The sequence below is a fragment of the Copadichromis virginalis genome, linkage group LG14 (assembly GCF_057382275.1).
Source record: "Copadichromis virginalis isolate Kocher_CV1m ecotype Utaka linkage group LG14, C_Virginalis_male_GT1.1, whole genome shotgun sequence".
In the NCBI taxonomy this organism is placed as follows: Eukaryota; Metazoa; Chordata; class Actinopteri; order Cichliformes; family Cichlidae; genus Copadichromis; species Copadichromis virginalis.
This window is the reverse complement of record NC_140631.1, coordinates 2918364-2990452: the sequence shown is the minus strand read 5'-3', so window position 1 is coordinate 2990452 and position 72089 is coordinate 2918364. Positions and strand designations below refer to the sequence as shown.

Sequence of the window (72089 nt, the reverse complement as noted above, 5' to 3'; positions counted from 1 at the left end):
GAGCGACCGAGAGAGCAGCAGCTCTTGAGAAGAAATCTCTCCGGAATGCAGAGCATGAGCTGCGAGATTTACTGCTGTGACATGTTCGAAAACACTGTGGCAAATATGGAGAAGTGAGGCTGTTCCTCTGTATGAAGGTGAGTATTAAGACACCGAGTCTGTGGACAGGTTGGGTTTTTTTCCGCAGGCGACATTATAAAAAAGCTAGCCGAGAGAGGTGATGCCTCCACCGGCCAAGAGCTAAGGGCTGACCCGGTGTTTGGCTTAGAAATGGGGGTGGGATTTCCCGATCTTTCCTGTCATTGGTTAATATTTTATTCTGTTGACATGTTTTCTTACTGCTAATGCTTCCGACACCTTCTTGTCCCCCCTCCTCTCCTAGAGTCTGGCCGGAGCTGTCAGAACCACGCCTATAGGGGCCCACAATTGGTCCAGAAAGCGTAAAATCAGCAATCAAAGGGGCTTGGTTCATTAGTGTTGGGGATGGAGGCAGGAAGGACATGTGAGATAGTCACAGATCTGCAGTGAACGGGGCCACATCTCTCCAGTCAGTGTGGGATGACTGAGAAACTGCTTATTTCTCTGAGAGGCACACAGCGCAGCCGGGCTCTGCCTTCTACTGAAGCGCCACTTCTGCTGACGGACTCGGTGCAGGAACCAAAGGAAACGCACATCAGCAGCAACTCTGGGCTATTTTCTTCACCCCGATAACGCGCTGTGTGTTCACTGTGCCGCTTTACAGACATTACTGAGTGCTGTCGAAGAGCGGACCTTCTGGCTCTGGGCTGGGGGGAGATACCATTAAAATATCTGTTATTTCACTTCGCTTTTTGTGGATGCACCGATGAGAGATCCAGTTTTCACAGGGACTGCAATGGCTTATCACCCTTTCCACGCACACCGGCCGACCGATTTCCCCATGTCCGCCTTTCTAGCGGCCGCTCAGCCTTCCTTCTTCCCGGCGCTCAGCCTCCCTCCCGGTGCTCTCACTAAGCCGATCACGGACCACGGCCTGGCAGGGGCGGCGGAGGCTGGGCTCCACCCGGCTCTCAGTCACCATCAGGCGGCTCATCTCCGCAGCATGAAAAGCCTGGAGCCCGAGGAGGAAGTGGACGACGATCCAAAAGTTACACTGGAAGCCAAGGATCTTTGGGACCAGTTTCACAAACTCGGAACGGAGATGGTTATTACCAAGTCAGGAAGGTAAGAACTCTCGCCCGATGCATATAGATCCGCTCACGGATATCCGGAGAACGTGTTTTTATTTCCATACAGTTTAAAGCCTTTTCGGTTAGTCCAAGTAAGCTCGGAGAATTACTCGAGAATTTTAGAGCAGCTAAAATGCCAGTAAACGGCAGCCTCTTTATCAGGCCTTGCACGGTCGGTACATATTTTTGCAGTGATTGTTGGTTTGCTCATTTATTTAAATAAAATAAAATAAAAACTATATTTAACAAAAACAGCGAGAACACGGCATTTACCAGTAATTATACCCTAAATAGCAGTTTTAAATGTCGTTTTAAATAACTATGCCACATCTACATTTGTGGGAGAGGAGCCAGTTATTGAATAAAGCTCCCGTTTGTCTTGAAATATTTGTCATCTACTTCCACCGTGACCACGGCACATATCTGGGATATTTTGGGGGAAATGTGGTAAGAGCTTTGATCAGGTTTTATCTCCTAAACTGCATTCTGTGGAGGCAGCAGAGCTTCTGGGTTTTATAAACAGGCTGTCACTTCAAAAAGCAGGGACATGAGGTGGTGTGGTCATAAATATATTCCTCAGCTTTGTAGTGGATGGCTTGGACACACACACGCACAGAAACACGCACTGTGTTTTTGTGTTGCTGTCGCCTAACAGTGTGCAGCTTTGGAGAAGAATGTCTGACAATTGCAATATTTCTGCCTGTACGAGCGCCGCGTTTTTCCCTCAACGCCTCTTTTGTCAAATTTGCTCAAATGTTGCAGGATAATGTGCAGTTGTGTTCGGGTTGTATCGCGGCATGTTGACTCCCGGCGTGTGTTTCTTTCCGCAGGAGGATGTTCCCTCCGTTCAAAGTGCGAATAAACGGCCTCGATAAAAAAGCCAAATACATCCTGCTGATGGACATCGTGGCCGCGGACGACTGCCGCTACAAGTTCCACAATTCCCGCTGGATGGTGGCGGGCAAGGCCGACCCCGAGATGCCCAAGAGGATGTATATCCACCCGGACAGCCCGGCCACCGGCGAGCAGTGGATGGCCAAGCCTGTTGCTTTCCATAAACTCAAGCTGACCAACAACATCTCGGACAAACATGGATTTGTAAGTACAAATAGAGTTTTTTTCCTTTCTTTCTTCTGTGCAGGGAGGATATTTTTCATATTTACACGCTGCACTGAGTGTTGAAATACTGGAGATGACATTTTCAACATTTATGGATTTTTTATTTACTTTATTTATTTATTTTTTTGGAAGACGTGAGGGGAAATGGGTGATAGTGAATGTTTGATCACAGGAAAAAAAATCCGGAAAAAAAAAGAGCACAGAGCGAATTTCTAGTATGAAACTGCCACAGAAAAATGATCAAGTAGCTTCAGTAAAGCTGAGAGACGTGGAGCACTGACATAAATCTGCTCAGAGTATCATCGTCTCCTACAGTATTCTAAAATGAAATTAACGGAGAATATAATATGTAGCGTCTTTACACCCAAAGCTTTGTCACTTTGTCGCTACTTGACTTGGAACTTGTGTCTCTTCGATGTTCTGCAGAATATCGCGGCTCTGCAATTTCTCCACCTTGATATCCAAAGCCAGGCCCAGCTGCCTGAGCTGCAGCACCTACAGGCCTCCTTACCCCCTGACCGTAGTTTGCACTGCACCTCCCTACTGTACACCTTTGTTTTAGGCCCGATTGTATTGGGAACTTAAAAGAAAAGAAAAACCCAGCATGTCTAAGCCGACTGTTTGCGAGGCTGAGGATTAAGTGGTGTATTACCAAATCGGGTCAGAAAGAAATAACATGAAGTGAGTGCGAAACGCTCCCTCCAGCTAGTAACCTCATATGGCTGTTGCATATATTGTGTATTTTATTTTTTCATTTCTATATTTGTGGAGTGTGTTTTATCCAAAATAACTGGCTTTACTTTGTCTTTTTACAAAGCATTTAAAATCAAATAAATAAATAAAATAAATAATAACGCTACCAGTTTGCAAAGGGGCATATTATCACATTTTGCAGTGTGTATCTGAATGGCAGCCTTGTGTGCTTTCTACTGCAAATAAATGGAACATGACGCGTCAGTCTAAATAATTTGCAATAGCTAAGAAGCAGAATTTCTTGGTGTGTGCAGCGCTGATTCGGGCTTGCATTGCCTCGTACAGTCACCTAAAGTTTTTGGTTTTCTGTATCTTTACTGTCACTTTGTGTCCGGTCCATTTTGGGGGAATTTTAAGTTTTGCGTGTGATGTCTTTGATGCGTCAAAACAGACCACCGGGCAGTAACTCCACGCCGCTCTGTGCGTGTGTACTTGTGAAATTTGTAGCTCTTTGTGCTGTTAGGAATTGGATCAAATCGTTTTTTCTGTGGTTCTGATTCCTCATGGCAGCATGTGTGGCCTGGTAAGGTTTTTCCCTTTGCCCCGCACTAATTACAGACCAGGCTGCTTACACAGTAATTATAACAGCATCAATAACAATGCGCTGGATGATCCGCCTGCAACAGATTCTGCCTGGTGTCGAGGTTGAGCATCTGAGAGAGAGAGACATAAACATACCGTGATATTCACTCGAAAGCTTCGCTTTCTGTGTGTGTTGGTCCAGACGATCCTGAACTCCATGCACAAGTACCAGCCCAGGTTCCACATAGTGCGGGCCAACGACATCCTGAAGCTTCCCTACAGCACCTTCAGGACGTACGTGTTCCCCGAGACCGAGTTCGTGGCTGTGACAGCATATCAGAACGACAAGGTGAGTCAGCGTTCACACTCCACCGACGGCCTCTAATATGGCTGCTATACTTTGCATAATAAACATCCTAAATAAACGTCCTACATCAGCGTCCTCTCCCCCCGCCACCAACCCCCGAAGACTTAATCTGATTTTGTAGGTCGCCTAATTTCCCTGCAGAGGACTCCCATGTCCCTCTGGATTTTTTTAATTGCTGTTTTGCTTGGATTTGTGGCTGCAGCCGACATATCTATGAATTCAAATGGAGTGTGTGTGTGTGTGTGTGTGTGTGTGTGTGTGTGTGTGTGTGTGTGTGTGTGTGTGTGTGTGTGTGTGTGTGTGTGTGTGTTATCGGCTATTCACGGGCTATAAATGGGCTATTACCTTGTCCAGAAGTGAATAAATTAGGCGTATAAATGCTGGAGAAAGGAGGTTATGAATGTTGTGACGCTGCGTTAAAAATGACTGGCGTCATATTTGAAAGTTTTGTCTTGTCAAAGTGACACTAGAGTCATTTATTTATGTATTTATTTATTTTCATATCAAAGCTAATCATTCCACCTGAATTTATAAAAAAAAAAAATTGATGGCATTATTTTGAAGCCCTTGGCTGTTCGTTCGCCTCCTTCTTGAAGCTAATTGGGACTCGTGTCCAGGGGCGGGGGTCATGTTCTAAACGTTTATGGCAAAAAGACACAATTGAGGAGGCATTTAAAGGGTTGGTCACACTGCAGCTAGACTGGGCAGATGCTCAGACTCGCTACTCAAACTGGAAGCGCCTGAAGCGTTGAATTCTGGGGCCACGGAGGGCCTCCAGGAGCACGGAAGCTCCCCCGAGGCCTGTGTGGCTCCTTCAAATACACGGAGCCACACAGGCCTCCTCCACATATTGTGAGGCAGCAGTGTTCCAAACCGCCGTATTAATTATTGATATGAGCGTTATCTGTTCAAGTATAGCATCCTCCGCCATTTTTCTGGGGGTCGAAGGCCTCTGTGGCCCCACAGAGGAATGTTTCGTGGCAGAATTTCTCTCTGGGGGCCTATGTGAATAACGCACCATCATTACGTTTTAATTAATAATGCAAATCCGAGGTCTACGCTGTATGTGTGTTAATCCAAAGGCATTGTTTTAATACACTGGGGCCTAACAATGTGTGTGTGTGTGTGTTTTCCTGTGGTTCTCTGTGTATAAAACGGCTCCTGTCCTTCTATTTTGGATAGATAACACAGCTGAAGATCGACAACAACCCGTTCGCCAAAGGTTTCAGAGACACGGGAAACGGAAGGAGAGAGAAAAGGTACAAACTGCTGTATAACACCTGCTCTGTGTGTGTGTGTGTGTGTGTGTGTGTGTGTGTGTGTGTGCCTGCGCGCTTTGAGTATCGGCCTTTTTTTTAAATTCAGCAAGGACAACTCATTTGTTGTTATTATTATTATTATTATTATTATTATTATTATTATTATTATTATTATTATTATTGTTGTTGCAGGAAGCAGCTGTCCATGCCTTCGCTGCGGATGTACGAGGACCAGTGCAAGGCGGACAGGGAGGGCGCGGACTCGGACGCCTCGTCCAGTGAAGCTCCTGCCGGCAGGGACACGGTCCACTCCCCGCTGGGAGCGGGTACCAGCCCGCTGAGGTTCAGCAGGCCAAGTCGAGGTTAGTGATACTACCGCTTATTTTTTCTTTGGTGCAGGGGCTTTGTTGGATTTCATGACAGCGGGGTGCGTTAATAATCACGAGCTGCTGCAATGATCGTTTAGGTTATGAAATAATTTCATATTTTAAAGTGATAAAGTATTAAATGAGTGCAAAGTAAACAGTGACACAAAGTAGATGCATTATTGTCATACATGCATTATTTATTTAATTATTATTACACTATTAGTTCTAGATTTTTATTGTGGCATTTGATTTTTGCGATTCAGTTTTTGTTTGGTTTTTGGACTGTGGTGCGTTCAGATAAAACAGCGACATGTCTTTAAACGGTGCCACAGGACTCTGACCTCCAAACTGTTTGGTTGTTACTCATATTACTGTTGGATTTGCGTTGGTTTTTGGTTTGCATTCCTCACCTGTTAACCAAAGGTTGCCTCGGATAACGCACTGACCCGCCTTTATTTAATTTGTTAATTTTGTTGGTAAGAACTGTGTATAAAGACAGTAAAATCAGCCTAATTTTGGACTGCCGTGGGATTTGAAATTCAAATTTTCATCTGAATGTTATAACTCGATTATAAAAGTTCAGAAATAGTCCATTATATATGAGTCTCATTAGGTCTCAGCATTTAGTTTTAAAGGGCTCTGATAAAAATTTAAACATGTTCATTTTTCCAATCTTTGCTCACTAAAACATTACACACAGGCTGACAAGGAATATTTTTCAAAATTAATACAATATTTAAAATGCTGGTTAAATGTTATTTTCTCAAAGACTGGAACATACAAGGTGGATTTGGAGAGAGCGTCCCAACCAGCCTCGTGACCACATGATTTGCTGTGTGTGGGTTAGAGTGTAGGACTGGTGCTTATGTGTCCTGCTTTCTGATTTCTGCATCTTAGATGATAAAACATGCACTGACAGCGAGCAAGAGCTGGAGCATCAAGATGAGCGCTGCACCGGGTCCAACAGCCCGGGACCCGAACCTGTGTCCCCCTACAGCTCCAGGTGTGAGGAGCGCATGAGGGAAAGAGCCGTTGCTGAGAAGAAGGATGACTCTTTATTCAGTATAAGGAGCCTCGAGAAGGACAAAGTGGAAAGCAGGCACAGGAAGGACACCACAGACGTGTTAACAAAGGACTCGGAGGCTGGAGGCATCAGTGCCACTAAGGATGCCTTCTCCCCTCTTGTAGTCCAGACCGAGAGCCCCTCACACTTCAGCCCAGGCCATTTACAAAGCTTGGCTCTGTCTGGCCTGCACAGTCAGCAGTTCTTTAACCCTCTGAACACCGGATCGCCACTGTTGTTTCACCCTGGGCAGTTTGCCATGGCCCCTGGAGCCTTTTCCGCTATGGGCATGGGGCATCTATTGGCCTCTGTATCTGGAACAAGTGGTTTGGAAAATGGCAGCCTCTCCACCCAGGGCACAGGAGGAACCCCAAACCCCTTCCCCTTCCATCTGTCCCAGCACATGTTTGCCTCTCAGGTAAGGAAAGCCGCCCACTTAAATGATTTAGTCCCTCTCCACACCTGTAGCAGTCATGTGACGTCAGCAGGACAGGGACATAGACATGATTTACTTTGCCTTCTTCACACTGTGATTGTTGAAATAAACTCTACACTCAGCAAGCTCGGAATTTAGGTTTGTTGATGATTAAAACAACAGTACACTCATCAAATTCACCTTTTGAAATGTAGAATCATCTATTTGTAAAAATACATAAATAAACAAAACCCAGGAATAATATATTACTGCTTCAGTGCTTTTTAAATCAGTTTTAAACAGTCTGAGAAAACGGAAGAATCTGATGTTTTTGTGAGTAGGTGAATGGAAGAGATTCTTTGATGATCGTCCCACATCAGTGATCTTTGCACTGACTATGTGTCTTTCCTTGTTCGACTTTCAGGGCATCCCCATGCCTCCATTTGGGGGTCTCTTCCCGTATCCTTACACCTACATGGCAGCAGCTGCAGCAGCAGCTTCAGCCTCAGCTCTCCCAGCCACCAGCACATCCAGTCCGCTCTCCAGGAACCCCTTCCTCGGCTCATCCAGGCCACGGCTCCGCTTCAACCCCTACCAGCTCCCGGTGTCTCTGCCTCAAAGCTCGAGCCTGCTCACCACCGGCCTGCAGGGAAGCATCAACCCAGGCTCAGAGTCCTCCAAACCGGGCAGTAGGGAAACCAGCCCAGCACCGGAGCACCACAGCAATCACAAGACAGGAGGCTCAAGTGGGAGGGTCGCGTCTCCCAAAACCTCCGTGAAGGACTCAGTGAACGAGCTGCAGAGCATCCAGAGACTGGTTAGCGGCCTGGAGGGCCAAAGGGAACCCTCCCCAAATACAGACTGTCCCAAGTGATTAAGACTCTCTGTCTGGGATGAAGACTTGGCTTGAATACTAGAGGACTATAAGTGCATATGTCCTGTACAGCACATTACAGAGACTGGGATGAAGGCATGACTGATGGGCGTTGATGAAGGCCAATTATGACTATTTTTTGGAACAAAGCTGCAGGTAGACAGAAATATAGTCTATGTAATTATATTTAATCTTTTTCAATTCACAAGTATTGAAAGTTTCCTTCAGAGCTGACCTGTTGGAAAGCGTGAAAAGCTTCAGCACCATCAGACACCAAAGTCCTCCCTGAAATCCCAGTGTTTTTAGGGTTAGCTTTTGAAGACGGCCAGACCCACCAGAACAAAGAAAAACACAAAACAGAAAAAAAAAATCCCTGCTGCAATCCTACACTCATTAAATAAAAACGATTTAGAAAAGAATAATAAGGAAATAACTCAAATGTGAGGAAAATAAAGAATTAAATAATCACAAAAAACCCCTTTAACCTAAGGCCAAGGACGTCTATCAGAGAGTCACAGTGACAACAAGCAAACAAGTAGTGAATTAAACGTCATCATGTCATATCACAGGTGGACCACGCAAGGCCACCATCGGCCTCTTATAGCGGTCTAACCTGCCCGAGAGCCTGCAGCTCCGCACTGTGCGTGGGGCACTGTGGAAAGTGTGTGCTGTAAAGTTTGGGTAACCTGAAGCACTTGAGCATCCGAGCCTGGTTTCTAAACTCCACGCCTGAACACGAGGCTTACGACGCCGACAGGCAAGTCTGATTATTTCAAAAGGGATGGAAGGTGAACGTCCCGCCTGCGAGAGGAAGAAAGAACCGTTTATCATTTAATGCCAGAAAAAAAAATCTTTCTGAACTATTTATGTAATAAAAAAAATCTGTAAATAAAGCTAAGATCCAAGAATATGCAATTGGTATTAATTTATTCAAGGCTGTATATTAGCGTGTATATATTTCGAATGGAACCCCCTCTTACTTATCCTGCCCCCTCCTCTTCCTCCTTCCGCCCCGTTTTACATATACTGTACATGAAAGCTATTTAGCGCTTGTTGGTTTGAAAAAAGAAAAAGAAAAAAAACTGTGTATGAAGCATCGATGACTTTTTTTAGGAGACGTGTGCCATGTTTTAGTCTGCATCCACCGACAAACACAGAGGAACAGAGATAGAGAGAGCTCCACATGGATTCTAAAACACCTCAGGTTATTTCACTTCAGCCAGGAGACATTCAAAGTAATTCCTCCTATGGGCGCATCGTTCATATCTATTCATAAATATATTTAAAGTTGGAAATATCTTGTTTATGCTGGTTGTCCGGGTATTTTTTTCTTTTTGTTTTTTTCTTTCTTTCTTTCTTTTTTCTTTTTTTTTTTTTGTTTGTCTCACAATTTCAATAAAAAAATGTTGTGCGAAAGGTTGTATTATTATTATTGTTATTAGTATTAGTATTATTATCACCTCACTCTACCAACTGTCACCACTTTTGGAGCCTTTTTAATGAAGTCATCTAAGCTAAGGTTTCACACAAATAAGGGCCTGCTTGTAGACACACACGCGTACGCGCGGGGCAGGAGCGCCCCCTGTCGGCCACATATCGAACAGGAGGAAAAAGTGTGGTTTACTAAATTTGATAAGAAAATGTGTCTGGGTCGAGTTTGCATGTCATTAAAAGCAGATTTAAATTGCATGGTGAAATTTGTGGGTCAAAATTGCTGGCAGAATTTTTGCATTGAGACTACAGCTATGACTATTACAGCGTGCTTTATTGTTTCAGACTTTACATGAGCAAACGAATTAAAGAGCAGGCTTTGCCCCTCTATATTTGCATTTTTATGTTCTATTTTCTCGTGTTTTGTTGCAGCAGTCTGTCACATCGTTTTAGTTCCTGGACCTGTCTTCTGTACACACAGCTCTATTTCGAGCAGGTCCTCGGTCGCCGTCAATCAGCATTTCCTTTAGCATTGTGTGTATTTTTAGAAACACTGAAGTGATGGAAGTATTTATAGGAAGAGCTTTCTCTGCTGCGCTCGCACACATCCGCTGCAGCCGGAGAGCAGCTTTAACTGTTTAAAGCAAAGAGCAGCTCAGAGTCCGACCGACGAGTGTGAAACAGAACGTGTTTTTACCTGCGGAAATAAATGTTGTATTATGAAACCAAACATGCATGGTGTTTGGAGTTTGAGCCTAAAGTATTTAGAATGAATGCAATATTTCGTTAGTGCTGCGTATTTTTGTGTGTGTTCCTGTACATTCATGAACTCATCCTCAGTAGAAATGTGACTTGCGCCGAGGCCTCAGCAGTGTGTGTGTTTATGTGTGTCACTGCATGTGTGTGTCTCGGTTTAAAGGGTTAAGCAGGGGGAGTTTAGGGCAGCAGACAGCCTTTTGTCCGGGACCCGGCGTCTGTCGCCTGCCTGCCGGCCACAGCCTCCACACCGCCCCGCTTCCTAATTAGAGAGTCTCCCCTCTTCCTCCTCTTCGTCCTCCTCCCCTTCTTCTTCATTTTTCTTTTCTTTCTGCAGCGACAATCACAGGACTCTCATTCTGTTACGGGGGCCATTGTTGCCACTCTGTTATCTTCAATTAACAGGGAGAGCGAGTCGACCTCGCACACTGGGAGAAAAAAGTATTTGTCTAAATCAATCAGTCAGCGAGTGATCAATAGGCTCCTGTGGAGGCCCCGTGGATCATAACTAATGACTGGTGACGGCGTGGGGTAAAAAGGCCAAGATTATTCACAACTTTGTTAAATGATCAGTGCTGCTCTATGATGTTATTTATGCTTTTGGAGGAAAACAGGAGAAAATGCGCAGTTCGTTTGAGACAAACTGCAACTTATCCTGTTTGGACTGTGTGAAAGCTAAACAGCAGCGCAGAGGCTCTGCTTATCTGCAGGCCTGTAGGAGAGATTTCAGAGCCTGCTGGGATCTAGTCTCACATCAGTCAGCATGCCCCAGATTACACAAATATTCTCCGGGTGTAAGGTTACTTATGTAACTGCATGGAGAAACTGGTAGTTTATTAACAGTTTTACATTTGCTTTTCTTACAGCTACACTCGCAGTCAAGCCCTGCAATCGAAAAGCAGCTAAATACCCTCGTTCAGCAAATGTTTAGACCAAACTTATGATTATTGGATTTTTCAGTTTTGTGAAACATTACAGACTGCTTCTGCTCGTGTCAGAGGCGACTGGCACACTTTGTTATTCACTTACATTTTATCCGACAGGAATGGTGACACTGAAAAGGAAAAAATGCTTTTCATTAGATTTGATTGAAATAAACAAAAGAGTGTATTTTTTTAAAGTAGCACCGACCCGACACGAAACAAAATAAAAACAAACTGTAAAAATGATCATGTTACATGCAGCTGAATGACGGCACAGAGGTTAAGCTTGTTTACGAAACATATATGTGGGCACTTATTCATATCTGATACTTAATCGCTTTTGACGTGGTTCAATCCGGAATGTGATACTTTTAATTGTAGTATTATCACCATGAATAGTTCTTCTGATTTATAACACGTGAAAATTCATATTATCATCTTTCCTCGTGTTCTTTGTCTGTCGCTAAATTAGAATTAATTTAAGTGTATAAAGAACTGCAGCACTGGAAATCAAACTCTGACATCAATTTTCCACTTTTTAAGGGTACTACTCAAATAAGTCTGCTGATCTTATGCTTGCTTCATGAGATTAAAATATGACATTAATATAATGGGGAAGAAATGAACTCATGACCTCAAGAAACCTTCTCATCTCTGAAGAAGCTGACTTGGATAACAATGTGCTGATCTATTTTACAAGTGAAACCGCTAGAAACCAATTAGATCCGATACTAAGCACATGAAATTGCATTTTATATTACAAAGTGAAAATTTTAGGCCTGTGCATAAACATTTAAACAGCAAAAAAGTAAAAAAAAAGGGTTTGCATTATGTTCTGTAGCTAAGTTTTGACAAGCTGGCTAAATGTTTTGTATGTGTGAAAGAGAGGGAGGTATTGGTACAGTATGCTGGGTGTCTACAGAGTGTGTATTGTCATCCTGTGGCTCTGCAGGCTGCTACTGAGAGAGCAGGCGGCCTATTGGTTGCTTAGCTCAGGTGCAGCCTTTGCACTGGTTCACAGTGGAGCAGGAAGAGTCCAATCACAGACCTCTGTTCTCCTTCAGGACAATGCAGGGAGAGGGAAAAATGCACAGCCCACAACCTCAGTGAATGGCTTCAGGGAGCCAACTCCTCACACAAAAATAGAGACCTGCACAAAAGCAGAACATACAAATGAAAAGGTTCTCATTTTGTTTAAATCCAGTGGCATGTGCTGAAGGGAGAAAGTGCAGAATGCTTTGAGTTAACTTCATGAGAGCAAAAGATCCATTAAAAACACCTAATAAACACACCTATAAAATGCAGCTCTAATAGAGTACAGGCAGATCAGATGGGCCACCAAAGCTGGAAACTAAACGAGCATAGATCTATAGAATGAAAGAGGAACAGCAAACTAATAAAAGTCATCAATATTCAGGTTACATGAGTGCTTTCAAATAAGGAAAGGAGTACATGCAGCAAGTCATCAAGTGTGTGTGTGTGTGTGTGTGTGTGTGTGTGTGTGTGTGTGTGTGTGTGTGTGTGTGTGTGTGTGTGTGAGTGAGAGAGAGAGAGAGAATCCTACTTTTTGGGGAGTTTGGAGCTGAAGTGTGTTGCCCATCGCCCCCTCCTGGACACTGAGGAAGGGGAAGGACGTCTATTTGGACTTTATTTAGACTGTGACAGTATTAGTACAATAATAAATAATACAAATAATGATAATACAAATTTACAGTGAAGCAAAGTATTTAAAACAGAGTAACATGCATGGAATCTATAAAACAGACAAGTTTGGATTTTATCACAATCACTTTCCTCTACAAATGATCTAAATGCTTCTTTTTGTTTGTTTTTTGCTGCTTTATTTAAAAATGATGTATTTAATCAGTGTATTTGCTCTGGGCCTACATTGATTAGACTCACACGTTACACTATCTTTACCTTACACTACAGAGTGTTTTGAGGCAACTGCTGTGGTGATTTGATATGAATAAAACTGAGCTGAAACTGAATTAGATTGAATTCTTTCATATTATCCACCGTAATAACTCTCCTAGTTAAGTTTACAGTCATTCTATTATAGTTCATACTTTTCTCTTAATGTCATTTTCAGCCATTCTACATCAGTCTTAGCATTTTTTAACGTGCTACTAAAAGTCAGTACAAATATATTTATGAAGTCATATGATTTTGCATTGAAAACCAGCAGGAGACTGCCACTCCTCTAAAAGCGCTGCTTCCAAACGCAACAACCACTAGGTGGCACACTTACTTACTTTAGAAGTATCACTGCTTTATTAAAAGAAATCGGGAAGGACATTTCAAAAACTAATAATACATCAGAGGATTTGGGTTATAAATGTCTTCTACAAAGGAGCAATATTAAATAAGGACATGCAGTTTTTAAAAAGAGAAATAGTATCATTTGGCCAAATGTCTGTGAATACTGTGTGTGTGTGTGTGTGTGTGTGTGTGTGTGTGTGTGTGTGTGTGTGTGTGTGTGTGTGTGTGTGTGTGTGTGTTGTGAGCATTGACCAATACTCAGAATAATAATACCTGGGACTGTGTCCCGTTTTTAAACAACTGCAGATTCCAAGATAATCAGTTCAAAAAACTGTACGTAAGTTATTTGTATGTGTCATTTTCACAGAACAAATAAGAGCCTAAATAAAGAGCATGGCGGGCCTGTTCAGCAGTGAAGTGCAGCACCGCTCACACAGTTAAGGGTTGTGTGAAAGCAGATTTGTTTGATCTTAGGCGTAGTGTACATCAAAGCTCTGCCAGGTCTGTCGAATTCCAGGAAAGACTTTTTAGTACTGAGCAGCTAAATGTTTACAAAAGGTTGAAAAGGGAAACAATTTCTCAGATTTCTTTTAAAGAAATCTGAGAAATTGATGCTAAGCAGAGGCAAATGGACAGATTTATATATTTAAATTTAACCGCAAATGTGTTTGCTTTTATTAAGAGTACTACATGGCACCTACAAGAGAGCTGCATAATTTACACATCCTTGGTGGTTTCCAAGTATACATCACAGCCTGATTTAGGAAAATTATAAGATGCACAAAGTCTGCGCACACACTATGCATCGTAGTTCATGCTCTTACGACCTGCTGCTCTGGAGACAAATTACAGACTGTAAGATGTCGGATGGAAAAGAGATAAATCAGAGCAAGCCAAATACTGTGGTGTAGCTAATGAAGTGGCTGGAAAGGCCAGACCGGGCAACCCCCATCTTTGTCACTCATTACAGCTGAGGGAAACAGTGGAGGTTTGCAATGAAACAGGCACCTTTTACTGTCCTAGATCAAACAGCAGCCAAAATCTGCACCGTCTGCACTTCAAGCCTCAATTACGAACACGGTATGAGCGTGTCGGACAACCAGGTCGTTGCAAAAACAGGCTTTTGATCATGGCCAAGTTCTCGAGGATATGTTTAAAGAGGACAGCAAGAGGAACTGTGCAGAATCTGTACATCTGACCCAGGAGAAATCATTTGCTCTGATGGCACTAAAAGGCCTGGCCTCCACACACTGGGCTGACACAGAGATGAATGCAAGAGATTAGCAAAGACTAACCGTCTATGTCATGATGAACGGACGCCTGGGCCAAGTCACAATGCTGAGACTAAACCCGCCAGTTCTTCTAAAAACATACAATCCCCTCAGCGCTTGTCCAAGCACAGACATATGTAAAATACACCCACGCCAGACTGGATAAACTTTGAGTTGCTCCACAGACACACAGTGTACTCAAACTGGAGTTTGACTGATGCAGCTTCTTCTTTAGAAACAAGGACCGTGTACATTACTTCTAAGTGTTGTTTATTACTAACTGCTACCCAGCTATAAACAGGCTGATTTAGGAATTAAGAGATTTTAGTGAATTATGTTACTTTTACCAGTCTAGTTAAAGACTGACCAGGTTTAAATCAGTATGTTGGAAGAAAATTGCTTAGTTAAGAATGTCAACTTATAATAGCTCTTATAGGTAAAACACTGGCCTCATTCTGGGTTATTTTAGTGTTAACTAAGGCAGAGAATCGTTTTCTGGTACAGAAGAAAAAACCTGTTATTTCAGTGTAAAACTCTTGTTCAATTAAAGCTGCATTAATGGAGTTAGACTCATGAAGAATGCAGTTGGTTTAATGTTACTGAACGCTTTCAATAGAGTCACCAGCTTGAGCTCCTAATCTGGCTTACTTGCTTAAACTTAAAGCTGCGCTGGTTATCTGCTGAATACTACAATACAAAGCTTGTTTTACACCTTTGCTAGCTGGTAAATGCATACCAATGGATCAGCCTGTGTGGGTGCAATGCTTCTTTAATGCAGCCCGAAGTTCCTCACGTTGGGAGGGTGGTAGGTCTTGACAGCGGTGTACATTTTCACAAAGGACACAGATGGTCCTGCCATGGGCAGTAATAGTTAAAATTTTATCAGGTCATCCTTCCTGGAGGTATTAGCAAGACAAATTTCTGGACAAGAACTGATTTATATTATCACTCCAGAACAGTAACTATGTACTCTAAAGTAGTGAAGCATAACTTGTGCATTTAAATTTGGAATCTTCTTCACGTGTTTCACAGGGTTCAGTTAGTTCAACAATTCGTTAAACTACAGGCATGTTAAAGACCTGAGGTTGTTGTATTTTGGCAATAAAAATCACATTTCATGAGTGGTGTCCAATCTCATACTTTTGGCCTCCAGCAGAACTGTGATGGATCCCGGAGTCATTTTTGACCAGGATATGTCCTTCAACATGTGCATAAACAAATATGTAAGCTGCTTTCTTTCATCTGTACAGTATGCTAGAATTAGAAACATCTTAACTCAGAGTAATGCTGAAGAATTAGCTCATGCATTTATTACTTCTAGGGTGGACTATGGTAAGTTATTAATTTAAGGTTGCTCTAAAGGTTCCCTGAAAGATTAATTGCAGGGCAGACAGACAGCCACTCACAGTCATGCCTATGGACAATAGGTATCAGGGGTGTAATTTTCAGGGGGGTTAGGGGGGTTATGACCCCCCACAGACCCAACCAATATAACACCCCCCTCCCCCCAATAATATTATATCTTGCATAAATAGGCTGTTGATTTTCTTTACTCATTTCAGGTATTACCTGCAAAATAGTTGCATGTTTAATCATCTGGGAATTTACCCAGATTTATTTAGTTATACATTTTTTACAGAAACATTTGTTGTTCTACATAAGACTTGTATGTATAAATGGGATTAAAGAGGGTAATCCCCCCCAATGTTGAGCACAAAGTTGCACCGATGATAGGTATGGACTTTGTGCTGCGGGAGGAAGCTGGAGTACCCACAGTGAACCCATGCAAACTCCACACAGAAAGGCACTGGCCACACGGTGGAGTCAAACTCAAGACCTTCTTGCTGTGAGGCAGCAGTGCTAACCACTGTGCCACCTTGCTGCTCTTTCAAACTTTTCCCTTTTAAAAAAAACCTATAGCCGGGACTGGATCAGGAGCCCTTAATATATCCTCCATTTATTCTATTATAGGCTCTGGCTGCTGAGCGACTTCCCATGATGCACTGAACATTTCTCCACTTCCCGGTGTTTTATTTTACTATTTTTCCAAAAGCGTTCACTCGCCTATCCAAATCATTGATTTCAGGAGTTTCAGTCACTTCTATGTACATGTAGGCACGCAGACTGCTTTCACAAACATTTGTGAAAGAATGGGTCACTCACAGAAACTTGGTGAATTCCAGCATTGCACCGTGACAGGATACCACCTTTTTCAGGGGTTGGGTCTGTGACCCAGCGTTTTGAGTTTATTTTGTGTTTTTGATTTCCTTATGTTAGATGGTGATAATATTAAGTTCTTGGTGTCATTATTTAGTTAGGCAGTAGTTGAGTTTTATTCTAGTTTTATTCTAGTTTTTTTTTCATTATGAGTCTTGAATTCAATTCAAAATTTTTTTTATATAGCACCAAATCACAGCAACAGTCACCTCGAGGTGCTTTATATTGTAAGGTAGACCCTACAATAGTACATACAGAGAAAAACCCAACAATCATATGACCCCCTATGAGCAAGCACTTTGGTGACAGTGGGAAGGAAAAACTCCCTTTTAACAGGAAGAAACCTCCGGCAGAACCAGGCTCAGGGAGGGGCAGGGCCATCTGCTGTGATTGGGTGGGGTGAGAGAAAGAAGACAGGATAAAGACATGCTGTGGAAGAGAGACGGAGATTCAGAGTCTGTCTTGTCTTCAGTGTTTTTACTTTCACTTATGCCAGTGCGATAGTCTCTCCCTGTGTTCTGTTGTAACTGTCAAGTTTGTGTTGTCATGTCTACGTTCCACTATGCTTCCTGTTTTATTTTGTAAGTCTTGTTTCCATGTTCAGTGTGTTTAGTTTTGCATCCCCTGTTGTGTCATGTTCATTTGTGTCAGCTGTGTTTCCCCAGGTGTTTCCACTTCCCTCATTACCCTTGTGTATTTAAGTCCTCTGTCATCCTCTGTTCAGTGTTGGGTTGTCTGGTTGTTTCCAAGTCAGGTCAGGTCAGGTCAGGTCAGGTCAGGTCAGGTCAGGTCAGGTCAGGTCAGGTCAGAGAGTGTAACCTGATGTGGTAGCATATACACGCTGCATATGCTGCTGCCTACTTGGAAAATATGGAGGTACAGCACCTGGGGGCGCAGGTGAAGAGGGCTCTCTGTGGGGAACACCTCCTCCATACCCCTAAGTGAGAGTAGACTAGGCCAGTCTAAGTTGGGTGATGGGGATATGTGGCAGGGAGGGGTCTGTGTTCTCTATTTACCTGCATTTGTGATTCAACACTTGTTTTGAATGATTTCTTTTGTAGCTCAGTATGTAGGTCATTTACTCACTGGAAGTCTTGTGGTTTGATTCCTGGGTGCTCCAGTCTGCATGCCAAAAGGGTAAGATACAGGATGTGTTCATCAGAGCGTAAATGTTGGATAAAAAGGCACTAAGGCATAAAAAAGTGCATGTGTGAATGGTTAAATGGACTGGTTCTTATATAGCGCTTTTCTACTCCCCCAGTGTACTCAAAGCACTCTATACAACACATTCACCCAATCTCACAAGAACTTTCTCTAAACTGAGTGCTTTTCTAATGACATTCACACTCCGATGGATGCATCGGAGAGTAACTTGGGGTAGTAGTTTGCCCAAGGATACTTGACATGCATGACTGGAGGAGCCAGGGATCGAACCACCAACCTTCCGATCAGTAGTTGACCTGCTCTACCTCCTGAGCTACAGCCACCCCAGTTAAATGAGGCTATATTGTATAAAGTGCTCTGACAAAGTAACAAAGTACTATATAGAACCAGTTTACCATGACACTTGCTACACACCTTTAACAATAGATGAAATGATTATGTGCAACATAAAAGGCTTCAGCCAAAGTGATGGTAAATGGACTGAATCTTACACCCAGAGCACTTTACGTAACGTGCCTCATTCACCCAAGCACTTTTTTATGCATATGCTTAACTATTTTCTATCTGCCATTCACACACATTCATACTCCAGTGCATTTGGAGAGCAACGTGGGGTTAGTGTCTTACTCAAAGATATTTGACATACAGACGGGAGAAGCCAGGGATCGAACCACCAACCTTTCAATCAACTGACCAGTGAGCAACTGTCCTACCGTCCCCATTTTAGAAGAAGTTTCTGAGTTTGTGGACAAGGCACAGGTGACACAATACGAAGATAGCCAGGATAAGCGGGTGAAAAACTTATTACAAAGGAGCCTCACCGAACCAGAAAAGAATGTGCTCGCCAAAGGACTTGATTTTGTGATTTATCCACAATAGCTGACTATAGTGGATCTTATCACAACCACAGAAACAGGGATAAGGAACACAACCTGAAGCATAGCAAATCAGGATGAAGGTCTCAGCTACCCTCTCCAGTGCAAAATTCCTCTGTCTAACTGCACAGTACAAGAAAAAAAGAACACTGTCACATCCCTAAGCAAAGACCAAAACATCACCATATTACCAGGCAATAAGGGAAGGTGCACTGTTGTTCTATACTCAACTGATTACCACACCAAGATTACTACACTCCTCAGTGACAACAATACCTACAAAGCCTTAAGATGAGACCCCACAAGCAACTACAAAAAGAAAGTCATCACTTCCCTACAACAACATGAAAAAGCCATTGACATGTGTACAGAGGGGATGTTATACCCTGTATATATGGATCTATTCCACTCAGACCCATTATTAGCAGTATAAACTCATCTCTCCACCTACAACACTTCGAGGCACCTCACCACCAGCCTAGCTCCCCTTGTGAGGAACACACCCCATTACACCTTGGTCAAAAGAATTATAAGACTTCACTGTTCACATCAACCCAGTGGACCAAAACATAAAGGTACAATTTGCCAATGCCACTTCTGCATTGTGCTGTACACACAGAGGAGAATGGAAACTTCAAAACTAAAGTTTACCGGACGTCCACAACAGACCAGTACCGACTCCCACCGCCCTCTGGAAGTAATCAAGACCCCGCAACACCCAGTAAAAATGGTTTCTTCTAAGCAAGAGGGGAAACAAAAGGATCACACACATGTAAACAAAGCTCTTAAAACATGTGGTTATCCCAAATGGGCCTTCATCAAATCAGCAAAGATGCACAGGAAAGAAGGTCAAACACCAACTAGGGAGGAGCAGAGTGACAAACGGAACAACACCGTCAATCCCTATGTAGCAGCTTTATCAGAGAAACATCCCAGTGCACTTCAAACCCAACAAGTTGAACAACATGGTGGCTTACAACACTGACTCTCTGCCACCTACAATTCAATTTTGAGATCCCTTCCAGGAACCTCAAAACCCGCTAACATCTTGTGTCAGGAGATCTCAATAGGTCACATGACCGGGTGACAATGGTAAATGGCCTGTATTTGTATAGCGCTTTACTAGTCCCTAAGGACCCCAAAGCGCTTTACACATTCAGTCATCCACACACACATTCACACACACATTCACACACTGGTGATGGCAGCTACATTGTAGCCACAGCCACCCTGGGGCGCACTGACAGAGGCGAGGCTGCCGGACACTGGCGCCACCGGGCCCTCTGACCACCACCAGTAGGCAACGGGTGGAGTGTCTTGCCCAAGGACACAACGACCGAGACTGTCCAAGCCGGGGCTCGAACCTGCAACCTTCCGATTACAAGACGAACTCCCAACTCTTGAGCCACGATCGCCCCAACCAAAATTTCTGCTGATATTGACCCATGCACACTTTGGCTCATGTGATGAGGCACATGACCAATAGTGGGTCAACAACCTTCTTAACCCTCCTGCCATCCTTTAAAAAACTCACACCCATCACCCTAGGGACCATTCTCAGCCACGCCATAAAAAGACCATATATCCATATTTTATTCCACTTTAAATTAGCCAACCTTGTAAAACTACTTCTCCCTGAAATATTCATGTAAATGTAGCCAGATGGGCTACTCGCCTTCCGTTGTTTTTCTTCTCTCATTCTCTCTCTCTCTCGCTCGCTCTACCACCCTCGCTCTCTTTCCGCTGCACTCGCTCCTTGTATCAGGTGATTGGGTTAATTGGGAACCCACCTGCACATTGATTGCAGGGTGGCGCTAGCCTGTATAAAGCTAAGCCGATGTCTTGTTGGATTAATTCCTCCCGAGCTTCTGGTACGATACAGCAGTAAATGCTGGCGTACTGCGACGGACTGATCAGCAAGAGCCGATTATACGACAGCTACAGCAGTCTGTTTAATTCTGCCATTGCGGAGAGAGGTGTTCGTGGTATCTCCACCAATGAGAGTATAGTGCCTCCGGTCCTGGGGGTTCACTGCTGTACTCACCTCTCCATGGTAAATTGTCCAACCTAAATTGGAAGAGTGGACTGCCTTCTCAGCTGCTGTTGTGAACTCCTCCTTGGTGGAGTCTGCTGTCTTGTCTTGTTTTGTCTTATCTTGTTTTTATTAAGTAGGCTTACCTTTTTTTGGGTTCGCCTGGTGTTCTATTTTACCCTGGACTGTTGCTCGTACCCACACTTCTGTGATCGGGCTGAAGTGATTCTCTGCCCGAGTGTCGTGCTGGGACTCTAAATCGCCTGGGTGGCCGGTCTCAGCCGGTGGGGAGCCAGACCGGCCTACGCCTGAGAATAATTATTACCAGCACGAGTGGTAGTTTGACCCGTGGGGAATAAGCCTTTCCCGTGTGTGTGTGTGTGTGATTTCTTTTATTAAAGTTATTAAAGTGTGTTTTAGTCTTTTTATGATTTGTAGCGAGCCTGACGCTCAGTGTCCTTTTATTCTTTTAACATACTTTTCTGTGTTTTATTTCAGTGAAGGAGGACGAGCCAGTGGCCCTGGGACCTCAGGTGGTGGGTCGTTTTCACACTTTCTTTTGTACAGCACTGGGTGGTCTGCAGTGATTCTTTTGGTGTGATTTTCTTTTGGTTCCACGGCTGCTGGTAAGTCCAAGTTCCACGATTGTTTATTTTTACTGTAGGACACTGTCAATAATGACGCTACATCTTGACTTTTAATATTTTATTTATAAAATATTATTTATAATATTTTATTTATTTCTATAAATAAAACTGTTTTAATATTGGAAGCCAACCTGCCTCAGTGTGCATCCTTGAATCTGTGCGGTCTTCTTTTATTCCTTTTATTTATTTTTCTTAAATATATTTCCTGGGGGTGTAATTCCCCTAGGTGGCGTTGTCAAGTTTATTTATTTTGTTCATAACCCCGCCGACCACTTGGTCACATACTTGGCGTTGTCGACAGGATGCACGTTTGAGGTAGATGTTTGGTTTTGTAAATTGTTTTATTTTTTTGCAACGAGTCTAGTTCACCTGTTTGAAGGCTCTATTTGTTTTAGAGTGTGATTATAGACAAGACAGCAGTATCCAGGTAGAAGGAAGAGTAATAGGATTTTAGCACCTTGCTGATTTAATTTTCTCTTTTTTTTGGGTCAAAATTTATTATGGAGGAAGAATTGCAGCAACTTAGAGACTTGGTAGCGCAGTTAAGGGCAGATAATGAGCAATTGCGCCGGGATGGGGGCGCTGTGCTCGAGTCTGGTGGCGGGGCCGCGTCGTCCTCTTTCGTACCAGCTGGTTGCATACCAAATGTTGGTAGCCAGGCCGCCGTTACAGAGCGTCTGGTGGTGGTGCCTAGGGACCGTAAATGTCCCATGTTCAATGGTAGAACAGGCATCAATATAGCTGAATGGGTCGAAGAGGTTCAAGCATGCATGCTTGCCCGGCACCTGTCTGTTGCTGATCAAGCTTTCTTTATTTTTGACCATTTAGAGGGAGAAGCAAGGGAGGAGATCAAATTTCGCCCTAATTTAGAGCGAGGGGATCCTGCTCGGGTGTTGACCATTTTAAAGGAACTGTATGGCAATGCGCAGTGCTATGTCACTCTGCAGCAGGCTTTCTTTTCGAGGAGACAGCGGGAGGAAGAGACTTTGCAGGAGTTTTCCTTAGCGCTAATGGCTCTGATGGAGCAAGTAAAACAAAGTGCACCTGATGGTATGCGTAACGCAGAGGTGCTGCTCCGAGACCAATTTGTAGAACATGTTGTTGATAGTGGTCTCCGCAGAGAGCTTAAACAATACGTTCGCCGTGTGCCCACTGCCACCTTGTTAGAGGTGCGCGGGGAAGCAATTAGATGGGAAAGAGAAGGGTTTTCAGGCGGTGTTCGCGACCGTGGCTATTCTCAACCATCGGCATATGGTTTTCAGTGTGGAGTGCACACTAGCCCTAGGTTCGCTCCTGTTGGTACACCCGAGTCCGAGTGGCGTGAGCTAAAGGAACTCCTAAAGCGCCAACAAGAGCAGTTAAATCGGCTCACTGAGACAGTGGCTTCTTTACAGAACCCCCGAAGAAGTGTTCGGCCTTCACGGGCTGGCTCGGTGATTTGTCGCCGGTGTCAGCAGCCAGGACACTTTGCTAGGGAGTGCACTGGGGAGCGGGCTTCACGCCGCCCTAGAGCAGGTTCTGATTCAGGCCCTCCTTATGCCGCAGTTGGCAATCATCTTCCCGCTACCCAGTCGGAAAACTAACGCCATCTGTGCTGCAGAGTCACAGTTCAGGTGGGGAGTTCACTGGCTCACAGAAAGATAGGATTGGCAGGCTAATTTCATCGTGTCCAAAGATGGATGTGCTTATTAGTGGGGTAACTGTCCCTTGTTTGGTGGATACTGGGTCCATGGTTTCCACCATCACAGAAAGTTTCTTTTTGGCACATTTTGCCCCTTGGGGACAAGAACGCCTTCAGTCATGTCATTGGCTACAGCTTCGGGCTGCCAATGGGCTTGCCATCCCTTACATTGGCTATTTGGAGCTCAGTGTACTCCTGTGTGGCAAGGAAATGCCCTCTTGTGGAATCCTTATAGTGAAGGACCCTCCTGGGGCTACGCCCTCTGTCCCTGGCATCTTAGAAATGAACGTAATCCGCCGCTGTTATCAAGAACTGTTTGGGGCTTTCGGTGGCTCCTTGTTTAATTCTCCTTCTGTGTCACAGGCACCGAGACCAGTTTTGGAGGCCTTACATCAGTGTCACCAGTCTGCAGCCCAAGCCCCAGAGGACCCTGTCGGTACCGTTAAGGTACAGGGCCCGTGGGCCGTGCGGATACCTGGTGGTGTTATGCAGCTGGTGGCCACTACTTGTTCTCAGCAGTTGTCAGGTCAGGCTGTGCTTTTTGAACCTTCTGAGTCCGGGTTGCCAGTTGGGTTGCTGGCCTCTCCATGTTTGGTTCAGGTGGATAAGGGCGTTGCCTACATCCCAGTCACCAATGTAGGGACAGCGGAAGCTGTTCTCCACCCGCGGACCCGTTTGGGAGTGATAAGCAAAGCTACTGTTGTTAGCCTCCCTGCCGGTGTTAGCGAGGAACACTCTTTTCCCGTTACCGTTTCCTCCCATAAAACCAGCAGCCCTGCTCAAGAGATGGTGGATACGATTGACCTGTCTGCTCTCGCTGAGTCAGAGCAACACGAAGTACGGTTACTTTTGCGGAAGTACCGCTCTGTTTTCTCCACTTATGAGGGAGACTTGGGCTGCACAAACCTCATTTCGCACGACATACCGCTACTCGATGACGCACCTGTCCGGCAGAGGTACAGGCGAATTCCTCCTTCTGATTATGAGGCTGTCAGGGCTCATATCAACCAGCTACTGGAGGCCCAGGTAATTAGGGAAAGTAGCAGCCCTTATGCCTCTCCCATCGTGTTGGTCCGCAAGAAGGATGGAAGCCTCCGGCTGTGCGTTGACTATCGTTTGCTGAATAGCAAAACAAGGAAGGACGCCTTCCCCTTACCTCGCATCGAGGAAAGTCTGGATGCCCTAGCTGGCGCACGCTGGTTTTCTACCATCGACCTGGCCAGCGGGTACAACCAGGTGCCAGTTTCTGAGCAGGATAAGCCCAAGACCGCTTTTTGCACGCCGTTTGGCCTGTTCGAGTGGAATCGTATGCCATGCAATGCTCCTGGTACCTTTCAGCGCCTAATGCAGAGGATGTTCGGGGATCAGCAGTGCCAGTCATTACTGCTGTACCTAGACGACATCATTGTGTTCTCCTCGTCTGTCTCTCAGCACCTGCAACGGCTAGAGATGGTGATGGCAAGGCTGCAGCAACAGGGGCTCAAGGCTAAGTTAGAAAAGTGTGCCTTTTTCCAGCAGAAGGTTAACTACTTGGGCCATGTAATCTCCTGTGAGGGTGTCTCGACCGATCCAGCCAAGGTTGACGCAGTAGCCAAATGGCAGTGTCCTCGTTCCGTGTCAGAGTTGCGATCCTTTTTGGGTTTCGCCAGCTATTACCGGCGCTTTGTGGAGGGGTTTGCCGCATTGGCGGCTCCCCTTCATCAAGTGGTGGCTAAATCGGCTGGCACAAAGACAAAGAAGGGCTCGGGACAGAGTTTGAGTGCTATTTGGACCCCTCAGTGTGAGGAGAGCTTTGAGGCCCTGAAAGCAAAGCTTGTGTCTGCACCTGTGCTAGCATATGCTGACTTTACGCGCCCATTTATCTTGGAGATTGACGCCAGCCACAGTGGTTTAGGTGCAGTTCTCTCCCAAGATGTAGAAGGTGTCGTTAGGCCAGTGGCTTATGCTAGTCGAGGTCTTCGGCCACATGAGCGCAATATGGACAATTACAGCTCCATGAAGCTGGAGTTTCTTGCACTCAAGTGGGCCATGGCCGAGAAGTTCCGGGAGTACCTGCTGGGGCAGAAGTGTGTGGTTTACACCGATAACAATCCACTCAGTTACCTCTCTTCAGCTAAGCTGGGTGCCACCGAGCAGAGGTGGGCCTCCCAGCTGGCGGCATTCGATTTTGAGATCAAGTATCGCTCAGGCCGCAGTAATAGGAATGCTGATGCTCTCTCTCGACAGTATGAGACGAGCTCCAGCTTGGCCGAGGGTGTGTTGCCTGGGACTTGTGTCCCGACTTCACTTCGGCAGGCTCAGTGTCCAGCCGTTTTGCCCTCCGTTACTCAGTTGGAGATTGGGGCCTTTCCATCTCACTCCCTGGAGGATATTCGTGCTTTGCAGGAGGCTGACCCCCTCCTCAAGGATTTCTTGGTACACTGGAGGAGGCACACCCTGCCCTCTTCGGAGGAAAGGAATCAGCTCCCCAAACCAGTCATGGTTCTGCTGCGTCAGTGGGATCGTCTGGTGGAGAAGGATGGCATCCTTTATCGCCGTATTTTGCGTCCAGGTGGAGGTGAGGAAGCCCTCCAACTTGTTCTCCCAGAGGCTCTGAAGCCTGAGACCTTGAGGCAGCTGCACCAGGACCATGGGCACCAAGGTATTGAGCGCACCACTGAACTGGTCAGGCAGCGTTGCTATTGGCCCGGGATGTCCTCTGACATCAAGCAATGGGTTCAGCGTTGTGAACGCTGTCAGGTCGCAAAGGACTCAGGGTTGGGGCCTCATAGTTATATGGGTCACCTGTTGGCGTCTAGGCCAAATGAAATCCTGGCCATAGACTTCACGGTGTTGGAACCTTCCCGTAGTGGAGTTGAAAACGTCTTGGTTATGACTGACGTTTTTAGCAAATACACTGTTGCAGTCCCTACCTGGGACCAGCGGGCCTCTACTGTGGCCCAGGCCCTGTTAACAGAGTGGTTTTTTAAGTTTGGCGTTCCAAGCCGCCTCCACTCTGACCAGGGTAGAAATTTTGAGAGTTTGGTGATGCAACAGTTATGCGAATTGTATCGGGTAGCCAAGTCCCGTACAACCCCTTACCACCCAGCGGGTAATGGGCAGTGCGAACGGTTTAACCGAACCCTCCATAACCTCCTCCGGACTCTGCCATCATCTCAGAAACGCGACTGGGCTGCATGCTTACCGCATGTGCTCTTTTGCTATAATAGCACGCCACATCAGGGCACCGGAGAGTCACCGTTTCTCTTGATGTTTGGCAGGGATCCTAGGCTGCCTATTGATTTCCTTCTAGGCCGCGTTCAGGACCCAGTGCCTGGAGAGGTACAGGACTGGGTGGCCGAGCACCAAGCCAGGTTAATGGTGGCTTTTGAGGGAGCTCGGGCACGGTTGTCGCTGGCCGCTGACCGCCGTAAGGAACGGCATGACCAGAGAGTCCACCCTGTTCCTTTAAAGGTCGGTCAGCTGGTGTATCTTCGAGATCATAGCACCCGGGGCCGGCACAAGATCCAGGACCTTTGGAGCTCTGTGGTCTATCAGGTGTTGAGGGCACCCCAAGAGAACGGGGCTGTTTATACCATTGCCCCCGTGGGAGACTTGGAGAAGGTTCGACATGTCCATCGTGACATGTTAAAGACACAGGTCAGCCTAGGGCCACCTACACCTGGTCCACCGGTTCCACCCCCACCTGTACCCGCTGACTCAGAGCAGACCTCTCTGAGTGACGACGAGTTGTGGCTCCTTGTCTCTGAGGTACCCTCACACCCTGTCGCACCTGTGGTGTCACTTCCCGATGCCTCTAGAGTTCCATCGGTGGAGCTCAGGTCTACTCCCAGTGTGATTGTAGCACCCTCGACCTCAGCTCCCCCAGGTTCTTCCTCAGGCTCTGTTGAACAGTCTGAGGTGAGTGGGCCACATTTGCGGAGAACAGCACGTTCAACAGCTGGTCATCACTCAAATGTTTATCACTTGCCACGTCCTGTTGAATCTGCGTCAGTTGCTAATGCTCAGCTTGCCATATTCAGGCCATGGTGTTAGGTTCCTTGAGTTATTGTCGGGGCGCCAATACAAAAAAGGGGGGTAGATGTAGCCAGATGGGCTACTCGCCTTCCGTTGTTTTTCTTCTCTCATTCTCTCTCTCTCTCGCTCGCTCTACCACCCTCGCTCTCTTTCCGCTGCACTCGCTCCTTGTATCAGGTGATTGGGTTAATTGGGAACCCACCTGCACATTGATTGCAGGGTGGCGCTAGCCTGTATAAAGCTAAGCCGATGTCTTGTTGGATTAATTCCTCCCGAGCTTCTGGTACGATACAGCAGTAAATGCTGGCGTACTGCGACGGACTGATCAGCAAGAGCCGATTATACGACAGCTACAGCAGTCTGTTTAATTCTGCCATTGCGGAGAGAGGTGTTCGTGGTATCTCCACCAATGAGAGTATAGTGCCTCCGGTCCTGGGGGTTCACTGCTGTACTCACCTCTCCATGGTAAATTGTCCAACCTAAATTGGAAGAGTGGACTGCCTTCTCAGCTGCTGTTGTGAACTCCTCCTTGGTGGAGTCTGCTGTCTTGTCTTGTTTTGTCTTATCTTGTTTTTATTAAGTAGGCTTACCTTTTTTTGGGTTCGCCTGGTGTTCTATTTTACCCTGGACTGTTGCTCGTACCCACACTTCTGTGATCGGGCTGAAGTGATTCTCTGCCCGAGTGTCGTGCTGGGACTCTAAATCGCCTGGGTGGCCGGTCTCAGCCGGTGGGGAGCCAGACCGGCCTACGCCTGAGAATAATTATTACCAGCACGAGTGGTAGTTTGACCCGTGGGGAATAAGCCTTTCCCGTGTGTGTGTGTGTGTGTGTGTGTGTGTGTGATTTCCTTTATTAAAGTTTTTTTTTTTTTTTTTTTTTTTTTTTGTGTGTGTGTGTGTGATTTCTTTTATTAAAGTTATTAAAGTGTGTTTTAGTCTTTTTATGATTTGTAGCGAGCCTGACGCTCAGTGTCCTTTTATTCTTTTAACATACTTTTCTGTGTTTTATTTCAGTGAAGGAGGACGAGCCAGTGGCCCTGGGACCTCAGGTGGTGGGTCGTTTTCACACTTTCTTTTGTACAGCACTGGGTGGTCTGCAGTGATTCTTTTGGTGTGATTTTCTTTTGGTTCCAGGGCTGCTGGTAAGTCCAAGTTCCACGATTGTTTATTTTTACTGTAGGACACTGTCAATAATGACGCTACATCTTGACTTTTAATATTTTATTTATAAAATATTATTTATAATATTTTATTTATTTCTATAAATAAAACTGTTTTAATATTGGAAGCCAACCTGCCTCAGTGTGCATCCTTGAATCTGTGCGGTCTTCTTTTATTCCTTTTATTTATTTTTCTTAAATATATTTCCTGGGGGTGTAATTCCCCTAGGTGGCGTTGTCAAGTTTATTTATTTTGTTCATAACCCCGCCGACCACTTGGTCACATACTGTTTTAATTATATTTTTGTTGTTTTAACCCTTCAAATCCCAGTGTTATTACATGAGCGCCCTGTGTTATAAGCCCCAAAAACCAAAAAACGAAACTAAATATTTCCACAAAAAACCAGTTGAAGTAATATGTGATTGTCATTATAAGTAGGCCTTTAGATGGACCAAAGATTGGCACCAACATACATTTTGACCTGCCATTATTTTTTTTGCATTTTTTTTGCAATTTAAAAATTAAAACTTCAAGGCCCTGAGTCTTCATTGACATCCAAGAAAAGAAGAAAAAATAAAATCATATGATGATAATTTGGGGTTGAAAAATAGCGTTTATAATGGAAGTCAATGGGCAGAAAATGGTCCCCAGGGTGATGGGTGTGGGGATTTCTGCTGCTCAGCCATTTTAGGCTGATTTAAGGAATTCACACTGGAATATTAACATTGACAGGTAAAAACTATCCTGTGGCAAGTTTGGTTATATTCCACTGAACACAGTGGAAATGGCAGCCATTTAACACATAGCAGTGGCACAAAAAGGTCCCAAGAAGGCAGGAAGGTTAAGGAACAACTCCCTCTAGGGTTTGAATACCTGGGACTCTCCAACATTTGGTTTTAGAACTAGTAGTGAAAGAAGTCCATTCGCTTTCTTTCCAAGCCCCTTATGACTGACAACCTACACAGGCATTCATACAAGTGCTTCTTTAACGCCTAAACAACCATAGGCTTAGACGCCGATGGATAAATCTGGGACAACACAGGGTTGAGTATCTTGTCCTTCAACGTGCAGATTGAAAGACCCAGAGATCGAACCACCAGAAGAGCGGGTCATCTAATAATCAGTTCAGTTCGTACAGCCTACTGTTAAAATGTAATAATGACCAGATATTTAATCAAAATGATTATAACTCTTATTTTAGTAATCAGTCTATGGTTCACCAATGAAAATCATTCACTTTGGTCCTAGAATGCTTAAGGGTGATAGAAGTTAATTGTGACTGAAGGTTTTTAGGACAAGAAAACTATGACATGGCATTAGTTAATGTGATGGCTGACCTGCACTCAATCTACAGCAGGCGGTGCTGGACCAAGGCCAGGAAGATGGTGAAGGACCTCAGCCATCCCAACAACAGACTATTCTCTCTGCTGAGGTCAGGAAAGCGATTCCGCTCCCTGAAGACCAACACAGAGAGACTGAGGAGGAGCTTCTTCCCGCAGGCGATACGGTCTCTCAATCACACCACCACACAGTACTGACCCACACATATGGTTCTTACACACACGCTGGACTTTCTGGACTTTGGTTTTGCACAACACTGGTCACTATATTCTTCATTTCCGGTTAATACTTGTACAGCTGCTGTTATTGTGTATATATTTATTTATATTTAGATTTCTTCATACATTCTTATATATTTCTATACTGTGTATTGTGTATTTTGTTGTACAGTTATTTTATTTTCAACTTTAATTTATATATTTTATCTTATTCTTCCCAGTTAAATTTACCCTTCATTCTAATTTGTGTTGTACAGTTATTTCATTTTTAACCTTAATTTATATTTTATTCCTTCCTAGTTAAATTTACCCTTTTTAATTTTTCATATTTATTTCCTTTCTTATTCATAGCCTTTTCCTTTTTTGTTTTCTTTAGGTCACGAGCAGTTGTCCAAGCATTTCACTACATATCGTACTGTGTATGACTGTGTACGTGACAAATAAAATTTGAATTTGAATTTGAATTTGGCTATAAATAGAGAAAACTCTTTGGATTAGTAAAGAACCAGTCACTGTTTACTGTCTTGAAAGAGTTCATGTTTGCTATATTTGTGAATGAAAGGCTCCAGTGAGTGCTTATAACACATTGCATGAATGTATCTGATATGAACCAGTCTTGCAATTCTTTACTGAATTACTTATTCACATCTGTGAATATTCCCATTCCCCGAGTGGCTGTCTCAAGTGCAAAAGCTCCATTCAGTGTTGAATCTAAGGCGGACCTGAAAATGCAGGGCGCCTATCTTGACTTTTTAGAATATAGTACAGTAATATTGCACAGGGCTCCAAACTGTAGTGCTTTACACATTTGGCTGATCTCAAGATGAGAAACAAAACCTTTGGAGGAAGCATCATTTGTAAAGATCTGCCAGCTCAAACACATGGAGTGACCGTCATGTTAATAGAAGAGAGCTGCCTGAACTGTTTTAAAAAGTCCTGCGTCCATATTAATGGCCTCTATGATCTCCGTACTGATAAATAAATGTGAGGTGTTGTAATCGTATTTTGGACTGAGTCGCATCGGTGAATGCACATAACAATCTTAGATATGATCACGCGCAGTCATGTAAACACATGACATCAGTGCTTCTGTTTCAAATCCAATACTCACACAGTTTTCTCTTTTTTATTAGAAAATGAACTAAGCACAAGTCTTTTGAAACCCTTTGAGATGACTGCTAACAAGTCAGTCACACCCAATAAAAACAGAGATATAGTGAAATGCAGCGTCACAAATTGGCTGCCCAGTTATTACCGCCTGTAACAAAGTAAAGCTGGCAGACTGCAGCAGTGAGGATGGGGACAAAAAGTAGTCCTTAAAATCCTTCAGTCCCACTTAACTTTAATCACCCTTTAAGCAAACAATGTAAAAGAATGTCCTTGTCACAGATGTCTGCATGTTATTAGTTTGTCACAGGCAAACACTGCTGTTCTGCTTTTAGCTCCAACTGTTACAGTGACAACTGTGCAGCAACAGGGGGAGTTTGAGGAACATCAGAACTTGAGTATCTCAAAGAGAAAAAAACAAACAAATGAAAGAAAAAACTTGTAGAAAAAGACATAAACGCATGAGTTGTGTTGGATAAAGATTACTGTACTCTTGCATTTTTGGCTCTTCTCCCAACACCTGTTGGTCAGAAGTTACAGCCCTTTAAAGTCCCAGGTTTATGAATTCATTCACTTGAAGTTCCATTTCCTCCTGAACAAAATCATTGGTTTAATAAGCAAGAGTCAAATAAGAGCCAGCCATCTCTGACCCACATCTGCTTTTCGCGAGCCACATAAAAGACAGAAGGGAAAGTCCAAATGTATCACTTCCACGTTCTGTGCACATGGCAAAGCCATTTCACCGAGGCACAACTAGAACACGGACTCTGGGGCCTGGTGCGTTGATGAATCGATGAGGAGGAAGAAGTCGGCGAAGGATTTCGGAGGTTCCGTCATGGGAGGTCTGACCGACTGCTTCCACTGTGCTGGGTTTAGGTCTGTGAAGTCAGCAGGATAACCAGGTCCCATGTCTGGCCTGTCACATGTTCGGGGATCAGAGAAGCTGAAGGAGCTGCAGTGTGTACGTGAATGTTACTAAGACTATGGCTTTGACCAGATCTTGAACTGAGCAGCACATGATGCCTACATACCGCCAGCCAGGCAGTCTCTAAAGTCCAACTGAAATCAGCAATTGACCCTGACACTAATATCATCAAGCTGGGCTCCAAATTAAACGCACTCAGTGCAAACATGGCGCACACTTCAAAGAGTCCAGGGGCTTACTTCAGAAAAACAAAAGGCATGACACTGTTTAAATACAAGCACTGGGGAACTAGTGAGACGCCAGAGCTTGTGAGATGGAGCAGAAAGAAAGAGGCCAAATAAACAGGAACAGTTTTAAAGAACCTGTAACCCTGCTAGACAGGGCACCAGTTTGTATTATTCAAGTGCTGTGTTGTGACCTGTGTTGCACCTCCATCAGTTCACACTTGCTAATGATAGCAAGCAGGAGGATACGGGTTTAGGTTGTTACTTAGTTTTCCCTTATGTGTGATGGAGCTAGGTGGCTCCACGCCTTACTGTTTGCTCTGAGTTGTAGTTGTGGAGTAACTGCTCTGAGGCCGCAGTCTGTGTAAGCAGAGCCAACACTGAGGATGGATAGCTTCAAACATTCTTTGAGTCTGTGTCAGTGGATTTAGTGCTCGGGAATTTGGGCACTGTGGGGGTCTAAATAAAAGAAAACACCATCTTTAAGTCTCTGTCAACTGTCAAAAAATTAAAGAGACTTCAGGGAAATCAGTTATTCTCTGCACTATAAGGGAACAGTCACATTTCTGCCACTTGAGGCATAGATGCCCACATGTAGAAAATTTGCCACAGGAAACACCCGGCTAACTTCCCAAAGTGTCAAACCAGAGTTAGAGACTACATTTAAATGCCTTTGCAGAAACCCAAACCACTGCACTTCTATTAATTGGCCACAGAGGATTTAGAGTTTGATGTTATCCAACCACAGAGCTTAATCCCTGCGTATAATGAAGATGTACTCCGTGACATTCAAAACAACACTACAGTATATCGTGTGAAGCTAAGATTTTAAAAGCAACCATATCTTTATAGAAGGAAATGTTTCCTAGAACTTGAAGCTTTTTCCTGCTGAATCATGTTTTAGACTCAGAATAGGACTGCAGGAAAGCTTTGCCAGTATTTCAGGTATTTTTCAACATACATTATACATATGAGAGTTATTTGGTGTCTGGACTAAAGTCCATAAGATGAGGGAAAAAATTCTAAGTAGAGTTTAATTTTGGAGGTTTTCTAGAATGTATTCTAACTGATAGTACAGTCACTGATCTACCCAAGCCAAAAAGTCTAATAAACATGTTGGTGGAAAAAACTGCTTTATTATTAGTGCGACTAACCATAATCTCACTGATTCATATAAAAAGTGCTAGAAATAGTGAGATCTGTGCTGCTATAAAAGAACTATAGTGCAACAGGAACACAGTGATGTGTCTCTGCTGTTTTCCACTGAAACCAACCAACCAGGTGTAGCTTCAGGCATAAACTTTTGAAACTATTTTATTTACAATGAAACTGTTGCCTGCTGCTCGGGCAGTCCTCATCTAACATACAGCGCTCATAAATATCTGCAGTAAATACAGTATATATGCTTTATATTGTTTCACTATCACATAAGAGAAAATGTACATTTTCATTGCAATAATTTGACAGCAGGAAGTTTGTTCCTGCCAAAGTTTGTTAAGTGTCCAAAATGAAAAGGCTTCAGGCTGACTTAGAAATGTTGATTAAACATTACAGAGTGTGTAAATTTAGATTGCTATGAAACCACTTAAACATCATGTTACAGAATTTTTAAATAAAATAATTTGGAATAAACACGCCTGTTTTTTACATGACCGAGTATTCTGTAGCATATCTGGCATTTGTACTAACCAACTGGAAAGTTGAAAATTGAGTGCTGACAATGATCCCGTCCTCCTGAGTAATCACTGTAAAGCAGCCAAACTGTTTAGCTGCTACAAAGTGAAATCAAAAACTCAATCTTTAAAAAACAAAGTTCAAATCAGTGCAAAGCTTTACTTTTCTTTTTTCTTTTTTTGATGCAGTGCTTAGATCTAAACTAGACTTCAGTAAAACACTCGTATTGAACCCAAATATCCTGGGTTACCTGGTCTAACTTTTTCCATCAGCACCACATCTTCTGAGTGGTGACACTAAACACTGCCAATTATTTTTGTTTGCAGCTTGACCACTAAGTGAGGCTACAACAGCCTACTGGGCTTTAATCTCTGCCAAATCTTGACAACAAGTATATTACTCTTCGGCGGGTCAGTGCTCCATTATCTTGTCCTGCCTATCCCTAACTTTGTCGTCTGGTGTTATTTTCCAGAGCAAAGCAGCTGAAAGCATCAGCAGACTGGGAATGATGCTAATGAGATTGTAAGACTGAAGATTCAAGCTCTGGGATAAAAAAAAGGCCAGTAATTATCTATCAGTAACTTATTCTAAATAATCATTGTTCATGGTTTCTTACAGACAAAACACAGAGGACAGTAGAATTCATTATTGTGTATCACATTAGAGCAACACCACCTTTAACATCCTTAGGCAGTGAAAATATTCCATCGGAATACTCAACAAGATAATGTTCACAATACCTCCATCCAAATATGTGCAAAAGTTTTCTTGTGCAACATACTGGAGGTCAGCCACGAACAATAATACAGCGGAGGCCTGAGGAGGGGAACTGAAACAGAAATCTCCACCTCGTCTGTGACGCACTGCAGCCACTTAAGCCTCAACATTGGCCGGGAGAAGTAAAAGTGACCAATGAGTGATTAGAAATGAAGCTATGGCAGAGAATGGGGAGGGGGCTGACACACTGTATCCATCTACAGCAGACTCGGCTTCCGCCATTTTGACTAGAAAAAAAAGAAGGAAACAGAATTTGGTGATGTGCACTAACTACACAACCCACACACACACACACACACACACACACACACACACACACACACACACACACACACACACACACACACACACACACACACACACTTCATCAGTAGCTATGCCTCAGATTAACTGAAGCACTGCATCATTTTGAGAATGAACATTATCAAGTAGACAAGGTAAACAGCTTAACTGATATTTTTGGAGTTTCTGTATGATGTGGTGGACTTGGTCTGAAAATAGTCTCATCCCAGATCCCCAAAGCAGCAGCATGACTGGTTTTTAACTATGGATGACATAAGACTGAATGGAGACATGAAATATTTAACACAGAATTATAAGAAGGGCCACAGACAGTTCAGAAGATTTTGTGTTGAAAAAAACATTTCATTTGTGTCTAACAGTTCAGATCTGATAATAAGCTTAATAATATTATACTGATACACTCTCACACCTTGTTCCAAAAATTACAAATTTCACATATTTATGCATACACATTATTATTATTATTATTATTGTTATTATTATTATTATTATTATGTTAAATTTTTTTAGCTCTACATCAAGAACATTTCCTTTGCTTTTAGTGATGTGACACTTTCAAGAAAATGTAGCGTTATTAAATCGGTTTTTAAACTTCAGCAAATGTATTTGAATTTTTGTTATCAACAAAGGAAATAAATTTGACACATTCACAGTCACCTGATTTAAAGATTAATGGTTTGTGGACGATAATTAGCACATAAATATACCTGCATGCAGTTCGTTTGGCTGGGGGTCTGTAGAATGGATGTTAGTTGTGTTGCTTAGTAACAAGTAGCGCAAAAGGAGCGAAATAATGTTGTAAAATAATTCACAGAACATGAATCGAATGGTGGCGTTTGCCTCCCATCACTGATCACCAATTGGAAGTCATATTTCCCAGTCCAACGCTGGTGTCAGACTGGCTACAGCCGAAACCTCCTTCTGCTCCAATCACGTGACAGTGGGAGTCCGTGGAGGTTTAATTCCCTTCCAAGAAGGCCAGCTCTAATCTGCCGCTATATACATCTATTAAAGAAGAAAAAACTGAAGTTCTTTGATTGCAGCAGATGCAGAGGTGCTGCACGTGTGGCACAGGGAGGACTGAAGACTGGAGAGCAGGCTGAAGGAGTACAAAGGTCAGGCAGCGCAGAGAGGAGGACGGGAGGTAAGAAGCTCGCCAAATAACAAAATAAGCAGTTTTTTTGTGTATTATGATCTGTTATTGGAATTACTTTTTACAGTTCAGTGTGCTGCGTCTGTGTCAAACTAAAGCCCGTCAAAAAGTACAAATGCAGTTATTTTAGTATTCGAACACATTTTTTAAGTTACTTGTGAAAACAAGTAACTTAAAAAACTTCACGCAAGTTTTTCACGCACTTAAATATTTAAAGTCTTGTGAATTTCCAAACTCTCTGATATTGATCGAGCCGCGCTACACGAGGTTCACACTTCTCCTGAGAGTACAACACGCACATTTATGTGGTTTGAAAGGGTTCAGGCTTTAGTCTAATTGCTTTCTGGTTAATTGAACTGATTGGCTAATTGGCTGTGACACAATAAGGGCGTATGCGGAGATAAACGCGGCTACATCGTAATGAAGGCTTTTGCAGTTTCTGTGGTGGAGACAGACAAACACTTCTTGCGCGTTTCTTTTACTTCTGATAGTTTAATGAGCCAGCAAACTCAAGGTACAAGGTAAAAAATAAAAGACAGATAAATGTATTTATTTGGGTTAAATTGAGCATAAACGGTGGTGTTTATAGTGAGTGAGGCAGGGCGAGAATGTGTGTCGAGTTAATAGTTTGAGGTTGGAGAATAAAGCAGCTCACTCTCCGCTCTTCAGGAGTTGGAGAAAGTCTGTCAGCAGCGCTATCAGCCTGCTTGGAAAGGCAGCGGAGCAGAGCTGCAAACACACACACAGCTGAGTGACAACCGGGGCCGTTCATGCGCTCGTGTCACCAAGCAGACATATAAGTCACGCTGGCATCTGATTTATAGACGCGCTGCAGATTCACGCTTCATTTAACGCGAAGCCACAGCGTATATTTCACCTGCAGACCCAGCGCGGCCTCCGCGTCAGCCCTGCTGCATGTGGCAGTGTGCAGAAGGATGCCTGCTGCTGCTGCTGCTGCTGGGTTATTACCGCACACACACACACACTGACAAAACGGCTTTCAACACTACCTCATTTTCCTAAACATTATTCTCAAGTGGTTTTACATTCGGGTCTTTATGGAGATGGAAGAGTCATTTAAACCCATTTAATGCGTAAAGTTTTTATTTTTTAATTTAATTTAATCCATGTATTTAACCTTGTTAAACGTAGAATTTACGAGGGTTTTATTTTCTTTCAAAATGTCTTCTCAGTTATTTGAGTAGGCATGATCTGCTTGTGGTCTCGATTCATTCAGCGTTTATTATATACATGCTGATCAAAATAAATAATTAAATGTTATGAATAATCCAGGATTCCTAATAGGTAATCGCTGGTTTGGGCCAGTGCATATTTGCAAGTGACATATTAATCACAATGTCTGCAGTGGCACAAGTAATGCGAGCGCTCTATTAAACCGCTGTGAGGCTGTTAATAGAAATCCACCGCGGCCTATGTGCTACTGTAGCACACAGCTCGCTGTTTTCAGTGTGAGATTCCATTGTATGTTACAAAGCTCTATACTGGTGGTTACACGCACAAGTTGTTAGGATGTATTTTGAATAATTTCGTGGCTTCATGTCGGGTGGGGAACAGTGTTTTGGGGGCTACCCTGGTTCATGAGGTGGGTTATCGTGGACGGGGAGTCAGGGTCACCACCAAGCCCCGTGGAGGCGAGTGAAGGCTGGGGTTATCTTCTACAATATTTTATGAATATTGTCTTGTTCACTGGTTGTACTTGGTTTTACATTAAAGCCTCGCTTTAGTCAGCATATGTTCAGTCCGGCCTGGTGACCCGAGGCAATGACGAGGGTTGATACAGCAATTACCAGATAATTACCAGACATGCATTCAAATGAAAACGCAATAATAATAATAATGCACATTATAGTCTGGTGGTGTTGGGAATGCTACCAAGATACCAAGGCTCAGAGGAGGGCACCGTTTCTACACCACAGCTGTAAGGCTGACCCGGTGAGAGGAGCAGTGGGCAACGAATCACTTTCTCCCTGCTGCTTTCACACACCGAGGGGGACTGAGCTACTGCGTGTAGCAATGTAGCAAAGCTCTTGTTGCAGTGTGTGTGTGTGTGTGTGTGTGTGTGTGTGTGTGTGTGTGATTCCAAGAAAATAACCCACTGAGATCCCCCCTCAGAGCTCCAAGTGCGCACTGCACAGGCGCAGAACGCGGCTTGTCGATAGAGAAGCTGAAAGGCACTAAGGCAGCCGAACCGACCGGCACTTCCCAGCGGACAGCCGCCGCTGCTGCAGCCGTCAGCACAGCGCTCGAGACGAGCAGTTATCTTCTAAAAGCACGTGCAGCCGCGGTGGGAAGGGGAGGAACCCTGCTGTTTGCAGGCCGAGGACCGAGCTGCTGTGCGCGGAGATGGATTTAAGCAGATGATAGCTGACTGCGTGAGGTACAGTAGAGAAGCGTCCGCGCTGCCGACCGACTTGTAAATAGTGCTGTTTGTTTCAAGAGGGGAGAGCAATGCTGTGTCATCCAGAGTGTGATACTCTGTGGGGGAATCAACCCACTGTAATTAACCCACTGTACTCAGTCCACAGAGAAATCTGACAAGGAAGCGCTGAAACTGACAGTCAGAGAGAGAGAGACAGAGAGACAGCCAGACTGAATGAGAGCTGGGATGAGCAAGTCTAGCTTTTTATTTCTATCTTTATTTACTTGTTTTTATTGATATTTATTTATTTCAGAACATGTGCATGCTGACTTTTTTGACTGGCTGTTATTATTATTATTATTATTATTATTATTATTATTATTATTATTATTATTATTATTATTACTTTAACATTATTAAGAAAGCTGACTTTCACATTTTCTTTACAAACACTGGCCTGTGCTTGGAAGTTTTCACACACCAGCTTAAAAGTAATTAGTTAATGATACTGCTATTTAAAATATTTCAAAATGCATGGTTCACTTCATATATTTTATAATATTTGTGTTGAATGGAGGATGGTTTGAAAGCTTTTTGTGTTCAGTGTTTTGATTGTTTTAAAATATTATTGGGAACAGGGCTGGAAGCCCAGCTTTATGTATGTATGTAAATAAATATGCAAGCTGCTGTGATCATTGCATTTTACACTAAAAAATGACGTAGATTAAAAGCCAGACAATTGCTTTATTGTTCCCATGCATCAGTATTTGCTCATTTTATTTTGAGGAGTTTTTGTTTGTTTGCATTGAGGTTTAAATGCTGTCAGCGGATTAGAAGCAGTGGAAGGTGTTTTCTTTATGTCCTCATCAGCTAACGTTGTTTGTTGTTGAGAAGGACGTGTTGAGCACTGATGCCGGGCCTTCATGGTTCAGAGCTGTTGACACAAAATGGCGGCAGATTGAAATGTGTTAAACATGTGTGTGTTAAACAGAACTAGTGAAAGGCCTAGATTCACACTGTACAAAAAAGAGAAAAGAAAAAAAGCTTGTAGCTGTTTCTTCGTCAGATCTTATCTTTATTAGCTTTCACAAAGGTCTCCGTCCGTTTACACTGGATGCCACCTCTCCAGTTTCATGGCTAAGAGAGTGGTTTCTCTATGTTTACAGGCTCACGTCCACAGCGTGCAGCCCTGAGGCTAGGAGACCGCAGCAACAGGTTTCATACTAGCATACTCCGAGCAGCTTTTGCCTTACAGAAGTACAGAAGCATTTCCAACCATTAGAAATGACCTGAAAACTAAACTGTAGTTAGACTTTGTCTAACTTTGTGGAGTTAAACAAAAGCATTTGGAGCAGAAGTAATAGTTGTAAACTTGCAGTACGAAGCACACAGAGAGCTGCATCGAGGTTTGAGGCAGGAACAGAAGCAGAAACAGCCGCAGTGACTCTGTACATGTGAGGACAAAATAATAATGACAAGGACGAGTCTCCCATGTTAACGATGTATTACTTTGACTTGATTTTTTTTCTGTTAACAGTTCTGTGTTTCAAATCGAAATGAAGATTTCAGCCTTTCAGAGCTGCACTCTCAGCTGCAGCGATGTTCACTGTACAGTGTGTCAGCCTAATTTACTGCTGAGACTTTGACCCTTTTGTGGAGTCTCGTGCACAAATCTTTAATAAAGTCTGAGCTTGGCTGTCACAGAGCTAAACATGTTTAAGTCTCTACGGGCCGAGGTTCACATGAGATGGTCCTCAGGTGCTGGCATTCTCTAGATTAATGGATGAAATGGAGCAGTACAGAGTAGCTCAGTAGCACAGAGAGTTTTGTGACCCTCAGTTAACAGAAAAATGTTTGCCTCATTACTGGCGTGAACTTCAAACGGAAAATTGTGCTGATGCATTGTTGATATCGACTTAAAAGCAAACAGCGTGTGAGGAGAGAAGAGAAATATTGAAACCTCATTCCTCTGTTGTGCCACTTGAATATTATCACTGTATTTTCAACATTTTTGTCTCTCTGTTTGTATGCCCAGTATTAAACCAGTACTTGGCTCAGGTTTCCTCCATAGAATTTATCAACAACAGCAGCCAGTGGTACCTGCACACCCAGCCCAAACCAAAGATTTCAACTACAAAAATAAAGGCTGCATATATATAGCATTCACTTTTTCAAAAATGCTTCAATTGGGTCTAAAAATGTCATTCAAATAGAAAATCTTTCATTGGCAAAAAGTGTGCGGTCTGTAATGGAAACCTGACTTCATACTACAAAAGCTTAGCTGGACGTTTTTATTTTGGAGAAGGGGGAAGTTTTACACACTCCAATTAAATCTTAGAAATTCACATTTAAATTCAAAAACCTAAATATGTAAGATGATGGCCCGCAGCTGTGCAGGCTCACAGTCGCACAACATGTGATCTGCACTCACACTGACGTGCAATCTGTTACATTTGTGTAAAAAACACACAAAGGTGTGGCAAAAAGATAGAATTGTTGTTGAATAAAAGGGAGAGTTGTTTTATTTCAGATCATTTTTTAAGTTAATAAAAACTAGTGTTTAAAACATTTAATGAAAAACAAAAACTTTGAAATAAAGTTTTGCATCCACATTAATCATTACATAGCAAAAAATGACCATAGCTTAATAAAGTTCTTGGCACCACTGATTTAAGGCCAATGCTGTCTCACAGTAATAGAATATATATAGGAGTATACTTTATAACTGTATATGACATGAGGCTACATTACATCTGGAAAATGTCCTGTGCCAGGTCTGACCCACAGTGGCAGTTCCCCTCTGCTTTCACTGCTGCTCACTGATAAATCTGACAGCTGGGTATTCTTCTAATCCTGCAGCGATGCTTCAGGAGAAAGCTTCAACTGTGACGGACGAACATGTGAGCCGGCTCCAGACCGGCGGGGAGACGGATCTGCTTCCAGACCAGTCGCGACTGGGCCTGTCCACAGCTCCCACCGTTCCCAGCTCCACCGAGCCCGACCAGGTACGCACGGAGGGCAATCTTGCATCTTCTGGATGGACTGTGAAATAGTACGCTTTAGGCTGATTTATAAATTGCTCCCTTTGGTGTTTATATGCAACTATTTTGCATTTTCTTGGATGGTCTGAGTAGTTTTGATTGTAACTGTGACTCTTCCTTCAGAACATTGAGAACATTAAGGTCGTCCTTCACGAGAGGGAGCTGTGGAAGAAGTTCCACGAGGCCGGTACAGAGATGATCATTACTAAAGCGGGGAGGTGAGTGAGGCATGTTTCTGATGAACCATAAAAAAATTAAAAGAAATGTTTGAGTTCATGTTTGCAGTATTTTTTCCATTTTACAGAAGAGTAAATACTCTAGTGTAAAAATACTTCAAAAGAGCTACATTCAAAATGTAATCTAAGAAAATGTACAATTTCTCATGGTTTTTTCAGTCCCTTGTATTACTGCATTTTTGTTTGGATATTGGAACACGTGAACCAGCCAGTGTCTGCTGTCAGGTATAAGCACTGGAATAAACAGTTTGTTCAGACGTGGAGTCAGAGAAGACATATTAAACATCTGCCTAAATCTCTACAGTAAATGTATTTTCTGCTGTTGTTACATTAACGTACTGCATTACTGCATTGCAGGATTTGTGGTGGAGTTTATGAAACACAAAGATTACCTGAAAAAGTTTTTCACCTGATTTGAATCTCCCCGTCAACAGTAACCTGGAAACGGTCGAGCTCCTTGTTATTCATAGAACATTGAAACGTAGCGATAGTCTTCAGAGTGAAAACATGCATAGCTTTCTGGAAAATTGCAGGCAAAGTGATTTTCTAGTGATGGATTCATTATGCAAGATGAGTATCACATCTTTCTGGGATCATCTGTTTAGACAGCTCGTAGTAACGTACGGCAGTTATGATTTTGTCTTTCAGGAAGAGACAGAAAGTTCCTGCCGCGGCGACTGCATAATTGAAAACACAAATGACTGCTCGGCTGGTTGGATTTAATGCGACCTGAGGATTAGATAGTGAGGCTGTTGGACATTAACCAGAGAATGAATACACTCTCAAACTGACCTCCGCCTCTCATTCCTCACGGGATGTTTTTTTCCTCAGCGAAAAATGTAAAAGGTCACCACATTTTTTCCTTAATGCTGTATAACCGTAGGAGATGGGCTTTTCCTTGTCCAGCTGATAAAGTAGGCTCTGAATCCTTAAAGCCCTTTGAAGAGTTGTACAGTCGTGTAGCTGTGCAGCTGTGCTGGAAGACCTATCGGAGTTTACCTGCAGTCAGTCTGCAGCGGGCGCGCTGAAAATTGGCTTCATCGCTGACAAGCAACAGATCTGAAAATGAAAATGATATCGACACCAGACTGAATTATTTAAGCACGTCATGAGCAGTGCATGTAGTGCTCACTGTCTCATCACAGTAGAAGGTATTTTAATCATACTGCAGCAAAAAGCATTTGGCAGTAGAACATTGTATTTAATGTGTCGTTTGAACAGACAATAAAAAGCACCCAAGAGTGGGAACCAGGCATTACTGCAGACACAATCCCTGCTTTATCTTTCTAATTTTTTATTATCTCAAAGTGTATCACAGAGAGTCACAGCAGTGAGCATTTGCCCACTAATTTGGAGAAATTTCTCAACAGACGTATTTATTACATTCATTGAGGTCATAAATACATGTAGATAAATAAAAAGAAAAGAAATGAAAGACGAAAAGAGGCAGGTTACAGGTCAATGGTAACTTTATTGTCCCCAACACAACACACAACAAATATACAGAGATTAATTCTTGGAATTATGTTGTAAGGAAAGAATGCATCATCGTGAATGCGTCTGAGGTTCACACACCAGTCTGTCTTATTCTTCAGGGTGAGTGCAGCTTCAAAAAGAAGCTAGCATGGCTGTAAGCTCCTAATGATGACGCTAAAAAAATGATTCATAGCAAGTAAAGTCAACCATCTTAGAAAGCAATGTTACAATTCTAATATTCATTTGCACTAAATAAATAGTTCATCCAAGTCTGAAAGAGCTATGGAGGCAATTAGTCGCAAACCAAACTACTGGATAAACTAAGGTCATTAAAGTCTGAGTGATGTGATGGCTGCCACACGGGGACGTGCATTTCTGTAGAGCTAAACTGAACGGAAATCCATCCAAAAGCTGTGCAGATTGATTGGTTGGACAGCAGTTATATACCAACTGCAGGTTTGTTCTTGTGTATTTTGTTCATATTTAGTGCACTGCACAAAAAATGACCTGAAATACTGTCTCACTGGTTAATCACATGACTCTTAGACTGCAGTCGCAAATTTTGGTATTTGAAAATAAACGACATATAAAAAAACATGATTACAAAATAATGAATCTAAGCAGAAGAAACATTTTTCCAAATCATTATTAAACTAATATTTAGAGAAGGTAATATAAATATATGTCAGAATAGGGCAAAGTACTTGCAGTGTCTGTCTCATGGATTTTTGAATGAAACGTGTTTATTACTCATTCACTGAAGTTACTCACACTGAGTACTGTAGCCAGAATTTTTTCTCGAGTAGAGATACTTACATACATACATACATACATAATATTATTCAAGTAAATGTAACTGAGTAAATGTAATTATCAGTGATGGGAATAACGGTGCTACAAGTAACGGCGTTACTAACGGCATTACTTTTTTCAGTAACGAGTAATCTAACTAATTACTATTTCTATCGTTACAACGCCGTTACAGTTACTAACAAGAAAATACGATGTGGTCGCGTTACTATTTTTCAACAAACAGACGGTTGAAGCCGTGGTCAGCTTAACGCATCTTATATCAGTTGCAGGAAGTAGCTGTAAGTAATCTGGACTACAGCTTTAAGCAGCTGCGCGCTCCCGCGGACGGTAATCACTTTCTAGCACAACACCTGGAGCTCAGGGGCAAAACAATGGCATGAGTGCTGCTGTTCGACTGAGGAAGAGTAAAGTAGTCGTGGTAAGCCAATCACATGACCACTTAAAGACAAAGCAACAAGGTGCCAGTTTTTAAATTGTGTTGATAGGCCACGTAAAACCAGAGTCATGATAAACAAGATATACTCGGCGTTTTTACTGTCTAAGGACAGCTCTAGCAAGCACTCTCTGCTTATGACCAGTGGCGGTCCTAGCCTGTTTGGCGCCCCGGGCGAACACTATACTGAATTTCACCAGAGAAACACACACACACATGAAGAGAGAGAGAGTGTGCACTGTATGCAAACAGCTACCAAACAGCCATCATTATTCCTCATACAATGAGAACAGGACAGATCAACAACTGACAATGACTAATTAATATTAAAATCTGTAACATAATGTATTGTTTGGAGTTTAGTCTGTTACTGTTGCTATTTTTACCATTTCTTCTTGGAGCAACTGTAACGCACATAATTTCCTTAGAGATTAATAAAGTTTTCTGATTCTGATAGTTTCAGGATGAGCTGCTATTATCCAATCACACATCTGCTTACCTGCATCTTTTGCTCGTTTCTGCTTGTTTTTTCTCTTTTTTTCTAAACTGAGCACCTGATGGCTTTGAACTTTTCTTGTCCATCTTCCACTGGTTTGAATTTTGCACTCCAGTATGAACAATCATCCCCCAACCCGAGGATCACCACAACATGATCTAACACACCTACACCTTAGTTCAAGATTCACTTTGTCTAAGGTGTATTTCTGGGATTTCACACAACCCAGGATTCAAATCATGAATCCATAATGGGCTTGGATTTACAACATTATGAATGAAATGTGCTCTATCTGGAAGCAGCTGGCCCCTCCCCTTTCGACGGGTTGTGTGTGAGACTTTAAATCATCAAATTATAAATTTTAAATTGTTATTGATCCTTTACCCCTGGTCCTAAAGTGTATATTTATTTTCTTACTCTTCTTATATTTGTTTTTTGTTTACTTGCACTGCTGTAGCTGGAGCCTCGTCGTCTCGTCTCTCTATATGCTGGGCTGTAAGTAGCGGAGATGACAATAAAGTTTACTTTGACTTCAGCAGCGCGCAGGCGCACCGAGGGCTCTCGCGCTCACTTTTCACGTACAGAATTTCGAAAAAACATCGGTGCAAATTATAAGTCTGTATCATGATGTCTGGTGTTTTTGTGTTTGTTGGGTTTTTTTTTAAATTGTTTTATTTTGCAAGTTGGTTATTAGACGCTGCTCCAGCCAGCCAGAGAATCCCCCGCCGCCCCGCCCTCTCCTCCCTGTGCCGCAAGCAGCAGGCGCACCTCGCGAACGGAGGGCGCCCTTACTCCCAGCAAATGGGCGATAGAAAACCGATCGGTGCCTATGCGCTCCCAATATGCGCTGGCTGGCAGCATGAGTACGAGCAATTTATTTATTTATTTATTTTTGCCGATGCCCGTGAATCCGCCCCCCACCACGATGCCGCCCCGGGCAACCGCCCGTGTCGCCCGTATCAAAAACCGCTACTGCTTATAACCCCCAAAACAAACAAAAAACAGCCCTTTCGTGTTGGTGGAAAAATGCACCATGTCGACCAATCAAAAAATGATATGACAACATGACATTTGGTTGTTTAGGAAGAGGGGGAAGTTTTAGGGGTGACGGAGAGAGAGAGAGAGAGAGAGAGAGAGAGAGAGAGAGAGCAGAAAAAGAGAGAGAGAGAGAGCGAGTTTTGAGATGTGAGAAATTTGTAACATTTAGCATGTTTGGAGTGTGTAATTAATGTGTTGTCTTGTGTAGTTAGTGTGTAGTGTTGTGGATAGTTTTGTGTTGTGTGTCAGAACAATGAGGCGACTGCTGTCTCCAGGTAGAAACAGCAGTGATACACCTGCTGCTGTCAGACCTGCAGGTATCAGGCTGTGATGTTTCCTTTATAGTGGACAGAAATTATTTTTTGGAGTGGCACAAATAATTTGTGACATCTTATTGAAGAACAGCTGATTGTTCCGCAAACAGTTTGAAATGGTTATTTAAAAAAAAAAACGGTCAAAGGTAAATGGCTGCAAATAACTTTGTTTGCAAAACTTGTCCATATGATTTTCAAATTGACAATTTATATTTGCATCTAAAGTTATGAAATATGGTTCAATAAACATGTCTGTGGTTGTTACAGTAAAAATATAACTTTTTCTACTCGGATTTTATGTTTTTTGTCTGATTTTAGATCAGTTGTGTTAATACAGTTTGTCAAAATGAAAACATAACTGTAAATTCAGACACGTGAGGTTGTGCTGAAAACAATGATACCAAACAAGACAAAGTAAATAGTTTGTAAAGGTGAAATGTGGAGGAAACATCAGAAGTAGTTAAAAATGGCCAATTATGACCTGGACCCCAGAGGGTTAAACACTTTTTTTTAAAGTAACGCAATAGTTACTTTTCAAGTAATTAATTACTTTTAGTATCTTGTAACTCAGTTACTAACTCAGTTACTTTTCTGAAGAAGTAATTAGTAACTATAATTAATTACTTTTCAAAATGAAACTTGCCCAACTCTGCTAATTAGTTACTACCCACCTCTGACAGTTGCACACACCAACACAAGTCCCTGTCCTAATGAAGGCAACGTCCAATCTTTCTTTTAGTTGATCCGTATGAAGAGACGACACACAGCTAAAATGAAAAGCAGCCCACAGAGAATTCAAAGTGATCGCCACTGTTATTACTTCAGACACATGAACCAGTACAAAGGGAGGCTTTAAGCTGAACTACTCATTACCACTTTTGTTACTGGTTGAAGTTCAGGCTCTGGCTGCTGAGCCGTGGTCTGCATACACTCAGCTCTGGGTTCTCGGCTAGCTTAGTGTTAGCATGCTACCTGTGCTATCTGTGCAGGTGCTAGCAAAGAGCAGAACTTCTGTTAGCAGCATAATGTGATTTTTGCCCTGGATGCAGTTTGAACTCTTGTTCTTTTGTAGAATAAAAATAAAAGTAATATCCATATATCTGTTGGAGGTGTTGTAGTCGCCAAATAACATAACGTTGGCATTCCTCAGTAAAAATTGGCGTTACTCAACTTCTAGTTGTCGTTGGCTAATATCCTAACCCAACTAAATGTAAAGTTTAAGGAAAGCCAATCGTGAATCAAGTTGAATGAATGTAAACATATGCACAGGTTTTTCAGGCATAAAACTTTATTAACGACCACAGTCATATAGTACTGTTTTTAACATGTTTAAAAATGTGGTCAAAGAGACATTTGGACCAGCACAGAGGTGATTTCAAGTATTCTGGCAGGTCTGTTTTCTGGTATTCTGCTATCATTTGTCATGCATAAAATAAAATAGTTCTCCTTTTTTATGTTTGAATGGTCACTTCAAAAGAACTGCCAGTAAATACAGTTAAGGGTGCACTTTATACAGGCTATGGCATCATTCAGATTACATCATCGGTTCAGTTGTGATTGAGTTGGAACAACAGAGCAAAAGACAGACTTTGGAACCTTTTAGCTTCTACCTGTGTACTCCCTCTAACCAGGAGAGTCTGCTTGTGACTTCAAATTAGACGTTTTTGTTGTTGTTATTGTATTTGTTTGTTTTCTTAAGATCATTTTTAGACTTTATTAAGAACTGGTGAAAATCAGGAATCAATAACAACTGACAGTTTTAATTAAACTGACCTAAATCACAAATAAAGCCTTTAAAATGGGAATAGAACCAATAAAGATCATATGGCTCCATAAATATGCAGAATTATGAAGAAAAAAACATTCACAATAAAATGTGAGTGTTATGTGTATTTAAACTATGGACACTTTTAATTTCTCCAGTTTTGTCATATATATATATATATATATATATATATATATATATATATATATATATATATATATATATATATATATATACACACACACACATATATATATATATATATATATATATATATATATATATATATATATATATATATATATTGCAGTGCAGAGATGAGAGGGGAGTCAGGACAGATGCAGATGAACCATAAGGATCCCATATTTCCCAAACACTCCGAGATGAAACTAGCTCAGTCCTAGCTGAATCTAGAAGACTTGTTATTTTGAGTGTCATTGTCCAGGTGTAATCCTCCTTCTTCAAAGCACCCACCGCAGCTCTTGCCTCACTCTGCCTCTTTGTACACAGCCCGTCAAGTGAGTAGGAGCAGTTTGATAAGATGAACCCGGCGCCCACAACAGGCCTTAGTCTACTAGGCTGTAGCGCTTCATCATCCTCATCCCACCCCCCCTTACCCTCAACACTTCTTTTGATCTCGCTGTAGTACTGCAGATTCCCAGAGAAGGAATGGATCATTGGAGGGCCTAAACGTGGGATTGTTAAGAGAAACAGCTGGCTGGACATAGAAACACACACACCCTGACACTGATATCATACACACACTCACTGACTTCCATTTCTCATGCCCCCCCTTAAGTTCACTCACTTAGTCACGCTGCTGAATGTATACGTATCCCTTCATGTTGTCTTTGAAAAGCAGTTATCCTGGGTCGATTTAATTCAGCATTTTAATACATTAGACTTAAAATAGGGGTGGGACAAAATACTGATACTGCAGTAAGTACGGTATAATGAATCACCTCATCTTGCCATACGTTACTTGTACACCAGCAGCAAACACAGATATTTTGGTCGCACTTTATAATAAGTCAATAACCTATATCACAATATGTACTGTCCACACTTTAATGAAAATAGGACTTAATTATCTAAAGTAGTTCCCTAATGGTACTTAATGATGTTGCTACAGTAGAACAAGGGAGTAAACAATTTTAAAGGAAAGGACAAACAACTTGTACTATTTAGGAGGTAAAGATATTTTATAATACAGACTGCTCCCTTAATAATATCAAATAATTACAACATCCCCTAAAATACTTTGAAGTGACTTGTTAAAAAAATATTATCTACTTTCTTTCCACCAAAACAGGCATTTATTAATTAAAAATATTTACAGTGTCATTTGTGTCTCCTTTCCATGAAAACAGCCATTGGGTAACCACCTATTTCTGTTTAATATTTATATTAGTGCGATTAGCATTAGTGTTGCTGTTGGGTTCCCACCCTAGCTAGTAAATTGAATTTGCGATCTTTCACTCGTTGATTGTGATTTTGCTGATTTCACATATATACAAACTTCCCAGTTCATTTAAGTCTGCCACTTTTTACTGCTATATGTTTTTAACCACATACTGCTGTTAATTTATTCTGTAATTATTCACATTTTTAATTCTTATTAAAAATGTATTTTTTTTTTATTTCTCAACTACAAATCCATATGTCCTTTAAGTGAAGTAGGTTATTAAATATTCAAGTCCCAGTGCCCCCAGGTAATATATTTATGTATATATACAACCCTAAAGCTCAACTCTGAACAATCTGAACAATGAGGAAACTCATTAAAGAGGTGAACATATACATACCTTGCCAAACAATGGTTTTATATTCATTGTTCTCTCTTTTCCTTCCAGTGAATCTGGTTCTCCCACTAGATGTCATGTCAGCTCCCTGGGGGAAAGCTACCGGCAGCTCGCTTCTTATGTGGGGAATTATTATTTGGTTATTCAGTTGAGCCTAATTTTCCTGGATAATTTAGTACCTGCTCACAGGACACAATTGCATAGTGAAAGCGATGCTTGTAGGGAACCAATGTAAACACAGAGTGTGATGTCACTCAGCTATTCATTACATTTACTTGCTCAAGATTGGATAAAGATCCCCCAGCAGAGTGAGCCGTGAGATAGTTATGGTCATATTATACAAATCCGAGGGCCACATGTGTTGACACAGGCCTCCAACTGCTCCGACTGTGTGTTGCGAGCGGAGTCAGAGATGAGCAGAGGTCTGTTTTGAATGTTCTTCTAAGATTAACCCGTCTTTCAGTGAAGATGATAGCAGGACTGATCCCTCCTACTGATTGGATTTGAAGCCTGGGAAAGAGATTTAAATTACCTGCTCTCAATCCCCCGCCGCCCCCTTCATCTTACTTGATGGAGTATTTACAGTAACACGATCAGCACTATGAACTTTTGAAGATGGGCATTTGCACCATTTGGAGCAGCCAGTACGCAGACAGGGGTTTTGATGCCTTGCAGTCCTCCCAGAACAACACGTGAGGTTGTCCATTACAGTGTTTGACTATGTCACCATGGGCAACACCAGCAGATAAACTCCAGGCCTTTTTGACCATTGCCAGTGACAAGCCAGCTGTCTAATCTTCTGTCCAATCCGGGGTGCCATTAAAAACCACTTAAGGCTTTATAAGAGACTGCAGAGGTTTTTGCAAAATTTCCTTTGGCACAGATGGGATGAAAAAGTTTTTGGTTTCCCAGAAGAGGTCACAAAAGGTAGCTCCCCTCATGTGCTTTATAGCCTTGGCTGCTATATTAACATATTTGAGACATTTAAAAGATCAAGCATGTTCCCATGCTTTCAGTGACATCTCACAAATTGTTACCAGGCCAAGAAATGTGAGATTTTTCTTTTTCTTTCACAGACAGGACTATCTTAAGCAGAGGTTTGTTAAATAAATGCTGGATTTGTAATGCGTTTGATGTAGTTTTCTGCTGACAGGAAGGTTTCATTAACGTAACATTCAGGTAGGGTTTATTTCAAATGTCCAAGATGGCAACTTTCTGTCTGTCTGTCGAATCCTGTGATCTCTGTGGGTCCTGGCTCTGCCAGCTCCTGCTGCCATGGAGCAAATCAGATCTTCAACTGCACCAGCGCCAATACTGGTCTCTTCCTACAAGCTGAAATTTTTTTTAATGGCCTACAAGATCCTTTCTTATGAAGAAAACCAGTGCAGAGCGCTACCACTGAAATTTGTTGCCTTCTCTGGAGTGTGACATCATGTACAGATAACATAATCGTCCAAACTTGTGTCCTTTGAAAGAACTCCTAATCACAGACGTGATATGTTTACCGCACTGTGCAGACAGGGCTTAAGCTCATTCATTTTAAAGCTGAGGGTGGACATCTCTGTCCATATTGAGGCCAATTAAGAACTAATTTGTGTGGCAGTAGCTGAGATCAGCTTTTCTGGGAATATTTCATGTTGTTGCAGAAACATAGAGTGTGTGTCCAACAGTTTTGCTTTGTGTTTTTCAACAGGAGGATGTTTCCTAGCTACAAGGTCAAAATGACTGGGATGAATCCCAAAACCAAATACATCCTACTTATTGACGTTGTCCCAGCTGACGACCACCGCTACAAATTCTGTGACAACAAGTGGTGAGTTTTAAAGGACACAAGAAGAGGTGTGTGTGTGAGTGTGTATATGCATGTGTGTGTTAAGTAATCACATTACAGTTACTTAGCAAACAACCATGTCGCTTCACGAGCAGCGTTTGATCGGCCTCAGTTCATCTCACTGTGTGTGTGTGTGTGTGTATGTGTGTGTGTGTGTGTGTGTGTGTGCGTGCGTGTATGTGTGTGTGTGCGTGTGTGTATGTGTGTGTGTGTGTGTTTGGGATTAATATCCCTACTTTGTTACTGTCATCATTATACTACTACATTTCCTTTTAAAAACTTACAAATAATGTGGAATACATTCTATTATCTGAGCTTGGCTTTCTTCATTAAACAGAGGAGTACCAGAGTAATAATCTGTATATAAATAATAATAATAATAATGGATTGGATTTATATAGCGCTTTTCAAGGCACCCAAAGCGCTTTACAATACCACTATTCATTCACTCTCACATTCATACACTGGTGGAAGCAAGCTACAGTTGTAGCCACAGCTGCCCTGGGGCAGACTGACAGAAGCGAGGCTGCCATATCGCGCCATCGGCCCCTCTGGCCAACACCAGTAGGCAAGTAGGGTAAAGTGTCTTGCCCAGGGACACAACGACCAGGACAGAGAGCCCAGGGATCGAACCGGCGACCTTCCGGTTACAGATGCGATTCCCAACCCCCTGAGCCACGGTCGCCCCCGTAAATAGTACCCCTCCAGAAGAAGCACTCCTCAGGAGTCTGTCCATTCACAAAAATGCATCCACTACAATTCTTCTAATTCCTTATTTAACCCAGAAAAGAAGAAACGTAAAGAGGAACTGCTGCTGGTTTGTTTCAAATATTCTAAAAGAGCAGAACCTTTAGAGTGACCTAAGCAGGTAACTGTTACTGTGGCTCCTCGCCAGCAGCACCTCCTTACTGCGGGGCAATTACAAAACATTTAAAAAGAAAGAGAAAAACTACCCAAGTTTGACTGTTGCTCCAGCTGATTTTGTATCTGGAGTTGATGACATTATAGTCCTCCATGCGTTAGCACAACAAAATAGCTGCCCTGCCTTCATACTGAGGACAGACAAAATAGTTTTGCCAGGAAAAGCTTAAAAAAAGAATTCAAGCAGACCTTCAAGCAGAGTTGTTTTACAGCCATTTGTTTCTGATCTTGTGGCACGGCATGCAGTTGGTGGGTTCTGGTGTTTCTCAGTAACACCTTGCAGCAGTATAATTAGGAATGAAGTTTTAGCAGGGATCACTGCTTTTCAGTATAAAGGACTTAATGCTGTGAGGGTGGAGAGCCTTGTATGTCCAATGTTAAACTTAAAGAACCTGGCATAGTCCCTGAAAAACAGCCCTGGCTCTTGAAAGCAACTATGCACTTTGTTCCATTTGTAATCTGTTTTTAGGATGGTGGCTGGGAAGGCTGAGCCGGCGATGCCAGGCAGGCTCTATGTGCACCCTGATTCCCCTGCCACTGGAGCTCACTGGATGCGGCAGCTGGTGTCATTTCAGAAGCTGAAGCTAACAAACAACCACCTGGACCCTTTTGGGCATGTGAGTAGCTATGGAGGATGTTAGTTATTTAAATAAGCATTTAGTGATTTTAGAGGCTGTAGCGCTTTGTGATGCTTGCTGTCTAACACTGCGATGTGAATTAAATGTTAATCTCATGTTTGGAATGAGATGCTGTGTCCATCCATCTTTAGAAAACACTTGGTGACTAATATTCACAATAGGTTAAAAATGGATAAAAGAATAAGATAACATTGATGGATGGCTCAATACTTCCAATATAAGTTACAAAAAATAAAAAACAGGCTTGCTAACATAGCAACCCTAGAACCGAATATAAGCTAAGCTAAAAGCTAAGATATACTTATTTATCCCAAAGTTGAGAAACTCCTTCATTACAGCATTTATAAAATAGGTCAAATAAGTAGAAAGGCATATATCTTCATATCTTTAAAAATGATCAAATAAATACAATACATTAAAACACGTATGAATTTGAACAAATTTTTAAGTAATAAAAACAAAATTAATACGAACATAAAATATTTAAAACTCCAGAAAACAACAGGATTTATTAAAGGAAGTGAAACCAGCAGTGCAGTGCAATAAAGTCTGTGACGGTGCAGAGTTGAACTAAACTGTTAACATAAGAGATGATTCTCTCCTAGACAGATGTGTTCGACTGCTGAGCGTTACTGCATGTGGTACGAAAGATCATCATCCTGTAAAAGCAGGTGCTCCATTACCTGTTTGTTCAATGGCCTCGTCTCTGCCACAGCTTCAGATGTGTCAATTTCACAGCCAGTCACAGAGCCAGCTCAGTAATCCAAAGTGTCGGTGCCAACAGGGTGAAACACACTACACGAGAGAAAGATTCATACTTTAAAATGACCACTGTGCTTAAATCACTGACTGTCAGTTACAATTTAGTCAACAGTGCTTTACTGTTAACTAAACATGAAGTTATAATGAAACATGCTAATGATAAAAGATAATAAACAATTGTTTCCAAACAAATTTATGAACTTTATTGTAAAGTTGTAACTGATTATACTAAAAAATTATTAATGAGTACTATTTAATTTAATCACTACAGCCTGTACATACTTATAGTTATAGAATATTCACAACATACTTCATACCGTGTACATTATAACATACCATAATAGACCCATTTCTGTAATATACTCACATATCTATATTATTGCTAATATATATTGTAATATATCTATATCACTAAAGCACTTCTGGATGGATGCAAACTGCATTTCGTTGCCCTGTACCTGTGCATGTGCAATGACAATAAAGTTGAATTCTATTCTATTCTATTCTATTAATTAAATTCAGCTATATTTATATAGTGCTAAATAGGGATGCACCGATACCCGATACCAGTATCAGTATCGGTGCATCCCTAGTGCTAAACCACAACAACAGCTGCCTCAAGAGGCTTTATAATTCAAAGTAAATCCCCAACAGTCAAACAACCCCCGATGGGCAAGCACTTTGGTGAAAGTGGGAAGGAAAAACTCCCTTTTAACAGGAAGAAACCTCCGGCAGAACCAGGCTCAGGGAGGGGCGGGGCCATCTGCCGCGACAAAAGACACACTGTGGAAGTACTCGTGTATAAATATATGGTGAGTGAAAAGAGGTGCGAGAAGGACAAACGCGCAGTGCGCCATGTGAAGCCTCCGGCAGCCTACACCTATTGCAGCATAACTAAGGGAGGATTCAGGGTCACCTGGTCCAGCCCTAACTATATGCTTCAGCAAAAAGGAAAGTTTGAAGCCTAATCTTAAAAGTAGAGATAGTGTCTGTTTCCCGAATCCAAGCTGGAAGCTGGTTCCACAGAAGAGGGGCCTGAAAACTGAAGGCTCTGCCTCTCATTATTCATTCTACCTCTATTTAATGTATCTGTAAACATTATTTGGATAGCTATTATAAACTATAGGTGCAACTATGGCGTGTCAGTTTAAGTGGTCTCAGAATCCCCTCTCTGTATTTTGCTGATGATGTGGTTCTGTTGCTAATATTCCTCCATGTCAAACGGGGTCAACATCCTGTATGGCTCCTGGGTGTTTCAGGATTGTTGATATGGGAGGAAGTCCAGGGTTAGGCCCAGGGCACTCTGGAGAGATAATATCACTGAGCCAATGAGCACCTTGGTGCCCTGCCAGAAGAGCTGTTGGGGAGGTGGATGGGAGAGGGAGGCCTGAGCATCATTGCTTAAATTCCAACAATGGCAACCTGGACCTGGATAAGCAGCTGAAAGCTGGATTTTAACGAACGTGGGCTGATGTCAAGCCCAGATCTCGGTGAGATTTATGCACCAAAACCTGGTTATGTTTAGAAAATGTTTGTGTTTATGCTGAGGTTTCTTCCTGTTAAAAGGGAGTTCTTCCTTCCCACTGTCGCCAAAGTCCTTGCTCATAGGGGCCATATAATTGTTGGGGTTTTCTCTGTATGTATTATTGTAGGGTCTGCCTTACAGTATAAAGCACCTTGAGGCGACTGTTGTTGTGATTTGGCGCTGTGTAAATAAAGCTGAATTGAACTGAATATCGGACTGATAGATATGTGAGCAGCAATATCATCGTGCTGTTTTTCACAGGCTGATTCATGATGGAAAGATGGAATGAAGAGATGAAGTGTGTAAGAGAGAGAACTGCAGAGGGAGGTGAAGAGTGTGACTGTGGCAGCACTCCCCAGGGGGATCCTGGGATAGCTTGTCTGAAGCCATCCCATCAATGGGCGGGCTCATTAGGTTCATAACCTCTCAGATCAGTGGCGGGGCCTGCTGTCAGATTGAGTTGAGTGCCTTGCTAGTGATAAGGGCGAGTAATGAGGACAGCAAGTTAGAGGCCAGGCAGGGCCCAAATGACGCGCAGACCAGGAGGTGTGCAGTGAAACAGTGCCTCTTGAAGTAGAGCGACAGAACTCCTGATTATGCTCTTTGTATAATGTGAAAATAATACTTTTGACCATAGCTCTCACTGTTCATAGGCTGTTTAGTGTGGCATCAATAAGTTTAGTAGTAGTAAATGAATTGTGATAGAAAAATTCTCACATTGGAAATTCATGAGATAATATAATAATGTAATTAGAGTCTATTTAGTGGTCAAAAACAGCATCTAAATGTTTGATATTCTCAATATTTTATGTTGTGTTTTATCCAGGGCTGGAACCAGAGTTTAGAAATAAGGTATCACACTGAAGATGTAGCACCTGTGCTCCAGTGACCTGTGGAAAAGGCTAAAGAGGTCCTAGAATGTTTTTAAAACAGGGATGGGCTTGATTTTGTACATCTTCCACCTTTTGCAGGAGCATGTGTGCACAGAGAAGCATTTAAGGTAAAACGGAAATATTCCTTAACTTAAAATAAAAATAGCACAAAGGAAAAAGCTGCTAACTCAGTGGCTCTGGCCCCACTTTGCTTCTGATTCAGTCAAAGTGCTTTAACCAGTTATAATTCATCACGAGTCAGGTGTCAACACAGGTCACAGCTTCTCTTTTTGTAATTCATGCCTAAAAAACTAAATACTTGGTGACATCACAGTCAGTTACAGACGTTAATTCAACTGCTATTCGCTTTTGGCAATGCAACCTGTTCTACATCACCAGAAGAAACTATCTGCTCGTTCTTGCCAGCAAACAGACGCTAGCTACTCAGGATTAGCTGCTGTTAGCCAAAAGATGCTTTTAAGAAATGAATAAGTTGCTCTTCAGTGTATCCATCAGAGTATGAACGTGTGTAAATGTTGGATAGAAAACACTCATGAAGAAAAATATGTATATGTGTAGGAAAGTATTATAAAAGGACAAGTCCGTTTATCATTGTGTTATGTGTACAGACATTAATCTGTCACTTATGCACCTTTAAAACCTCAACAACAACAAAACTGTGGTGCATCTATAACTAGCCCAAGTGCTTTTCAACAGTTCATTTAAAAATATATAGATGTGTTAACAATAATAGTAAATGATATATTTAAGGGTTAACTCTGAGTTTCGTAGGAATCCAGATCTCACCAAACACCATCCGACCCATTGTTGTAATAATGGAAAGAAACATTTTAAAATGATTTCACTGGCTGTAATATGGCCAATGAAATCATTTACTTTACTACAGAAAATAACTCACTGCCTTTTCAGGACTCATCTCAATCAAAGTCAGTAATCCCCATTTTTAATCAGCTGAGATGAAAGCAATTTCTTTAACTCTTCACTGATCTAAGAGGGCTTCCCTGATCGGTGCTTTCAGTCACCCAAGAGTCTCCAGTATCACCCCCAAACAGCAGCCAGACAGCAGAGCAGACAAAGGTCAACAGAGAGCCTCCATTGAACCAGCCAATAGCTTTATCTCTGTCTCCACCCTGCCTCAGCAACAGAAGCAAGTGAGCGAGGGGCTGGTCACTGTTGAACCTGTGCCTAGCTCCCCATGCCCTCTTCAACCTTGATTCTCTTTGGGAGTTCCCTGGAGGTGAAGACTCCTCAGGAGAGTGTCTGGCAAAAGAAGGAGGGAGTCGAGGTGCATAGCTTGACGATTATCAGCCCTGACAGAGCTGGACTAGCGCTGACCCTGCCCTACTGTTGCTAACGCTTCACTGGGCACAGCACTGGGAGAAGAGTGATGCTATTGAGCTGACCTGCAGATACCTAACAATGTAAACACTACACACATGCCACCTGCTATATACTGGCACATAGCAACACTCACCTGTGATGGAAATGAAACATCAAGATCTCACTCAACGCGTTAATCATGTTACAACTAAAGGGTTCAGTTTAAGATGAGATTCAGAGGGAAATGTTTGGTACTTTAACGAGCATAGTGTGCACATGGGAGACGTTGGCCTGCAGGGCATTCAGCCAGAAAGGTTGTTAACATTTTAAAAAGGTCTGTTTTAAAACTGCTACACACTGACATCACACAGTCTGGAATTCATTGTTTCATATTTACAGGAAGACATAAGTGAGAGTTGCATTGATTTGCACAAAAACATAATAAATGTCCAAAATGAAAAAAATTACCATTTTAAGAAAGAAATAAGGTCATTTTAATGCAAGTAACAGGGCAATATTTACAACTGTGTAGCATAACCTCTGAACAAGAGTCCAAAAAATCATCTGGGAAAAGAGGAGAGAGGATTGTGACTGCTCAACAGTCTCTGATTTCCTCTGTGATATTTTTCATTTTGGGTTGATCCAATTGTTTTCATCTATTTCTGTTGTAATAGATGGAGTATGCAGTTTAGAATTGTCTTGCTGAAATATGCAAAGCCTCTTCTGAAAAGGACAGTGTCTGAATGGAACTATATCTTACGCTAAAAACAGAAATTGTTACAAAATTGTTCCACAATTTGACGTTTTTTGGAGATGGCGACGAACTGCTTCCCATTTTTATAGCCAGTCGTGTCACAGGTAAACTGTTTATTTGCAAAATGTCCCTACAGCACTTACTTTTCCAGCCGTCTAATTCAAAATGATTTCATATTTTTTAGTGAACACAGCACCCCCCCACACACACACAGACACACAGTGTCAGTGGCACGGAGACCATCTGCAGCAAAAACAGTAATTATGATTATTTGGTGTCAGTGTTCATGCTGTGAGATAAGTTCTACCTGTTGTTAAAACTAGATTAACTTGATTAGAAAGGCGCTGCATACATTCCAGTTCATTTACCATAACACTAAGATTATTGGTAATCTTCCAGTGCAGTGATAAAGTATTTTCCCCTGCTCGATTTCTTACTTTTTTGCATATTTGTCACATTTAAATGTTTCAAATCATCAAACGTTTTTTAATAGGGGGAGCTGAGCAAATACAAAATGCAGTTGTGATGATTTAATGTATAAAGGGAAACGAGTTAGTCAAACCTTCCTGGCCCATTTTGAAAAACCTAATAACTGGTTGTGCCACCCTTGGCAGCAAGAACTGCAATGAGTCTTTCAGATGAATGTGTGGTTCTGCTTTGCAGAATTGTTTTAATTCAACTACACTTGTAGCGTTTCAAGCATGAACAGTGTGTTTAAGATTATACCAAAGTATCTCAAATGGATTTAAGTCCACAGAATATTTTCGGGGATCATCAAGATGTTTTTTGGCAGATGTGAGATGAGCTTTGATGTTCTTTTTGGTCAGCAGTGGTTTTCTCCTTTGAACTCTACCATGGACACCCTTTCTGTCCAGTCTCTTTCTTACTGTTGAATCATAAACTCTGACCATAACTGAGGCAAGTGAGGCTTGCAGTTCTTTAGATGTGCCCATGGCAGGCCAGCCACTCATGGGAAGGTTCACCAGCACTTCCAGTTTTCTCCATGTGTGGAGAAATGATTCTCACTGTGATTTGCTGGAATCCCAAAGCCTTGGAAATGACTCTGTGACTCTGTTCAGGCTGACAGATGTCAGTGACCTTGTCTTCTCAGCTGTTCCCTTAGATTGAGGCACAAGCCTCCTTCGCTTTGTCAGACTCGTCTATCTACTGGTTTAACAGGTCTGGCAGTAATCGAGCCTGATTGTGGCCAGTGAAACTAAACTTCACTGAACTTAAAAAATGTGGTTAATCATAAATGATATCTATTATCAATTTTATTATTTTCCATTGCTCAAAAACAAGTCACATAATAACTTTTTCTGAGCTCCAAAATCAGTTGACATGTGCTGCTGCTCTGGATTACCTCAGATTTTCAACCTCTGACACTATGAAGCTAATATAAAAGGAAGAATTCAGAATCTAATCATCAACCATGAATACCACAACCTGCTCTGTATCACTTCAACATACTGCATTACTGCAGATTTTCCCCACAGTACTGCAAACCCACCGTTTTAGCCTCCACTAAACTTTAACTAAACCCCGGGTACAGTGTTATGTTTTCTTATTTTCAGCAACACAAATCAGTGTGTTTGTTTTTCATTTTGTTTCACCAAAACATAATTAAGCAAAACATCTGATTTATAAACTCTAAAATTAATAAGGAAATTATATTTAAGATTTAAACGTTACTCTCTAAGCTTCCTCCTGTCCTCTCTTTGGTATTTCTTTCTCCATCTCTTATTATGACAGTAACATTTTTTATCTTTCTGGGAAATATAGCAACCACACATTAGCTAACAGCCATATTTGTGACAAACTGCAGAGGAACGCTTTGTATATTTGCTGATAATTATTTGAAATTACTGCCCTCTTTTATAAGTTTCTGCTTTTAAAATGAAATAACTTCTGCTTCTTTCTCTTATGCAGCGCTAGCAAGATGATGAAATACAGCAAACACCACTTTATTTTACGCACACAGGGATAAGGACAAGTTGATGTGTTGAGGGTGGGCAGTGGAAGCTGTCATGCTGTCACTGGAAATTATTAATTGTTCAAGAGTAATATGCATTAATTTGCATTTATCACCTTTAATTGCTCATTAACTGAAGATTCTACATGGCCGATTTTAAAGCCTGGTTATCACAGACTAAAAACATTTTATGTTGATTCATTCTTTAAGTTCAGCCTTTCCAAACAAGCTGAGTTGATCTACATGGATTCATCCTTTAGCCCTCCAAAAGCACTGTGCACAGGGATATTGCATCGTTTTGTCTTGTGAGTTGCAGAGTGGGATCTCCATGAATCCAGTTTGTTGTCCATACTCCACAAATGCTCGACTGGATCATCTAGGAAGTTTGAAAGCTGGGTCACTGGCTTAGTTGTGTTGAACTGTTTTGAGACGTTTCTGTGGTATGATGTGGAGTCTGTGGTTTTAATGCTGTACTGTAGCTGATTGATGTGTGTGTCCTCTAGTCACCATTCACATCAGGTATGCTCAGTAATTTTGAAAATAAATGCCTTCTTTTTCTTGCTAGATCATCTTGAACTCCATGCACAAGTACCAGCCCAGGCTACACATAGTCAAAGCTGATGAGAACAATGCCTTTGGATCAAAGAACACTGCTTACTGCACCCATGTCTTTCACGAGACAGCCTTCATCTCCGTAACCTCTTATCAAAACCACAAGGTATGTCTCGGATGTATGCTATAATAATTAGCATTTGGTTTAGAATAGTCTTAAGTGCTCAAAGGGTATTAAGTGTTTTATCTAAATGTGAAGAAAAGCACCATAACCCTGACCACATAAAGCAAAAATCAAACAAAAAACAACCATAACCACGCAACTTCATGTTTTTAGTTTCTATGTCTATCTCAGTGGGACTTCCTGGTTAAATAAAGGTAATACCAATAATAAATAATTAAAGCTGTATTCATGCTTCCTCCTATTTTTGATCACTCCCCAAATCTTGTTCAGGCAACTTCCAGTTTCTCTGTGGAGATTCAATTCAATTCAATTTTATTTATATAGCGCCAAATCACAACAAAAGTCGCCTCAAGGCGCTTCATAGATACAGAGAAAAACCCAACAATCATATGACCCCCTATGAGCAAGCACTTTGGCGACAGTGGGAAGGAAAAACTCCCTTTTAACAGGAAGAAACCTCCGGCAGAACCAGGCTCAGGGAGGGGCGGGGCCATCTGCTGCGACCGGTTGGGGTGAGAGAAGGAAGACAGGATAAAAGACATGCTGTGGAAGAGAGACAGAGGTTAATAACAGATATGATTCAAGTTACGACTTTTACTTCCTCTAGATAGTCAAGTTTGATCGTCTTCTCGGCGCTCCGCCAGGGCCGTGACCGACCCCGGCGGGGCCGATCCGAGGACCTCACTAAACCATCCAATCGGTAGTAGCGACGGGCGGTGTGTACAAAGGGCAGGGACTAAAGAGATAAAATTGGTTAACACACCAAACGACTTCTGTGACAAACTGAGCTGACTTTCATGTCGAAGGTCTTCACTGCTGTTCTCTTTCTAAAACCATAAGAGCAAACATCAAGAGTCTCAATGCAGTACATCAGCAGGACCACCAGCCTTAACTGTAGCACATGTTCACTGTACATTGGTGCAAGTGGTCAGAACAGGATTCCCGGGAAGTGATTTTCAAGAGGAAGGAAGTATGGAAGTACTGCAGAAGCACTAGGAATAACCTTGACAGGAATAGTGACTGAATTTTCCATTTATCAGCTGTATTTAGATAACACCAAATCACCACAGACATTGCCTCAAGGCACTTTATGTTGGAAGGCAAAGAACAACAACACTACAGAGATAACCCCGACAATTATCAACCTCCTTTAAGCACTTTGGTCATTTTTGGTCATTTTTAGTTCAGACATGTAAACAATATACATTTAGAAAGGAAATAGGAGAGAAATAAAATACTATAAGAAAAAATCAATACATTTCAATGTAGCTGCCGTTCTGTACACACTTATTTAATCCCACCCCTTTGCCACAAATTATCAGTTAATATTTAGTCAGCTTCCTTACTGATATAATTTGTAATAAAAATAGTGAACAAATTTCTTGTATACTATATACTATAATATCACATCATGATTTTTTTTTTAAATAGAGACACTTAATTTAAATATTTTCCTTTTCTTTATAGTTTGAGAAGATCATATTTTTAAAACTCTTTTGGTGACAGTGAGTCGTCTGTAAAATCAGACTGGGGGGGGGGGGGGACTCCCAACGGCCTGGACCTATCTGTGGGGACACACCCACCTGGAGGGCAAAACAGCACTGCCATCCAGCTTTCCCCTGAACTTCTTTGAGTTTAATTTAGCCAAAATGCCAGATAGTTGCTGTGCTAAGCAATGTTTGTTTACAGCTACAGTACCAGAGGGGTGTAGAGTATGGAGCAAGGTGTGAACACACCTACCTGCCTCCTATTCTACATTCTAAATGCACCAGCAACCACGAGTAAATCAGCAGTCTGAGAGTGCTCTGACTATTATAGTTATAAGATACTATGAGGTTTTTAGATAAGATGAGACCTGATCATTCAAGACCTTATACGTGATGAGAAGAATTTAGCCAGTGAAGAGAAGCCAATATGGGAGAAATATGTTATCTCTGTCTAGTCCCTGTCACCTGGGACAAAAAATCAGCCCGGGCATTTTGACTAGTGACCGGCCCACCAGGTATTATAGGAAAAGCCATAAAGCCTTTATAATAAACTTAAACCTACACCATCCTCCCTATTCTGGTATTCTAAACAGTACTTAGCAAAAATAAAAAACAACCTAATTTATAATTACATATACCTCACTAATACTCCCAGCAAAAAAAGAAAAGAAAGAAAAGTAGGGAACCACTCCCCCACCCTCTGCCTCAAGATGCTTAATTGACAAAACCGATTTTAATTATAAAGAACAACAAAATAAACTACCACAGCTATGCAGATGACACACAAATATATATCACAATGTCACCAGGAGACCGAGGCCCTGTACAGGCTCTTGGTAAATGCATTGAGGAAATCAATGACTGGTTGTGCCACAATTTTCTCCAACTAAACAAAAACAAAACTGAGGTAATAGTCTTTGGCGCCAAAGAAAAACGATTACAGGTCACCAGAGAACTTCAATCCATACATCTAAAAACCACAAACCAGGCGAGAAATTTGGGTGTAGTGATGGATGCAGACCTAAACTTAGAAAAACACATTAAGACAATAACAAAGTCAGCTTACTATCACCTCAAGAATATTTCAAGGATAAAAGATCTGATGTCTCAACAGGACCTGGAAAAACTAGTCCATGCATTCATCTTTAGTAGGCTTGATTACTGTAACAGCATCTTTACAGGTCTACCTAAAAAATCAGTCAGACAACTACAGCTCATTCAGAACTCTGCTGCTCGAGTCCTCACTAAGACCAAAAAAGTGGACCACATCAGTCCAGCTCTGAGGTCCTTACACTGGCTGCCTGTCCGTCAGAGGATAGACTTTAAAGTTCTGATGCTGGTCTATAAAGCTCAGAATGGTTTAGGACCAAAATACATCAGTGACCTCCTGACCCAGTATGAACCATCCAGATCCCTCAGGTCATCTGGATCCGGTCTTTTATCAGTTCCCAGAGTCAGAACCAGACACGGAGAAGCTGCATTCAGCTTTTATGCTCCTTATATCTGGAACAAACTCCCAGAAAGCCTCAGATCAGCTGAAACACTCAGTTTATTTAAATCCAGGTTGAAGACACCTGTTCTCAGCTGCATTTGAATAAAACACCAAATCCACACTTTTAAGCTTAAATTTCAAAACTTACATTTTAACTACTGATTTTATCTACTGTTCTGATTTTATCTGTTTTGATTTTATATACTGTTTTGTTTGTTTGTTTGTTTGTTTGTTTGTTTGTTAAGTGGGTTTAGAGCTCTGGGTAGCTCCCCAGCTGGGTCTAGACTGGGTCTAGAGAGTATTTTAAATTCAGGGAATTTAAAATAGAAAGTAGCTCGTCCACAGAAGGACTGGTAGCTCCCCTTACGATAAGGGTTCAGATCGCGCGAACAGGTGTGAAATGTGTGTGTTTAGTTAGTTTGTTTGCTTGTTTTAATCAATTTTAAATCATGCTTTTTATTTGCTTTTGTTTCTAATGTCTCTGTAAAGCACTTTGAATCACCTTGTTGTTGAATTGTGCTATACAAATAAATTTGCCTTGCCTTGCCTTAATGCACGTATCAAACAAATGCACAGAAATCTATTATTTTTCTACAGTAATTAAATAGATTCAACATCTTTCTTCAACAGAATTGCAAACTGCACAGATGGTACCTTCCCAAAGGGAAGAATACTATAACTTACTAGGGTATATTAGACTTAATATTTACTGAACACAATAATTGATTTCTATACATTTTACATCAGATGAAAACTTTGGTTGTAAGATTCATATGATTATTTAATAAAAGCGAGATATTTTAAATGAGAATAAGAAAGAAAAGTATTTCTTTGTGCCCCCCTCTCCCTGTTAATGCCCTACATGGCCCCCTGGCAACACTTTGCTAGACCCGCCCCTGCACAGTTACCAGCTGTCAGCTACTTAGAAAAGGATCCTGGTGTTATTTGTCTCTCAGAAACAGTTCATAACTTCAACTCATTCATGTCACCTAAAAGGTAAACCTGTTTCTCCATCACAGCTCTGATGATTCAGTAAGGACATCTCCTGGTTTCATCTTCATGTTTCCCTCTCACCAGATATACAAACCGACATCATGACCAGCAGCTTTACAGCTGTGGCTCCAGCAAACATCAGCTGTTGCTAGAAATTAATATTAAATAAATTCTAACAACAGCTGATCAAGCTTAAACGTGCTGCTGTTGTTTAGCGTGACCTGTGCTGGTTTCCTCTTTCCGGCGCAGAGAAAAAAGCCGATCAGCCGATCAACTTTCTAGCTGAAGTAGTACGGGACAAATCGCGTTCCTTTGTTTTCCTTTGACCTCCTCAGCTGTAATTGTCCAGCCCAGAGTCGATCATGACCAACTGGCCAATCCACCACCATTCATTTATACTGTTAAAAAAAGAAAAGAAATAAAACCCCATCGGCCCATAAAAATGAAAAATCACGAGCGGCCCACCGGGCAAATGCCCGATGGCCAGTCCAGCCCTGCCTGTCACTACTCTCGCTTCAGCATTTTGCTTTCCAGGGAGTTTTTAAGACAAATTGATTAGAATTATTAATCATTTTATCAATTAATTAATTCTAATTAAAGTATGAAGACATAATGTGAAGTCTTTTTGCTTTTAAAGGGTAGAGTCAGACCGTTTTGGTCAGAGCTCACAGTTATAGACTGATGAAATGGAAATGTAACTATAAAAGCTCTTGCCCAGTATCAGCAGGGACTTTTTCAGAATAACAGCTTTATTAAGGTCTCATTTTCCTAGATCACTCAGCTGAAAATAGAAAACAATCCATTTGCTAAAGGATTCCGAGGCAGTGAAGAAGGAGATCTGCGTGTCTCAAGACTTCAAGGGTATGTTTACAGAAAAAGGAACCAGGAAAGTAAAGCTGATCTCATAAATCCATTTAGGACACTATAACTGTCAGTGAGGGTATGTATACACAGCAAACTAAATATACTTCTACTCTATCACTTCTACTCACCTACAGGAAAGAGTATCCCGTGATTTCAAAGAACATGGTTCGCCAAAGGCTCATTTCAACGCACAGTCACCTAGCGGGGAAACTTGGAGCAGGAGTTCTCGCGGGGCATCCTCAAGTACTGTCCTCTTACCAGTATGATACTGGGGTTCCTTTGTCTAACCCAGACTCCCAAGATCCCATTTCTACTCACTTCCCACAAAGCAGAGATCCCAATCTTCTTTATCACTGCTTCAAACACAGAGGTATGTTCTGCTGATAAGTGTGCAACATCACAGACGCCATTGGCTGCAATTGCCATTAACTGCAGTTTTCTTTGTAACAACGTTGCAGATAACGGGCGACACTTGGAGCTCGGATGTAAACGGTCATACCTGGAGACATCAACTGCAGTCTCAGATGAGCATTACTTTCGGTCGCCTCCTTCTTACGAATCACCCTTACTCTCTCATCCATATCGCACTGAGGCAATCACTTCTAGAGAGGCGTGTATGTATGGCGGTATGGAAACAGAGTCTGGATCCGGGGCGGCAGACGCAGATGACCTAACCAACTCTCCTTCAATTAATTGTAATATGTGGGCTACAGTGCAGCCGTACCCTCGCTACGGCATGGAAGGCGTACCCTACCAGCCTTTTACTGCTCACTTCACCAACTCAGCCACGGTCGCGCCTGTGGTGCCACACCCGGCATCATCGGTGGTGTCACGACCACAAGCTGACTTGGGCGTCTACAACTCGGCCGCAGTCCAGCGAGGTCTGCCTGTGATACCACCTTCAACCTCTTCTTCATCAAGCTCTCCATCTTTCCCGGGATCCAGAGATAGTTCAGGTCATCCACCTCTGTACCACAGGAAACCAGGATCGCCACTCCTACCTCACCGAGATTTCTCCAGCTATTCAGCACAGGGTACAATATCCATCCGGGAGCAGGCTTATCAGTACCAAGTTGGGCTGAGTAGCACAGGGAGTAACTGGACTGACAGCTAATGTCAGTCACTGGAGACATCAGTTTTCTCATATGAAGGTTTCCAGAATCCCACTGTGGGGTGTCAGTGCCAAGCAATGCTAATGAACTACAGTCATGTTGCTTTACACCCACGTGTTCATACTGAATCAATATTCCATCCAATGCTGTAGGTGGCAAACAGTGACAGACCTGCTCTTTACTTAGTCAGATGTGCTATAAGCCAGTGATCAGGTGGAGTGGGGCGGTTCGGTCACACTCAAATGCAAATCATTGGTTTCAATGACACTTGAGGTATGTCAGAGGCATCGCTACGGGTACAAAAAGTGTTACGGTTGTCAGTGTCTTGTCCTATCAAGGTAGCATTAGCAGAAAAACACTTAGCAGGAGGACAAAGAAAATTAAATAAACAGAAGTTAACAGCTGCCCTGTTTAGTCTGAGAGACACGAGTGCTTTTCAGTCCCAAAATAAAGAACGGTCGCTGGTAATTGCTTTTTTAAAATTAATGTCAATAAAATGCATAAAAAGACCCCAGAAACAATCTGGTCATGTCCCAAATCTGTCTTTTTAATGACTTCTGTGGTATGTCTTTGTGTATACCACGAGCCAATCAAATGCTAGATAGACAGAAGTACATACTGTAGCACAACTTCAAGTGTGTGACCTCGATCGAGTCAAAGCTGTGCTGTCATCTCGAGTACACCTCTGGCTTTTTGCTTCATCGTGGAGATTTCAGTGTGTTGAACACTTGAACTACACCAACATGCACTTTGTTCTCATTTTGACAAACAGTCCATTCCATGTTGGGTGACGATGAGTCGATCGGTATTTCTTATAGCAGCAGATTGGTGTACATGGGATTGGCTCACCAAAAGAAATGACAATGGGCAATTTTATTCTTTAGTTTTGAGTTTTAATTATGCACATGTGCCAAAAATAGAGTTGTTACACTTTTATCTGCAGAGCAAGAATGCATTAAACCCAGTGTAAAATAAGACTGATCAAAATATAAGGAAGATAAATCCAAGTTCACGTCATAAACTCATGTGCACTGGCATTAGAAAGCTAGCAAGACAATCTTTCCCCATGTTGTTGTACATACATAAATGAAGTGAAAGCTGTACCACAATCCACCATGATGGCAATTGTTAATATGTACGTTTCTACAGCTTGTTTGTCGTGTGATACTGGCACTTAAGAAAAAATGTTGCGAGTATAAGATTCAGCCACGGCACTGTGGTGGGTCGTCAACGTTTGGCTCCAAAGTGAAGACTCGAAATCACACTGAACAGCAAAGAGTGCTCAGGAGGAACCAGATGGGAGCTTAAAGAGCTGTTGTTAAGCCAGCACGAGTACTAGAAAAGACAGCGCCTCGCCAGTCCGACTCCCAGATTACTTACTAGGAAAAAAATCCCTGCACAACATAAAACAGCCTGAGCGGACAAGGAACAGGACGTCCTCAGTAGAACTGCATTCAGTAAAAATCGGAACTTGTATTGCCAACGAAAGCTTCTTTGTACGAAATGATATAGGTTTGTACATTGTCCTTTTATTTCATGTAAATTCAATATAACATTTTTGAATATTTGGACATTTTTGCACATGTGATAAATAAACATTTTCATGAATCTAACTGTCTGACATAATTACTTAAAGACACTAAATGACATTTCATTACAATTTCCTTATTATTATGAGGAAAAATGTTCAGAATTTATATTTAAAGCTATTAAAAGCTGATGATAAATAATGCCAAGTCCCATAAATAGCATTCCAGATGATTTCGCTGCCTAACGACAGTTTATGGTCTATGACGATGAGTCAATCAAAATTTCACTGAGCAAATATTTGACATTTGAAAAATGTTGGCGTTGGGCATAATTCATTGTGTTGGTTGTGGTTTGACTGATGCAGAGTGTCCAAGTTTTACTGTTATTGGCCTTTTTCACTCCTCACATGCAAACATGCAGAGCTCAAAGAAAAATAGCAAAGATTTGAAAACTTTTAAATACTCATTCTGCTCAACATCATTGAGATTTTTAAAGAGACATTAAATCAAAGTAGTTTGATAATCTTGGTTGCAGTTTAGAGATTTTGATGTTGCAAAAAACCCTTTCACAATATGCACTATACTCTATGGCTGTGGTATAACATGTCAAGCTTGGTGTTTAAGTGAAACCCTCCTCTGTACACAAGCTTGTTGCTAAAAGGCTTTTGAGCAGCTTCAGCTTGATTTCATTTTAAGAACCTCAAAAGTGTTTTTATACCTTTTGGGCCAGAAAATTCTCACTGGTTTGACACTGAACGCCACTGATTTATAAAACATAAAGACCACTACTTGACACTTGCGGCATTGTCTAACCGAAACCAAAATATGTACTTATAGTACAAGTGTCCACTTGGGTAATAATCAGTAAATGTCAAAGTGTCCTGCAATCAAAAGTCAATCTGTTGAAAGGAATGTAGAGACAGCAGGATGCGTGTATCAGCGTGGAGGGCACTGCTTTGCCTCACATGCAGCTCTCGTTAGATCATGAGTTATGCTGATGGCCAGGTCCTGGTTCTTGTCAGCACCTCTTTCTCGATCTCTTTCTCAGCTGCTGATGTAGTTCACATGAAGGATGTTCTCATCATAGAGCGCTCACACTCCAATCAACAAATCATCAGCCAGCTATCTTGAAATGTTGAGCTGTAAGTTGTCTGATAATAGTAATCCGACATTCCTGTAGCTCTCAGAGCAAACTTCATTCAGCCAGGGTGATCCCAGAGGGCCGTACCAGTGTTTTTACTAATTGTGACTACTATAGATTATGTATGCACTTTGCTTTATCTGTTTGCAGCACAGCTTCAGATTTTCAGTTGTAATTGATGCTTATTCATCTGTTATTTTCACAAGTATTGGTGAAATATAATTTCTGGCCCTATTATTTTCACTTATACAGTTTTTCCCATTGAAGTAAGTAGACAAAACAATTCTAGTCTTGACCGACTTGAGCTTCTATAACATTGAGCAGAAGCAATAGTTAATGACTGTATCTCGGCCTACAAACCCTTAAAGTCAATTACATTTAACAAAAACAACAAAGCGATGGAGGGTCACACCAAAGATCAGTGACTCCACTTAATAGTTTTTTAGTAGAGGCTTTAATAGTGCATTTCAAGGCAGGACAGGCATATTGAAATTTATGTTATCTGTTTCCACATAAAACCTTAGTCAATCTCATTATAAAGAAGCCACGTTTAAGCCCCTTATGGAGCAGAAGTTAACTAAGCCCAGTATGTATCTCCAGCCAGAGAAGCTGGGACTTGCAGTCCATCTGGAAGTCATTGAGGGGAGATCCGCTCCCCTCTCCCCTACGTCGCACTGCCCTTCTCTACTGTCGTCCCATAATCCCATCTAACAGCCGCCTGGGCTTGGCTGGCCCGTTCAGCACACTGATGGGCTTAGCTTGGCCCTCTTGTAAAAAAGGAAAGGCTTGGTTTTTCGGCAAGCCCCTCCAAAAAGACACTTTAAATATCTAAGGGGGATTTAATATCAAGTCCATTAGGGGTTTTCTGGGGCCCTGTAAATAGTCAATTAGTGGATAATTCTGATTCGATCCACATGCAGAGAGATCTGCCATACAAAGAATAGAGCCAGTCCAGGGGTGTTCTCATTTAGCTTCCTACCAGATTACCATTCGTGCGTCACAAGCACAGGGTGACACTGTGCATTAGCTGAGTGCAGGATAATGAACATGCTAAGGTGTTTTAAGTTGTCTTTGTTTTACTCCTTCATAAAAATGATTAATCGCATACAGGAGGCCAGAAGAGCACAACGCTTACACACAGATTACCCACAGTGGGCAATGCTTAGAAGAGTGGGAGGTTTGAGGACTGGGCCAAAAGGACACAGGCTAGGTTCAAAGCTCTGGTAGGGGGACATTAAACTGTTTGTGTCCCTTGATCAAACATACAGCTGGTTGGCAGCGATATAAACCAAAGCTAAATCTCCTGTATAAAACAAGATTCCAGCATTTCAAAGTGGCTTCGGATAAAAGCGTCTGTAAAAACTAATTATCATTAACATAAATTCTGGGATTAGACACGTAGACAGCATTATTTACTTTTTACACCGGACAAAAACATTTCGAATCGGAAACTCGCGTTCTTTAGAAATGACGTACAAAGTAGTCCAGGTCATGTTGTGTTTCAGCTTTCGGTGCTTTTAAAGCAACTGAAATGTGAAACAAAACAAGAATTACTATCACAGTCCATGCCAAGCTAAGGCATGCAAATAATGTGTACTTTTGTGGCGTAATACAAATGAAACACTGCAGATTGCAACACAATGAAAGCCAGGCTGCATATCCTCCAAGTGCAGTCATAAATTAGCAAAGGTTTGGAGCAACAGTGCTCTCCAAATGTTCGTCGACCTCTTGTGAATAAGTCTAAGGACTCAACATGAAGCAAACTGAGAATACTTACTGACCACGTTCAAAGAAATGCTCAAACAAAAGAATTTTAAAAGAAAAAGCACAGATGGACTTGCTGCTGACAGAAAATGAGCGGATTTTTTGGCAAGAAGGGCAAGTGTGGACCTGTATGGGAGCAGCCATTATACATTTTTTATAAATAATTTTGAGGGTTAACATTAATAAAAAGTTGTACTGGCTCAGTTTAGAGTAAAATATTATTCTTTATGTTATTTAATAGAAAGAAAGGAAACTGTACCCACAACTGTACGTAATTAAATCTTCCTGCAAAATGATGCAGTTTCATGAATTTAGATTTAATCCATTAAAAATACATAAGAGCAGATTTGTGGTTTGTACAAGCCGCCATGTTCCCCCAACTCAATCTGAATACACAAGCACATCTGCCTTCCAACTGACACGGGCTGCACACTGGCCATGTATGCAGAGGTTG

General features: G+C 42.1%; 2 protein-coding genes across 2 annotated transcripts; both read left to right on the top strand.

Annotated features, from left to right (window-relative positions):
- The first annotated feature begins 82 nt into the window (after window positions 1–82).
- On the top strand, window positions 83–8331 carry tbx2b (T-box transcription factor 2b). The gene is made up of 8 exons (XM_085479045.1): window positions 83–137; window positions 383–1203; window positions 2039–2306; window positions 3805–3951; window positions 5152–5228; window positions 5421–5590; window positions 6494–7077; window positions 7499–8331. Exons 2-8 carry the CDS (start codon window positions 845–847, stop codon window positions 7946–7948), a joined length of 2055 nt encoding a protein of 684 aa, XP_085335171.1. The 5' UTR covers window positions 83–137; window positions 383–844; the 3' UTR covers window positions 7949–8331.
- Window positions 8332–38304: 29973 nt separating this feature from the next.
- Window positions 38305–68814, top strand: tbx4 (T-box transcription factor 4). The gene is made up of 9 exons (XM_085479041.1): window positions 38305–38505; window positions 41347–41492; window positions 41652–41746; window positions 51595–51714; window positions 53123–53270; window positions 61083–61235; window positions 65998–66086; window positions 66224–66459; window positions 66548–68814. Exons 2-9 carry the CDS (start codon window positions 41349–41351, stop codon window positions 67201–67203), a joined length of 1641 nt encoding a protein of 546 aa, XP_085335167.1. The 5' UTR covers window positions 38305–38505; window positions 41347–41348; the 3' UTR covers window positions 67204–68814.
- Window positions 68815–72089: the final 3275 nt, after the last annotated feature.

What these genes read in the sequence shown, in the direction of transcription:
- tbx2b (XM_085479045.1), top strand. Translation starts at nt 845, where the DNA reads ATGAGAGATCCAGTTTTCACAGGGACTGCAATGGCTTATCACCCTTTC. An exon ending in AACGGAAGGAGAGAGAAAAG is followed by an intron (nt 5,229 to 5,420) that starts GTACAAACTGCT and finishes TTGTTGTTGCAG; the next exon opens with GAAGCAGCTGTCCATGCCTT. An exon ending in AGCACATGTTTGCCTCTCAG is followed by an intron (nt 7,078 to 7,498) that starts GTAAGGAAAGCC and finishes TTCGACTTTCAG; the next exon opens with GGCATCCCCATGCCTCCATT.
- tbx4 (XM_085479041.1), top strand. Translation starts at nt 41,349, where the DNA reads ATGCTTCAGGAGAAAGCTTCAACTGTGACGGACGAACATGTGAGCCGG. An exon ending in ATCATTACTAAAGCGGGGAG is followed by an intron (nt 41,747 to 51,594) that starts GTGAGTGAGGCA and finishes GTTTTTCAACAG; the next exon opens with GAGGATGTTTCCTAGCTACA. An exon ending in ACCTGGACCCTTTTGGGCAT is followed by an intron (nt 53,271 to 61,082) that starts GTGAGTAGCTAT and finishes TTTTCTTGCTAG; the next exon opens with ATCATCTTGAACTCCATGCA.